This window comes from Mus caroli, unplaced genomic scaffold (assembly GCF_978045245.1).
Source record: "Mus caroli unplaced genomic scaffold, Mus_caroli_1 scaffold_11, whole genome shotgun sequence".
Taxonomy (NCBI): domain Eukaryota; kingdom Metazoa; phylum Chordata; class Mammalia; order Rodentia; family Muridae; genus Mus; species Mus caroli.
The window spans coordinates 85,955,008-86,015,955 of record NW_028227266.1 but is presented as its reverse complement, the minus strand read 5'-3'; the positions used below and the strand labels follow the sequence as shown (position 1 = coordinate 86,015,955).

Sequence of the window (60,948 nt, the reverse complement as noted above, 5' to 3'; positions counted from 1 at the left end):
AGGAGGACACAGGGCAGAGGCAGAAAGCTTTCTGGCAGAGGCAGAAAGCAAAATGAGGTCATGATCCACAGATTGAGCCACTGTAGAAACTGATGAAGGCAAGAAAACAGATTTTTCCAGAGCCTCCTATGTTAGCTTTCTCTGAAAGAAATTAAGGAAAAGTGTATTTGGGCTCGTGGTTTTGGAGACCTCATATCCATGGTCATTTGGTGCATCCTTTCTGGGCCTGTGGAAGTACAGCATGACAGCAAGAGTGTATAGAGAAGGAGACTGCTCACCTCATGGTGACCAGGGCACAGCAGGGCCAGCAACAAGACCCAGCTTCCCAAAGCATGCCAACAACATGGTTCTCTACCTCTATGCTTCTGTCACTTCTGTTAGTCCATTAAACTAGGAACCCATTAACTAATCCATAATGAGCTCAGAGCCCTTTTGATCCAATCATGGATTAGATTCTTCTGGGATTCTTGCCACCTCTGGTCATTGCTATGCTGGGGACCAAGTCCCCAACCCAGAAGCCCTGGGAGGATATGGCACATCCAAACCAGAACTTTTCTAGATGGAACACAGCCACATTAATACTTTGTTTTTAGCTATCTGGGAATGGTTTTAGACTTGTGTACTAGGATGACAAGAAGTTCATATTATTTAAAGACATGGTCTGCCTGATCTAGCAGCAATGGAAAATTAACTCAGAACCAACATCCCTGTGATGCACCTGTAGCCTGCTGGACTGGCTGAACAGAAGTTCTTGGTCTTGCTCAGAAATCTTGTGTCTGCTGGAAGCATTTAGGGGACTGAGAGAGCCTAGCCTCTTCACTAGTAAGAGGTTGTAAAGTATTCGGTTTTTCATGATCCTTAACATTCAGTACTTAAAATTGTGATACACTCAGGGACATTCTTCTCTTTAGGACTCCAAGTCTTCTTCTGGCTAATTAACTTCACAATATGGTATCTCTTGAATAGTTTTCATGAATAATTAAGAAGTAGTTCATGATTTATTTATATATAAATGCATATTTATATATAGTTGAAAGAATTACGCTAATACTCGTGCAGATTAGTAAGATCAATATTGTTGCATTGGGTAAAAATATACATGAAGGAAGCATGTCTCTATCTGTAAGAACTCAAAGTGGCTTTAATGATACTATAGTAACTAGTTCATGTTCTGCTCTACTACTTCATGTTAGTCTCTTAAAGAGTCATACTTCCTTTTGAAGACATTATGGGAAAGGGATTTCCTTGGGTGGACTTGTTCCCAAATGAATCGCCTGTGTGGCTCTGAGACACCGTCAGCACACACACACTCTCAGAAATCAAGGAGACATATAGGCACAGCATAGGATAGCTTTTTAGAGGAATGGAAACTTGCCTGTGTGAAAATCAAAGCAGAGAAAATTCCTGTGCAATCAAATGCATTTATTATGCAACTTAAGCAAGACAAAGGGTGAACAAATTCGTAAAGTAGATGCCACCCATCGATTAGCAGCTGCTCATGCACACAACTCTCTGTGTGCAAGGCTGAGTTCTTTCTGACACCAGCAAAGGGTTGCTTCCTCCACGAAATGAACATCACGTTGCTCACATTATCATCACCATCCTGAACATCTGCTACTGTGGCACAAACAACCCACTGACCCTCTCAGCTCCAAGCCAGGCAGCTGACACCCACACATCTGCCACGCAGACCATGGCAAGGAGCGTCTTCTTGTTCTGAAGCCAAAGAGTTCAGAAGCGCGAGCACAGGATGCAAACTCGGAGACACGGAGAAGGGACCCACATCAGCCAGATGACAATCTACCCTACTAGATTTTGAGAGCATAGATGCTTGTGAAACAGTTTAGGCTGGTACTCACTGGAGTCAAAGCTGCCCCAGTTTAAAGCCGGGGTGGGTGGAGTTCATCACATAAACTGCTGCAGCAAAACTCAGCAGAGACACTGTCCACAGTGCATGTGAGGCTCCTGGGCTCCTGATAAAGGTTTCCCTAACTAAAGAGTGACTCTGTGAAGGGCTGAGCAAAGGGAGGGTACCAAGCCCTGGAGAACCTGCCCTGAAAGCCAGGGTGCCATGTTCTATTATCTACTGCTTATGTGTTTCTTAGCATGTCTTAGATGCTAAGTCTGAAAGCCACAAAAATTCTAGAGCTGGGATAGGTCATCTACTCCGGACAGGCCACCTTACGTGTAAAACCATGGCAGTCCAGAGAGGTAAAGCAACTTGTTACAGGCAGAGAATGGTGGGAAAGGGCTAGATCAGACTGCAGTGACCTAACCCTCACCCAGGCGGGGGCTCAATTGCATATGTGGCTAATTGTTTCAATAAAGAAGCCTTAATACTGTCAATGCATTGTTTTAATCCAAAAAAGAAAAATATCATCTCCCCCAAAATGGTGCCTTCCATCTCCAAATTCTGCCCCTCTATCACATCCCAGTCCTAGCCTAGGCCTTAAACTTTAAGCCTCATCCTCTCCCCTCTCCCTCACCTCCTCTCTCCTCCTCCTCTCTCTCTCTCTCTCTCTCTCTCTCTCTCTCTCTCTCTCTCTCTCTCTCTCTCTCCACACACACTCACACACACACACACACATACACACGAGTGTGGGTAGCTTGCAGTTTCTTGCTGTACAGAGACAGAACACATCCTCAGTAAGGCACAAGTGTCTCTCAGTCCAGGTCTATACATGATGTCTGGGAAACTGGCTTGTTTTCTAGAAGAACAGGTGCTTCCGAAATCAGAAGGTCATCCTCCCCAAAGGAGCTCTGCTCTGTGTTCACAAAGTTGGGGATGTCAAACTTCATGAACCTGGCTAGCTCCTCCTCAGGCCTCCCACTGCTTCTGATGGCTTCCTGGAGGTGGACATCACTGTCGATGGCTGTTGTTTGGTGGCAAACTTTAACCCTGTCCAAGTGTTCTACTTCATTGATGTAACAGTGGAACAGAGACCTGGACTCCTCGTTGCCCTGACGAGAAAACACCTTGTCTGACTCCAGTGGCTTCCCAAAGTCTGACACAAAGCTGTTCATCCGGAACCTCTTCTCTGAGGACTCCGCATTGCTGTAAAGAAAAAAAGGAGAGGTCACAGATCTGCCAGCTTACACGCCTACAGCCTCGTGCTGTCCTGTGTGGAGGCCAGGCCAGGAGAGTCCCAGAAAGCATCTACTTGGTGTCTCTTAGGTTATGAAGACCAGCACCAGCAGTGAGGTACATCACTTCTCAACACAGACCTCCAGATGGAAGCCGCTGGATTTTCCTGAAGGCAGATAGGGTGCAGAACCCCCAGCATCCTGTGAGCACTCCAGTGGTTCTTGGATCTCCTGGATTGAAATCAGTTTTTAGTCTTTTATTTCATGCTCATGCGTATGTGCTGCATGTGTCTGGGTGCGTGGATGTGTGTGCAGGTGTATGTGGAGCCCAGAAGTCCACACTCAGTGTCTTCTTCAGTATTTGTCGTTTTTGCTCTATTTTATACCTCTTGGGAAACAGGATCTTTCACTGAATCTGGAGCTCACAGATTCAGCTTAGACTTGCTGTCCAGCAAGAACCAGGGAATCCCCCTGCCTCCACCTCCCCCATTATTGGGATTACAATCACATCACCATATACTGGTTTTTATGTGAGTTTCCAAGATCCAAAATTCAGGTCCTCAAACTTGCATGGCTATCGCTTTAAACTAGACCATCTCCCAGCCTTGCATCAAAGTCAAGTCTCTGAACAAAGTCCTGTCGTGCAAACCTTTAGACTCTCTGGAGATCAGACTCAGTAATCAGCATTTTCACAGAATCCCCATGATCGTTGCTATGGTAATGTTCAACCTCACAAGCCCCTCCCTCATACAGCACAGAGCTACAGTCCTGTCAGGATCAGCCTAGCCACTTCTTTCCTCTGGGCCCCATCTCTACGAGAAACCTTCTGCAACACTTTCAATCCAGGCTAGGTGCTCTGCAGGGACACTGGGAGCTTCCCCTCGTTTGTCTTCCTCTCTGTCTTAAGCCCATTTCTCCACTTTTCTGCCACCTGCTTCAGGTGGCAAGCGCTCCAGGACCAGAACTGTATGCTTCTTGCCTGTGTTCCCAGTGCCAAGAACAACAGTAGGTGTATGCTCGTCACTTAGCATGTTTCTGTTGGACGAGTGAACGAATGAACACATCAGTCATAAAGAGATCTGAAATTAAAGCAAATCGTGTCCTGGCAAGATGCCTCTTCTGTGGATCCTACATGCTGGAAATAAATTCAAAGACGTGGTCAGCTAAGGCCCAAAACTAGAAGCAGATGCACCTGAACGGAGGGATGACTGGCAGGAAGTGTAGACTCCAAAGACAGTGATATGGGAAGTCCAACAAATCAGTTCCATGCAGGTCTCTCCTCTGCCTGTATTTAGCTACAGGAAACCACCTTGTCTCTGCTCCCTCTTCTGAGCTGCTCAGTCATCTGCCGCAGGGCTTCCTCCCCAGGGTGCTTGGCAAGCACAGACCATTTGGTACTCTGCACCTCCCACAACTGGCCAGCCCAGGTGGTTGCATAGGCTCAGATACCATGATAGTGCTGGGTTATCTTCCTGCTAAGTACTAGTGAGAGTGGCCTCAAGGAAGGTAATGAAGACCTTGCCGTTGTGTCCAACATTACCACACAGCACTGCAGTCTACAAAGTTTGTGCGAAAGAACCTTGGGTTACAGGTGAGAGAGATCATATAGCAGCCAAAAGCAAGCACTGACTGTTCTTCTGAAGAACATGAGTGCTTAGAGCTACCTGTGACTCCAGATCCCTTCTTCTGGCCTCTGTGGGCACCTGTACACATATGGCACATGTGCACGCGCACACACACAATGTTAAAAACTTTCAAGTTAAAAAAACATGTTTTAAGTAAGTTTACCATATTGTGGGCCACATACATAGCAGTCTTCAGCCACATACACCTTGTAGGCCTCAATTCACAGAGGCATGCTAGAGGGTCTTAAAGCAGCTTGGCCCTCACAGAGTCATAACTGAGAATGCTCTTAGGTAGTTAACATAGTACCGGTCAAAAGATGCTAACAGGCTGTGGAGAGCTTGCAGCTGAATCCTACCTTCAATGTTCAGGAAAGAAACACATGCATTATTGCTAGGATTTATAAAATGTGCACCTGTGATGCCCTGGGTATCACTACACAGCTCTATGCTCTCATGACAGAGGAAGTCCAGTGTACCTTTAAATTCTCAAACTTGGATGTCTTAGGGAAAACTAAAGATCCCAATATCTATAATAGCAGTTAAATAGCAGTTAAAAAGATGTTTGAGCCGGGCGGTGGTGGCGCACACCTTTAATCCTAGCACTTGGGAGGCAGAGGCAGGCGGATTTCTGAGTTCAAGGCCAGCCTGGTCTACAGAGTGAGTTCCAGGACAGCCAGGGCTACACAGAGAAACCCTATCTTGAAAAAAACAAAAAACAAAAACAAAAAGATGTTTGAAACCAGCCGACTCTCCTGTGGCTCTGGCTAAACCTCTGAAATAGATAATTACAAGACTCTCACATCTTAAATTCCACCTTCGCAAAAATCATATCTAAAACCAGAAGCCCCAAGATTCGGGAGCTAGAACCTTGAAAGAGTGGGCTAATGGTTGGTACCATCATGAAGAGAGAGCGCTCAAAGACTACTTACCAGAAACCGTTATCCCCCAGAATCCTAGCACCTTTCCCTGTTTCTGACAGTTTGTACCTACTGTGTGCTCTGCAGCCAAGATCTGGCTTGAGTGTTTAGAAGTCCTCCCACGTCATCCTAAGTCTGAGAAATAAGCCTGTTCATCCTGCTAGAAACCTGAACCTAGTTTCTCGTTTTGACTTGAGAATGTATATTCGCTATTTTTAATTTGGATTTCACTAATCATCTCCAACATCCTGTTGCCCAGGCTAGATCAAGACTGCTCTGATCTTTGGCTTTTTCTCACCGCAGGCTGCACCATCTCTATTCTCCCAGGGTTATCAGCACCACGATAGACAGCATCTCCCAGAAGAGCCGGTCCAGTCCTCTAGCCTGTGCAGTGACTGTCTGTACTCCCCATGCCCCACCCCCATCCTACTCACACCCCAGCCTGATTTCCTGCCTGTGCCTCATATCCTCTGTCCTCCCTCACCCATCCTCTCAATCACTTCACAGTCTAACTACAGAGGACCTGATTACCCCCTTTGCACCTCTGTCTGAGGTGTCAGTCCACCAGCATGTGGTCAGTGTCTCCATGGCAGGACTATAATCTAGCAACAGGAAGGTGTCTGTTGACCCCCTCCACTCCTGCCATCTTTTCTGGTTTCATTCCTAGATCATGTTTTTCTCTGCCTTCTGTAGGAGCTATTTTCCTCTAGCCATTCATTCCCCTACACAGATGTGCACACTGATAAATATGTGCATCCTTTGAAGGGTCTTGTGAAGACATGGGTCTCAGTGGATGCCATATGAAACACTGAACACAGCAAGATGTTCTCTACTGGCTTGTCCAAAACCCTGACTGCCAGGAGACACACAGCCATCCCCAGATACATCTTCTTGTGACAGAAAACCAAGTAGTCAGGCAGACAGACCCCTACACACACACACACACACACACACACACACACACACACACCTCTACCTGCAGAGCACAATACAGGTTATGCCCCGAATCAGTCCCTGAGGGTTTGTTCCCCTCAGTCTGGGTCACTGCACACTGACTATCCTCCACATCTACTCACGTGAGGGCAGGGGGAGGGGCTGAGCTGAATGAGGGTACCTGTCATTTCTAGCAGCCACAGGGCTCTTACAAGCTCTTACAAGCTGAGAAAAGTCATCCCCAGAATGAAATTCTGTGTGAAAATAACCACTACCACTCACAGAGAGTTCATACACACTTGTAAATCAACCTGATAGAGGCATCAAGCACACATTTCTATGAAAGCCCTTCCGTAGTTAACAGGTTTTGGTGATTGGCAGGGAGATGTTAGGCTGTGTGGGCAGGGGAAACTCCAACTCTTCAGGTCTCCTCTCAGCATGGCTCCAGGCAAGCAGGAACTCACTATGCACTTAGTGAAACCTCCTAATTGATGGTTAAAAACCAAGGCAGTTCAGCAGAGGTTTATGGGTTGGACCCAACCCAGCTTTTCTACCTGTTGACAGTGGTCATCGGTGTCTGGGGAGCTCAGGGTTCCTTAGCAACCGCTCACATCTGCACCCTGCCTGCCAGACCTGGGGGGGCAGGCAGCACCAATAATTCCTAGCGCTGACATTCTCCTGCTGTCTGCTCGAGCTGCACACCCCCATCTGTAGTGAATGCTATATCCTGCTAAATTACAATTTGAGGCAAAATGTCATTTCCAGCTTTATAAGGTCATAAGCAAGCCTGTATTCACCCTTAAATAAAAACTACCCTTAACAGGTTATAGGACATTTAGCAATGGCTACCAAAAAAAAAAAAAAAAAAAAAAAGCCATTTGTCATGGATCTCCAAGGCTTGGGATTTTTTTTTAAAGAAATCCAAAATATCTAACATGAAAATGAATCTAAGACTCTAAGACCTCTCTCTGACAGATGTGTGCTAATGGGCTGTAATGTTCCACCAAGACACGCCTCAGTCTCCCCTGCAGACAGGAAGGACAAAATGGCTTTTCACTGCCTGTACGGCACCCAGATAAGAGCTTTCCCACTACACAAACACATACACAAATACTCCACAGGAAAAATAATTACTGTCAAAGCTGCTTCTCCAGCCTAAAGCTTTTAAGAAAGAAGATCCCAGCTTTAGACCTGGATCTCTGCCTCCAAACCCTTGCTTTCTTGAGCCCATAGACACCTGGTTCTCTTCTAGACAGGAAGCTGACCACCATTCCCAGCCCTAAGATCAGGTGGGCAGAGCTAGTTCTGACCAATGAGTCACAGAAGGAAAGGGCAGGTTCTACTCCCCATCTAAAGAACAGAAAAGGGGGAATCCCCTTGCATGCTGTCAGCAGAACCAAGAGGGCCGAGGGTGGGGGCTGCAATGCTCTACAGCACTGGTTCTCAACCTTCCTAATGCTGTGACCCTTTAATGCAGTTCCTCATGTTGTGGTGACCCCAACCTTAAAATTATCTCATTGCTGTGGCCTTCCTTCCCCCCAGCCTGGAACCTGCCTGCTCAAGGGTGGAGCTACCGGCTCATTCGTCCTGCCACGCCCACTGCTGGAACCTGCCCTTGCTGCCTGGAGGCACACACGTGTTCGTCCTGCTACTGGACCCTGAGTTACTTGGCGGGAAATTGGGTTCCCTCCCCCTTTCTTTATAAACTGAGTGTCTGGAAATATTAAATTGAGTCTTAATCAGAGTCTTGTCTTGACTCCATTGTTTCTTCCGCCCCGTCTAGATTCCTCTCTTTGCAGAGAACTGCCATTCTCAGTGAACCGTTCGTGTTGTGGACCGCGGGCGGGCCGCAACAGTTGGCGCCAGAACTGGGACCTGAAGAATGGCAGAGGGATGTTAAGAGAAACGACTGCTGTGTGGAGCTCCACAAGAAAGGAAAGAATCTTCGTATCGGAGGAGCATCGGAGCAACGGACAGGTACACATGCTAGCGCTAGCCTAAAAAATTTCATACGAACAAGTTTGAAGCAGTGCTGACCCAACACTGTTTCTGCTTGGGGTCAGCAGTTTCGTTAATCGGAACTAGATACAGAGACAGGCGGTGTGCCGCAGTTTTTTAGAAAACTGCTTAGGTGGAAGAAAGAAGGGTTCAAAATCATGGATCAGGCGATTGTGTTTAGTTTTCAGGAGTTGCTTAAGGAAAAAGGAGTAAGGCTTGAAGTACAATTAGTAAGAAATTTTTTAGATAAGATAGATAGCTGTTGTCCATGGTTCAAAGAAGAAGAAACGATAGATTGTGGAACCTGGGAAAAAGTTGGTGAGGCCCTGAAGCGAGTTAAAGTTTGAGATTAAGCTTCAGAGGCTGAGTCTCTTTAGATATTTCTAGTTTAGATAATGATTAATGTGGTTCCTATCCTAAATAGTAAAATTTAAGATAAGATATAAAGCAATGCCTCTTTATTAAAGCGTTAAAGCTTGCTTTAATAGGTATTCATAGGTATTAATTGATATCCAAACTTCGTAATATGATAGTAATGCTTCTAATATTGATTTTAACAGTGATAAATTGTTTTAAACATAGGTTTTGCTTTCCCAAAGTTGTAGGTATTATCCTAACCTTGCACAAAAACTTAAAAATTATGGTTAAAACTGCCATTGTTCCATTGACTGCAGCTTGCAGTTTGATTGCAAATTTAAGATTAATGCTCAGATTAAAAAGTATTTTACCTTTGAGTCAATACAGGGCTCTGGGCAGTCCCAGAGCGGCTTGTGGCCCTTTCTTTTGTTTTGCAAACAATGCCTAAAAAAGTTTTTCCCTGTGTTCAAGAAAATTTCTTTTTAACAGTGTTACAGATCTATTCAGATGTTTAAAATAATGCTTAAATTCAAAGATTTTTGCTTCTAGTAAACTGGTAATCACTAGAAAATTTTGCCTCTATGTATGGCTAATATAGCTTTACATTATGTAAGAAAAATGTTTATTGTTTCTGCTTCTTTACAAGAAGCCAAAAGTTTTAATCTTTCAGTATATATTGTTTCCTAAGTGGAAAGTATTTTATTAACTAATGCTTCTCAAGGGAAGTTTACCTTAAATCCTTGCTCTCACCCAAAAGATTCAGAGACAGTATCCTTTTGTTATTTGGTGTTTTGGTTTGCTGCAAAAGGTTTTACAAAAAATAAAGAAAGCTTTTATAATTGTTGTTAATTGGTAATTAAAAATTAGTTGTGCCGAAGACAATTCTTTGGCCAGAAAAAACATTATTGTAAAGTCATTTTTCTCATCCTCCCAGCCAATCGTTAGCCCACGTGGGCCCAACTAGCTGCTGTGGAGCAGAGTCTTAAGACACACAGTTGCCCCTATTCCAGCACAAATAATCTGGTTGTGTGCTGTAGATGGTGTTTTAAAATGCTGAACAATCAAACCTTAATTTATATATTAATAGTCAATGCTATATCTCTGAGCTCATAATTACTTAAAATTGTTCGTCCCTTAGATACTATTAATTCTCAAATTTATAATTGCTTATACATATTTTTAGTTAATAAATAAATTATACACGTGTGACTCTTAATAACTTTTCTAGCCTTCTAGTTACAACCGTTCCTTAAGAAAAATAATTAAAAGTGCAATTAGTCACTGCCCCTTTACAGCCAAATATTTAAAATGTTTTGTCCAAAAAGTTATTAATTCAAAAGGTTAGATATTGTAAAATTTTAAACTTTAACCTCTTAAAAGACAAAAGAGAGAAATTGTATCCCCATATATACTATTTAGTGCATTTCCATGCACACTATTTAAAACATACCTTTATTTTCAAAATTTGAAATTAAAATGTCAAATTTAATAAATGCTTTTTAGTATCTTAAAAGGGCCTACTTATTGGCTTATAGATTGATCCTAAAACAGCTACCTTATTAAGAAAGGGAAAAACAGGTTCTCTCCACAAAACTCTACAGAAACATATTGGTAATTCGTGTGCTGAGCTGACAGGTAAGTTAACTCAGTGTCCTGATTAAAAGGACTAAAGGATTAAATTCATGTTTTAGATCCATCCTTGCTTGTCATTTTTCCAGTTTAGACTAGCTTCTAGCCTTTTAACTTTATGACAATAGTACATCAGAGACTGTATATTCAGACTTAGTAAAATTAGTCATTTAATAGAGTCATAATGATTTTTCACTCTTCTTCAGTGTGACCAGCCATTCTAACTCAATCTTAGACTGGTCTAATATTCAGTTCAATTATTAGAGATTCCTATATTCTAAATTACCTAGCAAAGTTAATTCAGAGCATTTCCCCCAAGGTCACAAAAGGCTCATCTTGCCTTTACCTTATTTGTCCTAAACTTTTTGCAAACTGACATTAAAGGTCAGTCTGCAGCGGAACGCCACTGGCACCCAGTTACTTCTAATTCTTATACATTGGTAAAATGGAAGGACGCCCTGACTAATAAATGGAAGAGTCCAGATCCAGTTCTAATCTGGGGTAAAGGCTCGGTTTGTGTTTTTTCACGAGATAAAAATGAAACACGGTGGCTACCAGAGAGATTAATTCGTCAGGTAAACACAGATTCTGTCTCTCCTCATAAGTATCATTCTAAAGACTAAAATTCCTCTTGAGCTGGGAGTGGAAGCTCTCAAAAAACACTGTTTCCTCTGAGCCAATTCCCCTACAAAAGGCCAGAGATTAACTTTAGCTTTACAATTTGCATCTAAATAAAGTACCTTGACTTCTCCAAACAGAAAATTTACATTGCTACACTCTCATTGTTTAGTATTCTTCCTTCTCTCAAGCAGGTCAATCTACATTCTCCGGTTCTCCGCCCCGCCCCTACGAGCAAACAGGTGGTTCTGCTAATCTCCCTTCCAGGGACATCCCAGCATGTGGCTTTTCAGTCTAAGATAAGATTTAGATTTACCAGGAGAGCTAGAGAAGTAAAAATTTCATATATATTTACAAAGATTAGTTCTTATTTTGATAGATATAGGCTTAGTCCCTTAGCTAGCCTCTGGCTTTTCACCCTTGCTGTTACTGCAAGGTGTCCTTAGTTCCTCAGGCTACTGAGAATAACAGAGATGAAGAGGAAAGACTTTCAGCTCCTATTTTAACCAAAATTAATGGTGTTAATACTGACATAATTCTTGTCTAGGCCTTGCTAAATCTGAGGTTGACAAGTCTCATATAGAGACCTCGCAATAACTCAAAATTGCGATACTAATTCATAATCATATGAATACGGTATGGGTACCGCTTGGCGCAAGAGATTACTGCGGAGGGAAGGTCCAGTTTGACCGTTTCTGAGTTCCCTGTGCAACACACCTGATTTGACGGAGGTTGGTATCCGATTCCAGCTAAAAACCAAAAATACTTAAGGCTCTGCCTCCCCTCCCCAAAAAATACCAAGAGCCACAGATGTGAGTCGTTACAATGCTCACGAGAAGAATCAGGCTAATGTCCACCCAAGTCAAGGTTAAAGGCCCACTCATCTACGGATGAGAAAATCATTTGATCACCTCTGTTAAGCATTGCCTATTTAAACTTAATTAATAGGGGGGAGAGAGATTGGAGACCTTGCTGTTGTAAGAGCAGGCCCTTCACTGCCTCCCACCCAAAAAATAAAAAAGCCAATTGGCCTTGTACTAGGAGCCAGCCAGTCTTAACCCCTTCTCCCTGTCCCCCTGCCTTTCACCCAAAATTGTAGATAATTATCAGCTCAGTGTTATTCCAAAAATCATTTAGCTAAACTCAGCCAGGGTTCCAACGCCCTACTTAAAAGGCAAACAGGTAGCTACCTATTCAGCACTAATTAGCATTATAAAGTCAGAGCCTACAGCCCAGTGCTGCTATTCAGTCAGTGCTTTTAAGACAGTCTCAGCCAGATACAGTTTACCATTAAAATAGTTAAGGAATCCCACGGAAATAGGTTTTTTCTTTAGCCCTAGGAACTCAGGCAGAACTATTGAACATAGATAATTTTTCTGCCACAGGCCACCCCCTTTTTTATTTTTGTTTTGTTATCTAATGGGGGGAAATGTGGCCTCCCTTCCCCCCAGCCTGGAACCTGCCTGCTCAAGGGTGGAGCTACCGGCTCATTCGTCCTGCCACGCCCACTGCTGGAACCTGCCCTTGCTGCCTGGAGGCACACACGTGTTCGTCCTGCTACTGGACCCTGAGTTACTTGGCGGGAAATTGGGTTCCCTCCCCCTTCCTTTATAAACTAAGTGTCTGGAAATATTAAATTGAGTCTTAATCAGAGTCTTGTCTTGACTCCATTGTTTCTTCCGCCCCGTCTAGATTCCTCTCTTTGCAGAGAACTGCCATTCTCAGTGAACCGTTCGTGTTGTGGACCGCGGGCGGGCCGCAACACATTGCTACTTCAAAACTGTAGTGGTGGCACTGTTATGAATTGTAAATATCTGATATGCTACCCCTGGGAAGGGGTACTTAGACCCCCAAAAGGGTTGAGACCCACAGGTCGAGAACCCCTGCTCTAATGGAAGCCACCTCTGTCCCTTACCAACCCTGAAAGTCACATCACTTGAGTATGACTCTTGGCCTCTGTGGAGCTCTACTAACAAGCCCAGTGACTGCTCTGTCCTCTCACCCAGCTTATATTCATGAGACCTTCCCAGCCAAATCTTAACATGGTCCCAGACCCTGTGAAGCAGTATTGAAGCGATGTCTCTGAGACTTGATCCACTACCTTCCTGAAAGTGAAGGACACTCCCCCGTCACTTTGTCAGAAGCATGCAGGGTCCCAGGAAGCCCTGCTCTGTCATTGAGCATTGTTCAGAGTGACTCCTTAAGGAGAGTAGACAGGGATCTCCAAAAACAACAACAACAACAAAATGCAAACACCTCTACTCTCCCCTCCTCTGCCCCTCCCCCATTTCTTCCCAGTACCCTGCCCCTTGTGTATGTGTATAGAGAAATTTCATTCCAAAACTGGCTCATTCATTCTCTATAAGCTCAAAGGCTATAGCTTCAGGGAGGAGTCCTTGTCTGGACTGTCAGTGTTATTCTAGAAAGACACTCAGCTCTGTGAATGAAGCCCACCTACCTTAAAGTATGTAGATGTATTAACTTCATCTAAAAAAAAAAAAATACATGTACAGAAACGCCTAGAGTAGTGTTTAGCCAAATGGCTAGATATCATGGCCTAGCTAGGTATCTGTACAATGTTTCACCAACTTGTATGTATCTAATATGCCCACTGCCCAATGAGGCCAGAGGAAGGCATCAGAGCCTCTGGAACTAGAGTTACAGATGGTTGACAGCAGCCATGTAGGTGCTGGGAATCAAAGCAGGGCCTTCTGGAAGAGCAGTCAGTGCGCTTAACCACTGAGCCATCGCACCAACGTATTTGGGTTTTGTTTTTTGGTTTGTTTGTTTTTTTTTTTTTTTTTTTTTTTTCTTTTTGCTTTTTCTTACTATTAAAAACCACACCACACGTTTGGATTTCCTAGAACAATCTATGAAAAGTGCCCCTCATCTTTTTTTATTTGTTTGTATTTAAAGTATTTCTCTAGCTCCTGACATCTCAAGCACACTTGCATGATGGGGTAAACAGTTCCCTCTTGCTGGGATCTTTGTTATAGCTGAGAATTTTGCTGCCAGGCTCAACTCTGCAAACACATCAGCGTTTGCATGCAATTTCTCCCATAGAAACATTTTTCGGAAAAAGCTGTTACATCTTAACTTCAATATAAAAATCAGATCTAGGATTAGCATAAAGATGGCTGGAAAGAACCAAAACGCTTGATTTCACGAGGGCAAAAAGCAGGATTCTCCTAACAACACCTGCATCTGGGTAGCAATCCACGCCCCGCCCACTTTCCCTTACCCTGGGTCGGCCCAGCCCCAGCACAGGTGCTCCGCCCACCTCCCCAGCCGCTGGATCAGCCCACCCAGAACTGGTTCAGGGTGGTTCTAGTTCGCCCTGAAGCACAGAGCAGCCCAGACTTACTCTTGGTGTGGGGCACCTGTCTTCGTCAGCAAAGTCAGCACAAAAAACATGAAAATCACAAAGACCGCGAGACCAACCCAGAATCCAATCACAATGGAATCTGCAAGACAGGTAAGGCGACGTTAGTGTTTCACGGAGTTGGAGTTAACTTACACATTTCAGGATTCTGAGCTTTGCAGATGTGCTAAAGAAACATCGCGATGAGTGTGTAACGGATGACATTCCTCGCTTCAATCTTCGACCTTGCTGCCTTGGATTAATTCTTTTTTTAAATCAGAGACAGTAAATTCAATTAAAATTGATTGAATTTACTCCATTTCATTCATGTTCATGTTGACACAATTTAGGTCTAGGTCACCTTTTGGAAAAGTCCGTATAGATAGCCTCCTGACCACCACTAATGAGTGAATACCTTCTGCTCCCCGCCTCCTCCCAGCCCCCCTCCCCACAAGCTGCTTTATGCCAGCTCTGACATGGAGGCTGGCGGATGAAATGTGCCACCCAGGGCACTTTACTTGGTGCCAGAGGCTGAGAAGGTATCCTGCAGGGCTGGCTTTGATCATTACCAGTGGCCATCCTTGTCTCCTAATTCACACCTACTCTAAATCCCATTTTGTCGAGGGACATCATGTCCCCATGTGTTGCTTTAGCTGCTGGCTACAGCTTCCTCATCCCAACACTTGGGCAGACTTTCTCAGCACTTTGGTCCACGCTTGCTTCACATAACTGTCCCTCCTTTAAATCAGAGCATTCCCATCTTCCCCCCCCCCCCCCCCCTGAATGGCTCTTTCCTTGATCTTGTCTTGAGCAGTAGTCGGGGGTGTAGATGGTTTTCTAACTTAAAGAGTTTTTCCATTACAGGAGGTTTGAAAGCAATATGAACCCCCAAAAACCTGTACTTTAAACTTTCAACTTTAATCTTTTTCCCAGGCTTGCAAGATACCATAGGTATGATGCTGTCTTTAGATAAAGAACAGCGGCAGCAGGCTGCCTCTTCTAAAGGGCCACTCTGTTACCGAAGGAACAGCGATACTACCCCGTGATACTCAGCTAGGTCAGGTGTTTACTAGGTTAGGTAAGTTAAACCATTTTCAACTTCCATATTTCCAATTTATAGTAGGTTTATCGGGATATATTCCACTGTAAGTCAAAGCTGAACAGCCTCTGTATGTGGCTGGGGCAAAAGGATTAGTCAGTTGCAGAGTACACACAGTAGGGTCACACATTGTTAAGGGGCCACAGCACTGAGTCAGTCTGCATTTCGACCTGATTTTCTTACCTAGACTTTTAAAAGGTTTACCCACCCAAGAATACAGTGAGTATTAATAGAAGTTTTGTTTTTTTTTTAATGATCAAAGATTGCACAGTGAATGTGCTTAAATGCAAAGAATAATTGTAATTGGGATGCTGGTTAAATCCTGTATGACAGTTAAACAAGTTCTCCCAGAAATGGACCAGCATCCCAGTTTTCTTAGGAAGCCCAGACAAACAGCTGGGGCATATTTAACATACTGAGGTGGACCTGGTCTCCAGGTTCCCCTTTAGTCCCTACCTGGCATCTTACTCACCCTCCTTCCTCTGCACTGAACTCTCCAGCCCGGTGGCTGGGACTCCCCTCCCCCAGAGGCTCTTTCCTATTATAATCCAAACATTTTGAGCTCCCTTGCTCTCCTCTCCTCTCCTCTCCTCTCCCCTCCTCTCCTCTTCCCTCCCCTCCCCTCCCCTCCCCTCCCCTCCCCTCTTCTTCCCTTCCCCTCTTCCTCCCCTCCTCTCCCTTCCCCTCTTCCCCCTCCTGTTCCTCCCTCTCCTCCTTCTCCCTCTCCTCTCTCTCTCCCCTCTCTCTTCTTCCTCCCTCTCCATCCACTCCCTCACCCTTTTTCTTTCTCTTCCTCCCCACACAGCAACTTTCCTGGCCTTGTTCCTTGAGGCCAATGAACTCACCCAAGAGTGGTCTCCCAAAAGACTCTAATCTGACTTAAATTGGCTCATTCCACTGGTGAAGAAATAACTTATCAATATGTATATATGCAGCACATTTTTAAAGTAAAATTGACAATCTACTCTGAATAATTCATACTTGTCTATTACATATACTACTGACTAGACACAGACAGATAGACATTAGAGATCATATATTTAGCACTCTGGATAGGCAAATATTAATGTCTCATTCTTAATATCTTAATTCCAGTGTTAAAGAAACAGGAACTTCTTTAGGCCTTGTCTTCTAATATAATGGAAATAAGCCATAGAAATAAGGGGGGCGTGGTGGTGGGGATCTTCAAGATGGCTCAGCAGGGGAAAGCATTTGTGGAGAAATCACCTAAAACACATGTATCCAAGTACAGCTGACTTGAAGTTATAAATCTCAATTTTATCTGGGCATGTGCTATCTCTGAGTCTACACACTGTATTGTAACAACTGCTTTATAGGAAAAGCCAACTCTAAATCTATCTGCCAGTGTCACGTTTCAGTACCAGGGTTAGAATACAGTCCTATCATGAGGAATGGCATTTCCAGATCTGTTTATTGAGAAGGGCTCCCCTGCAAGCCCCTCCTTGCTTAATAAACCTCCCCAAAGACTTGAAAGGAAGAGCTGAGAGGCTGCCGTGTGGTGTCATCTCTACTGAAATGCTTCTGTGAGACCCTGATACATCATCTTAGAGCACCCTTCTCTTCTTCCACATTCAGGCTGTCTTTTGAATCCCACCTTAAGGATTTAAAATGACCAATAAAATGATATTTTAGAGCATATAAGAAACAGAAAACAAAATTCATGTCAAAGGCCCCATTTTTAAAAAATATTTATTTATTTATTTATTTATTTATTTATTTATTTATTTATTATATGTAAGTACACTGTAGCTGTCTTCAGACACTCCAGAAGACGGCATCAGATTTTGTTACGGATGGTTGTGAGCCACCATGTGGTTGCTGGGATTTGAACTCAGTACCTTTGGAAGAGCAGTCAGTGCTTGCTCTTATCTGCTGAGTCATCTCACCAGCCCCAATATTTATTTATTTATTTATTTATTTATTTATTTACTTACTTACTTACTTACTTATTTATTTATGTTTTTTTTCAAGGCAGGGTTTCTCTGTATAGCTCTGGCTGTCCTGGAACTCACTCTGTAGACCAGGCTTGCCTTGAACTCAGAAATCCGCCTGCCTCTGCCTCCCAAGCTGGGATTAAAGGCATGTGCCACCACTACCTGGCTCAAAGGCCCCATTTTACCGTATTGGGTGTTTGTGTATAATAAGCATTTGCCTGGGATTGCTACTATAATTAAAAGCTTATTTCCCAGAGAGGCCTCAGTACCCAGTCTCTTTGTTCAGAATCTATCTACAACAGCAGCTTTTAGCTTTCATGGGAACGGTGGACTGGTCCCCAGCTGGCTTCCTTCTTTCTAAGCAGGGAGTAGACGGAGGGGAAGGAAGGGGATGCTGAGATTAACTATAGAACTCAGGAGCAGAAACTGCCACTACCCTTCATGGGCATCCTACAGGCCTGGCATCTCTACACTTGGTTCCTGCCACTCTGTATGGAATTCACTCCCCTGGTTCTAGGATGATCTCTGTTTCCTTGCACGTTCCAGCTTGTTCCAGCCATGAGACACTTCCTGCCATGTTCTTCCCTCAGACACGGGGTCAATCTCACAGTTCCTCCAGATCTTTCCCTCAGATCTCTCCTTTCCAGTAAGGCCTTCCATGGATAGCCGCCACAAATTCAAACTGTCAGAGGAGGTGACTTTGAATTTTCATTTCACTGCTGTTTCTCCCGCACTTAATATGATGCCATATATCATAGGTGCCTAGGAAATATGCTGAAGTCATAAATGGATAATTTCCACTCTAAGTAGCAACCATGACTTCTGTAGGTTGAAGAACTTCATCTGAGGAGGCCCTTGCCAAACGTGTACAAGTACGGGGAGTTACCCACAATGGTCAGACTTGCCTACAATATACATTTCTTTTGAAAATGTTCTGTTGCCATTCTATTTGCCAAACTAACTCTACCACCCAGGTAGGCCACCAGTAAAGCAGCGTGTCATATTAAAGGCAAGGGTTACAGCTTTTTTAAAGTGGAAGTGCAGGAGCTGGAGAGATGGCTCAGCAGTTAAGAGCTCTCGTTCTTGCAGAAGAACCAGGTTTCACTTCCCAGCACCGGTATGATGATGGCTCACATTTGTCTGTAACTCTGGTCACACATGACTTGATGCCCTCCTCTGGTCTCTGTGGTCACTAGGCACACATGGTGTATGGACATGTGAGCAGATAAAACACTAATACACATCAAATAAAAATAACAATTATAAAGCGGAAGAATGTACGGCTGTTCACATTCCCATGGTTGATGTTGCTGGGGCCTTTTACTTTCCTGTATATGGAGGGTGCATGTCTATTTAATGTATTTATGTTCCGTCCCCTCTCAGCCTCACACACTGTCAGGTTCCTGTGCCTAGAGCCTTCACCTTGGTCAGATTTCTAACTCTGGAACAGTGAGTACTTATCTGGACTTTTTAATATTTCCACGATGTTAGTGTTGAGACAAAAGCATTCTCATTAACATTACAGTCATTAAATTAAGTATGCAATGTGCCATAGCTCTGCCTTCATTTTTAAAGGAAGTTCTTTTTTCAAACAATAATAATCATTTCTATAACAAAAAGGAAATGGTCAAAAGAGAGCTGCCTTGATTATCTCTGGATACCAATGGAAATCATCAGACCAAGGGAAAGAGGCAGGAGCAGGCGGACACAGCCCTGATGGAAAGGCTCACATTACAGAGAATGGCATGGCTCTCTGCCAGTCTTTCTGTCCTCTGCCAAAATTCAGAACACACAAGTGTCCTTCCCTAGAGTTTATCCCATTAAAACAACAGATTAAAGAACGTACTGAGTTTAGGAGGGTGATTTCATACTCAGACCGCAAGACCCTTCATCACATAATTCATGACAGCATATCCTAAGAGGTTCGTGCCCTCTCTCTTCATCCCCATAAATACTGAGCAGATGTCAACAAAGGAAGGAGAAAAGCATTTCACCATTACTGCAAGTGCGATGGATATATGATTCAGCTAGGGGCTTTGCTTAAGGAACAAATGTAGAGATCCCTTCCTGCAGCAAATGGGTGCTGCTGCGTATGACTGTAATGTATCGTTGCTGCCAACAGGGGAGGGAAGGAGGGAGGGAAGCATGACTGTGCTATCCAGTGTTTAGCACTGCTCTTCATAAATCCAGAATTTCAACAGGATTTTTGAAATGCTTTTGACTATTTATTTTTATGTTATGTGCACTGGTGTTTAGCCTACATGTATATATGTGCACCATCTGTGTAGAGTGCCCACAAAGGAAAGAAGAAGATATTGAATCCTTAGGAGCTGGAGTTACAGATGGTTGTGAGCAGTCATGTGGGTGCTGTGAATAAAACCCGGTCTCTCTTCTTCCTTCCTGGGGGTTTGTAAATGGTATTACTGGCTATTACAAATGAAGAATCTTCATGGAATGGCTCTAGACCCTATTTCTACACACATCTTTATTGTTTTGTGAGAGGTTTTCTTTTCTTTTGTTTGTTTTTTATTTGTTATTGTTATTTTTATATTGATTTTTTTGTGTGTTTTTGTTTGTTTGTTTGTTTTTCTGAGACAGGGTTTCTCTGTGTAGCCTTGCCTGTCCTGGAACTAGGCTCTGTAGACCAGGCTGGCCTCAAACTCAGAGATTTGCCTGCCTCTGCCTCCCAAATGCTGGGATTAGATAGGCAGATCCAGTGCCTGGCAGGACCTGGAATAGTTAATGCCAAACAAACAAGCAAACAAACAAAACCAACAGAAAAAAAAATAAATAAACCCTCTTCCTAACGCTAATACACATCTTCACACTCTTCCACCAAGCAGGTGTTGCTTTAAGACCTTTGTAAATCAGAATTGCCAATGCCCCCATCTCATACCATCGCACAGAAACCGGCCTATGTCAAAGGGGTGCTTTGTATTTAGAGATAGAAGAGTATTCTGTAAGAAGATAGGACGTTAGGAAAAGCAGTCACACCCCTGTGACTCCACAGTCACAAACAAATGACAGTCACCTCGAGGAGCAGTGCAAGCCTTACATTTATGAGCCTTCAGTCCTTCAAAGGAAACTGGTCCGATCTCATAGTACTCGTATTCCCAGGTGTAGTCAGAGTTCGATGGTGACTGTGGGGATGTCCTGTTAGAAGCCAGCCTCTGGGCAGACATCTCCATCCTGTACACATGGAGAAAGGCAAGCGCAGAACTTGTCAGTCCATTCACAGATTTGCAGCTACCCCGACTGATCTTGGATACATTCAAGCGTTCGGGTCAAAAAAACCCTGAGCTCTTACCACTGGGTCACCAGCTGCCCACCCATGCCTCATACCACGTAGCCTATATTTTCTTCCATTCCCCACTAGTCTACAGTATGTATTACATCAGATACTCTGTCTTCATGTGTGCTGTGGACTGTACTGAATGCTTGCCATGCAATCAATGTGAATTCCTGGGAGATGGACAGGGGAAGAGAAAGAAGAGACTACATCGGAACCTCTGAGACTGTACATCCGCCTCGACACCTAGTCCTGTTGTGGAATGCGTAACATCAGCATCAGAACTAAAATGCCAGACTGTCTGTCATGGGCACACTGTAGCAATGCCGATGTAAAAACCCAGATGTCAGAGAATGGGGTAAGATGAGGACATGAGCAATGGCAACTGCCCGATGGGGGAAGACCCTCAGGAGAGGCCCACCCCTCGCCTTTGCTTACTCCCAGAGGAAACCATGCTCACAGGATTCCCCAAATACCTTTTTTTGTTTGTTTGTTTGTTTATTGGGTTATTTTAAATGTCTTCTTTGGGAGACGTTAGAGTGTGTGCCTGGGATAATTATGGACTGTGCAGCCTATGTGTAATTTCCATGTGTAATTACATCTAATGTAAGCGAGACTCCCTGTTAGGGCAGAGTCACAAGAGTTACATAGACCAGAACCCTGCAAACAAAAGATAAAGGGGAATCATTTAGGAGAAATTTTGGATAAAACACCAATCAAAATCAAGACTCCCTGAGCAATCTCCACCACTGCATGTCTGTCTTTAAAATAACTCTCTGGAGCTTACCTTGGGCTGCCTGCCAGGATCTTAGAGTCATCCACAGCCAACTTTAGGGGACAGCCATGGGGACAGCTAAGCAAAACCATTACCACCATTCTGCCCCAAGGCTACTGTCGCTCCTTTCATTGACTCCTCTCTCCCAATCCCTCAACCTGGGACCCACGGTGTTGAGGCCTCACTCAAACACCAAATCCTCAGCAAAGGAGAGTCATTACTCTGGAGGGGACACGCTGGGGGCTGCCTCTGGATCAGGCAAAGACAGCAGCCAGTGTCTCTGCAGGAGTGGTTTTTAACAAGGTAAAGGGGGAGGCTGCCCTAGGATGAATTGGTAAGTCCTGATTGAATCTGATAGCCAGTATGGCCAAATGATGAACTTGTAGACCTTGTTGTTTTGATAGCTGGACCTTGGAGTTTTAGACAGGCATGAGGAAATAGGCAAATAGGGAAACAGACCTTGGTGGCTAGCTTCAGGAATGTAATCTGTCTAGCAAAGGAAATGGCAAGGCCGGTGAGGGAGCCCTTCACAAAGCATCTAATTCCACAATGTCCAAAAAGGTGCTGGGGCCCACAGATACCTGCCAGGGTGGGGAATTAAGTCGCTCCCCTAAAGGTAGACAGACAGACATAGAGATGTCAGTGCTTACATAGGAAAAAAGGCTACACAAACCAAAAGGACCGCTGACCTTCACATAAGCTAAATGTCCAATTACCCATCCCCTGTCAGTTTAAAGTAATGTAAAACCATTACCACATGTGGTGGTTAATCTGATCAACTTGACTGGATTTAGAATCACCATGGAAACCCAATTCTGGGTATATCTATGAAGATATTTTTCAGACGGGCTTAAGTGAGGAGGGATGACCCATCCACAATTAGGTGATGTCGGGCCATGGGTGGGGTTACAGACTGAATAAGAGAGAGAGAGAGAGAGAGAGAGAGAGAGAGAGAGAGAGAGAGAGAGAGAGAGAGAGAGAGAGAGAGAACCAGGCTCCATCATGGCTCTGTCCCTGCTCCCTAGCTGTGGATGCAGTGTGAGCAGGTGCCTCATGCTCCCACCACGGTGCCTTTTTTTTTTCTTTTTTTTTTAATATTTTTATTAGGTATTTTCCTCATTTACATTTCCAATGCTATCCCAAAAGTCCCCCCATACCCTCCCCCACCCCACTCTCCTACCCACCCACTCCCACTTTTTGGCCCTGGCATTCCCCTGTACTGGGGCATATAAAGTTTGCAAGTCCAATGGGCCTCTCTTTCCAGTGATGGCCGACTAGGCCATCTTTTGATACATATGCAGCTAGAGTCAAGAGCTCTGGGGTACTGGTTAATTCATAATGTTGTTGCACCTATAGGGCTGCAGATCCCTTTAGCTCCTTGGGTACTTTCTCTAGCTCCTCCATTGGGGGCTCTGTGATCCATCCAATAGCTGACTGTGAGCATCCACTTCTGTGTTTGCTAGGCCCCAGCATAGTCTCACAAGAGATAGCTATATCTGGGTCCTTTCAGCAAAATCTTACTAGTGTGTGCAATGGTGTCAGTGTTTGGAAGCTGATTATGGGATGGATCCCCAGATATGGCAGTCTCTAGATGGTCCATCCTTTCCTCACAGCTCCAAACTTTGTCTCTGTAACTCCTTCCATGAGTGTTTTGTTCCCAATTCTAAGAAGGGGCAAAGTGTCCACACTTTGGTCTTCGTTCTTCTTGAGTTTCATGTGTTTAGCAAATTGTATCTTATATCTTGGGTATCCTAACACCAGTCAGAATGGCTAAGATCAAAAATTCAGGTGACAGCAGATGCTGGCGAGGATGTGAAGAAAGAGGAACACTCCTCCATTGTTGGTGGGATTGCAAGCTTGTACAACCACTCTGGAAATCAGTCTGGCAGTTCCTCAGAAAATTGGACATAGTACTACCGGAGGATCCCGCAATACCTCTCCTGGGCATATATCCAGAAGATGTTCCAACTGGTAAGAAGGACACATGCTCCACTATGTTCATAGCAGCCTTATTTATAATAGCCAGAAGCTGGAAAGAACCCAGATGCCCCTCAACAGAGGAATGGATACAGAAAATGTGGTACATTTACACAATGAAGTACTACTCAGCTATTAAAAAGAATGAATTTATGAAATTCCTAGGCAAATCGATGGACCTGGAGGGCATCATCCTGAGTGAGGTAACCCAATCACAAAGGAACTCACACAATATGTACTCACTGATAAGTGGATATTAGCCCAGAAACTTAGGATACCCAAGATATAAGTCACGGTGCCTTTTCTACCCTCAGACTCTGAGTCAGAATAAAGCTGTCTGCCCTTACTTTGTTTCCTTAGGTTTTCTGTCACAGAACCAAGAAGAATAACAGATGCGGAAAGCTGCTGCCACACAGCAGGACATAAACCTGGCCTTGTGGTTGTTAAGCATCGGACTGCTGAGAGGCCTGAGAGTGTGCAATAGCAGCCAGAAAAATCCTAGATATAGTGTGTGTGTGTGTCTTTCTGTCTGTCTATCTCTGTCTCTGTCTCTCTCTTCCCCCCCACTTTGGGATATCTCTCTTCACCCAGAATGGTAGTTCCAAACACAGTCCCCCCTCCCCAAACTGTCACTATACTCTCTGGTTACTTCTACCTTCTCTGTCACTACAGCTTTGGCTGCTACCAGCTACCTTCCGCCAGGCTGACTGACCCCAAGGTGGGGTCGGCTGACTCCAAGGTAGGGTCGAGGCTGACTTTCAGGGGCCTGATTCTTTCTGATGGAAACCTCCCCCTCCCCACTGTTTTCTGTTTCTGGAGCTGTGTGCTGTCCTGACTGGCCCAGGCTCCCGCCAGACAGCTGTACAGTTCCCAGTCACCAGGCCAAGGCCAACCATGCATGCTTACAAACAGCCATTTCCAACTTCCCAAATTGTCTCTAATAACTTATTTTTCTTATAATATGCTTCACATATTTTGTGCCTTATCAAAATATCCTGTGTTTTGATTTAGTGTAATTTTTTTTGTTAAAAAAAAGTAGTTTTCAGGATTTCAAAAATGACCAATAACTAGCTAGCTTTTCTACTTCATAACAAAGCAATTCATGATTCAAGGCTGATTAACATTGCTCTTATAGCTCTTGCTACCTAATTTCAAAGGGAAAAATCTTTGTTTAATAGGTTGGCAAATTAAGTTGTTAATGTTTCTACGTCTCATGATTTAACAAATAAGAGAAATTGAAAAAAAAAATAGTAAGAAAAAAAAAGTGTCCCAAGGATGCCACAAGACGTTTCTTAAAGGACTCTCTGTGAGCTCAGACCCTGCCCTAAGTTAAGATGGCTGGGGATGAAGCTGGGAAGCCTGAGTGAGCTCCTAGGTCTGAGTAAGCTACATGAGGTATGTGGGAGATGAAACAGTGCGGATGGATATGTGTTCAATGATCCACAGCTACTTTGGTTTGGTGCTGGTAATATTTACAAACACTGACCAAAGAGATTGTGCTCAATCAGAATGGCTACATGAACAGCTGGCAGATTGGGGTGTGTTTAAAACTGTCTGTTCTTTGTGCCTACCCTATATCCAAATGTCAAAACAAAAATAAAAAAAAAACACAACTATTGATTTTTATAAATATTGGCCTGTTCATTCTCACATTTATAACATTTTTGTTGTTGTTGTTGTTTTGGTTGGTTGGTTTTTGGAGGCAGGGTTGCTCTGTATAGCTCTGGCTGTCCTGGAACTCACTTTGTAGACCAGGCTGGCCTCGACCTCAGAAATCTGCCTGCCTCTGCCTCCGAAGTGCTAGGATTAACACCGACCAGCCTATAATGTATTGTATGTGTTTTCCTTTTGGGTAAAACTACCTGCTGGATAATCACTACCCCAATCACAGTCTTTAAATTCAACTTCAAATACCTTTCTCTCAGCCACCACCTTCACGTCTTTCAAATACAGTATTTTAATTATTTTAATTTCAGTATGTCACATATGAAAGTGTTAACTTCAAGCACAAAGGACAAAACCGAAAGGTTCAGACCAGATCGCAGGGGCTAATAGATCCATACACTCGGAAATTCCTTTCTTGAGCCTCTGATAGCTATTTCTCCCTCCTCTTAGCCTGTCTTCCTGATTATTCAACCTCATCATTATCAAGTAGAAGTTAAGCTCTTAACCACAGGACTCTGAAAGCTACATCTGGGGTGGGATTTAGCAAGCTGCCCCTGCCCCGGTAGCCCTTCAACCACGGACATGTGTAAGTGTAGAGAGGAAAGAAGTTATAAGTCCCAAGCTCAAATTATCTAGGGCTAATTAGCTTTTTAATAGTCAATCCATTACCTTCTCTTGGCATTATTGTGTCTAAAACTGCACACTGAAATTAGCTCCAGAGACATATATAAAAATCCACTTCTTTTAAGACTTACCTTCACCCTCTGAGGACTTTCCGACAGCCTCCCTTAACCCACCTTCAGATGTCAAAACTACACCCTTCTGAGTGCCGCCCCACCCACTTCCCTCCCTCTTCTTAACAAATTGAATCCAAAAGTTTCACAGCTCTTCATCTACACCAGGTTACTCCTTAAATATGTTTTTATTCACAAACCCACAGCCTCTCCCTCCGTTCTGCCAAGTGATCCATCCAGAATGCTGTCAATTATGCGACTTGGACTCGTGAGCACAGATACTGGGCTATAACCCAGAGATGGACAACCAATTAAACATGGGATAAAGGGTGGGAAGCCTAATCTCCCATATCTGTGTCCTTGTTTAGCTTAAAGCACTCAGACTTGAGTCTACACCTCACTTCCATAAACTCCATATCCTGCATCCCCTCCTGTCCTCTCAAGTCATTTTATATATTTGTAAACAATTACAACAAAATATGGCAATGTTGGATTACGGCTTGTTTCTTTAAGACTCTGGTTATGCTAAGAGGCCAGATCTCACAGCCTAAAGAAATCAGGCCCTGTCAGTCTCCAGGGAACATTGAAACATACAGGTCTCGGCAGGAAAACACAAACCCAACGAGACCTGACCTCCCTGAAGCCCTGGTCCCTAACAGACAGTAGCAATGACAGAGCAGTGTCATTTTCCTCCATCTCTGGAGTCCTTGACCCTGAGTTATGTCAGGTTCGCCTTTAAGCCATGGACTCCCCTGGGAAAGATTATAAAACTCAACCATTCTCTATGTCCCCAGTGATGAGGGCCTCCGGATGGCTCACTCTAGGACCTGGGCTCCTTCCTAGAGACACAAGCAAGTCTGTGTTTTCTCAGAAATTCAATATGGAAGCTGTCTCCTGAGGCCACTGTCTCTCTCACATGCCCAGTGTTTCAGTCATCAACTCCTCTTCTCTACCTAACAAGCACGGTATGAAAATGTGCAGTTTGGCAAGGTAAGGCGGGTGAATGCAGACAAAATTGTAGGCTGGGTGGCCAGCACGGCTGCATTATTAAACAGGTTATTGCAACTAAAGAGAAGTCAGACAACATCTGGAGTTAGCAGGACATGGCAGCATCTTCCACAGGATGGACTTGACAGGCTTGGGAAAGAAAAGAGAAACAGGGTCGTGGAGGCTTGCACCAAAGTTCCAGGAAGCTTCCAAGGCCAGCAGAATATAGCAGGATCAGATTCCTTGTAAAGAGGCCCTGAGAGGGTACTGTATGAATCAGGAAAGTAGTTGTTTAAGTCACAATGGAAATTCTCTCTCTCTCTCTCTCTCTCTCTCTCTCTCTCTCTCTCTCTCTCTCTCTCTCTCTCTCTGTAGTGAAGATTCAGGGTAAGATTAATAAATAGCATAAACTGTTACTGTTAGCTAAGAACCCTTCTGGGACAAAAAAGCCACTGTGTTATTCTCTGGATATCACCAACTCCTTGGCCAGCTAGTTCCTACCAAACTTACCCTGTGGTTAACCAATCTATGTGTTCTAGGCAAAGGAAGAAACTTAAAGGTAACATATATGGGATGTTGCTTTGTAATCGCCTGCCATGTGTGAAAGCCCTGGACTCAAATCTCCAGAGCTGCAAAAAAGAAGAAAAGGAGAGAAAGTGTTTATAATGTGGGAAAAAAAAAAAACCCTGAAATGATGGCCATTAGTTTAAAGGCTGCAATACTCAGCCTTTACATCTCAGGGCTCCTGCTACTCGACTGACTTACCAACTTAGAAATACCATAATGACCATTTCTTTTTAAGGCCACTACTACGCGGCATCCTTTGATCACTGCAAATTGAAACTGCAGCCAAGGAAAAAAACAGAGTGGTGGGAGACAAGAAGATAATGATAAGGACATGAAACAAAGAAAGTAAAAGTGGAGAATGTAGGTCCTCCCTTCTAACCTGAACAGCTCAAACACACAGCTGCCCTCCCCACAGCTTGGCAGCCCAGCAGCAGCACACAGCAGAGACCAACAGGAAAAGCAGCCACCTGGTCCTCTCACAGGGCCCCAGGCTGCAAGCTGTCTGGTGTCAGAAAGCCCACTGCAGACAACATCTTTGCACGAGTGCGTTTTCTCTCCTGTACACTGTTGGCTTTAGCCTAAATAAGCTATTTAGGGATAGACCAGCCAACCCTGTTACTTCCATGAGCTACGGTCCTAAAAGAAAGAATTTACAATAGGAGAAAAGCAGAGACCTAGCAGGACAAAGCAGGTGGTGTATGATACCAGATCCAGCCCTGCGGTTCTGCAGTAAGGCAGAAGGAGAAGCCGGGTGCCCCTTCCCAGCCAGCCAGCTACAGTTTTAGAAGTTGTCAGGGGGGAAAAAGGAGGGGAAGAAGAGGTGTCTTGTTTTCACTGTTGGTTTCCCTTTTGCTTTTGACTCCCAAAGGTAAACTTGATGTCAGAACCTGTGGTCTCATCTTTAAAAAAACCATCTGGTACCTTAGGAAAGGTCCAGCATGCAACGCTTTTCCATCCATGTCCCAGGATAGATGTTTAGGACGGGAGGACTAGCAAGTAGAAGACAGGTAACGCACAACATTTTAATTTGCCTGCTATAGATGCCCAGGGCTGTCTCTGAGCTAGGCTGAAAGGAAGCCGGACCTGTCGGCTGTTTGGAAGTTGCTACCCTGTCTGTCTGGGACTCTCATTCTCTAGAGACTGTCTGTCTGCAAAGCTGGCTGGTTCGGGGTAGTGACACCCTGACACCAGGACTCACACCAGGGAGCTAAAAGCTGGTAGTGCTCTCTGAATGTACAAACAGGGCACCTGGGTGCCCTGCTGCTCTACGTATTTAATGTAGGTCAGATTGCCCCCATATCATTAGAGTCCTTAAAAATAACCTTGCTGACGGGAAAACATATCCCAAACAAGCCTCCCGGGGTGGCAGAGAGACAAATTGTTCTTTTAAGCCGCTGAAAGCATGGTTGCCAACGAAGGCAGTGACAACAATTAGGACGACACCTTAAAGCTCCCTGGAAAAGGGGTTAAGGGGTTAGATTTTCAGGTGCATCCAGGTAGTTCCAGAGCAACCCATGGTGAGAAACAGTGACTAGCAGGCTCCAGACACCTTTCTGTGCATGCAGTGCAAACCATCCCTTCTCCCTCCCACACTGTAACACTTTGCCATTAGCACCTCTGACTCTTTCAGCCCCCAAACTAGCTCCCCTTGCTCCTCCCAGGCATTCCTTTCTTTCTTAAGAGCAAGCAAGGCTCCCTATCTCCCAAACATGCAACTTCCCTGATGGATCAAACCAAGAAAAAGGGCTCGTTATCTCCATCCTTCTACCATGAAGATGCTCACACCAAGAGGCCAGTTAGATAACCTTCATTTCCATGTTAATACAAATAACCATGTTTTCCAATGGTCTTAAGCGACCCCTATGAAACGGTCATTTGACCCCAAAGGGGTCAGAACTCTCAGGTTAAGAACCACTGAGCTACACTGCCAAGTTTTATGGCATCTCCTGCTGTTTCACAGAAAACACTTTACACTGTGACTGACAGCAATCAGGGTTTCAGAGCCTACCTTAGGCTCTGCCCCTGCTTGCCAGGGTTCAGCTGAAACTGGTTTCAGAGCACACCACAGAGTAAAAAGTATGTCCCTGAGATGAATGACGTCCCCCTGAAGATCCACATTCAGATCAATATAATAACCTGCAAATAACAAATGGAGCTTAAAATTATACCCAGATAGGTACTAAACAAGCACATTAAATGGAGAGAGTTAATTGATTAACATGCGGGCATCCTTTCCTCTAACAACCAGTGCCTCAAAAAGGACTTGAAATCCCTCCACTAATTAGACTTGGTGCTCCTTAATGGTAGTAGATAGGCCACACCGTAATGCTTTGAGGTAGTGTCTCCTGGCTCTGTAATTCTCCCTAGTTCAGTCCAGAAAATATTCTCAACTAAATTCTAGGTATCAGGACATAACTGTCCTTGAGCTATGGAGATGGTAACAGTCCTTTCCAGAATACCACAAGAAAGGTTATGATACCACTGAACTAGCAAGTCCTCCCCTGACCTTCTCCCTCCCCCTGGCTCCTTCTGTAAGCCATCAGACAAGGGCCTTTCCTACTTTTCTCACTGCCAGAGTTCCAGTCACCTACAAGTCATGTTTTGAACATTGGTTTCCCCCAACTCATGTGTTGGACCTTGGGTCATAGTAAGAGTTTGTAGACCTTTTATGGGGTAATTAGGTCACAATTACCTAACTTTAGGGTTCAATCTCCATGAGGGGGATTGGTAGCCTAAGAGAAGTTGCCAAGTGTACTGCCTGTCCCCATTGTATGAAGATACAGCAAGGAAGCATGGTCTATGAGGCTGAGAGTCCCTGCCAGACACCAAGTGTGTTGATGTCTTCACATTGAATTTCCCATCCTCCAGAACTGTGAGCAATACATGTCTATTGTTTCTAAATCTAAGATATTTTGTGCTGATATCGAGAACAGACTAAGGGCATGGGTAAGATGGCTAAATGGTTAAAGCACTTGGTGCACAAACCTGAGTTCAATTCCTAGAACCCACATAAAGGTAAAAGAAGAGAACCCCACTAAGTTGTCCTCTGACCTACACACACACACACACACACACACACACACCATGTGTAGGCCTGGGTCATAGACATGCTGTTTGCGCTATGGGATCTCATGATGTTGATGCTTTACAAAGTTATACTTTCTACCCTGAACATGAGAGTAAACAATAAGCCTTCGTCCTATTAGAGACGTCCGGTGCACAGCACGGGGATGCCACGCACACACGGGGGTTACACCGAACATAAACCACGGAAGCTGCCTTTGGAGAGGCCTCCTCGGGAGGTGCTGAGGCGTAGTCCTGAGGTGCACTAAGGTGTCAGAGGCACAGGGCTCCAGCCCCTCCCATAGGCTCCTGCCCAGCTCATGACATTATTTGAGAAGAATCTTTAGGAAATGGAGCCTTGGTGGAAGAAGTGGACCAAAGACAGACAGCCTATCTCTACCATCTCTCCCCCCCCATACACCTCTCTCTCTCTCATTCTCTCTCTCTCTCTCTCTCTCTCTCTCTCTCTCTCTCTCTGTGTGTGTGTGTGTGTGTGTGTGTGTGTGTGTGTGTATTCTTTAACACAGCTGACTCAATTCCCTGTTCGCTCTGCTTCCTGGCTGCTGACAAAGCAATGTGACCTTTGGCTCCTGTAGCCAAGCCTTCCCCTCCAGGATGGAAGGCATGACCTTGAACTGTGAGCTAGACTAAGTCCGTTCCTCCTTAAAGAAAAAAAAATTTTTTTTTTTTCAAATAAATATAATAGTATTGGTAAGAAGTGCTTCTCAATCAGTGCTCTGGGGGAGGGGTTGAGTGCTCTGGGGGAGGGGTTGAGTGCTCTGGGGGAGGGGTTGAATGCTCTGGGGGAGGGGTTGAGGGTTCTTGGGGAGGGCTTGAGGGCTCTGGGAGAGGGCTTGAGGGCTCTGGGGGAGGGCTTGAGGACTCTGGGGGAGGGGTAAAGGGCCTTCCAAAGCAAGAGGAGCTTAGGGAATGGAGGACAATACTGAGCCAACCAGGTACCTTGTATATCCTCCCGGCCACATGCACACAGTCTTGCTTCTATCCACAGCTTGGGGTTGGGGAGTCTTTGAAGATCCCCTTTTTCCATCTGGGAGAATCATGAACAGCTGGAGACTGTTCAGATCCATTCTGGAAACACATATGGATTCTTAAATTCTTTATTTTCAAGCTACTACTGCATCCATGTGATAGCCTCCTATGTATGGCTTTAAGTGCACACCTGTGCTGAGAACAGATGTAAAGGACTTAGAGGGGTTTGGTGAAATTCCTTCTAGATGAATAGTCTATGACAAAATACTAACTTGCTTCTTACACATGTCATTAACTCTTCATGTGCATCTATTTTCAAAAGTTATGGGTATGTATGTGAGCATCTACACACTTGTGTGTGTACAGTGGATACATAATAGATAGACGGTAGTGATTAACAGTAAGTTGATAGATGATGCTGAGCAGATAACTGATGAAAGAGATAGACATGGAAAGACAGATATATGTAATAATCAGATATGACACTTACAGACCTTATCATTTGTGCATCAAAGCCCTAACTGCTGACACTTGAATGTGACTACATTGGAAACCGTGTTGGTTGAATAGAGGCCATCTGATAGATAGCCCTGAAAGAGACGGGAACACACAAGGGTACACACACAGAGGGACTAATTGTGAGCAGACAGCAGAAGGACAACCATCAGAGAGCCATGGACAGAGGCCTGTGACAGGGCCTTCCCTTAAGGTCCTCAGTGGACCATGCATGTCCGTTGTTTAAGCTCCCCCCACCCCCGCCTGTGATATTTTATAGTGCAAGCAAACTCATGTACATGCTAAATTAATTTGAGGAAAAAACTGTTCTATTTGATGAATTAAACTGCCATTTGAAACGAAACTGTCATTTAACTGAATTAAACTGAATTTGAAAGTCCATTATTCCTGACTTACTTTATCCCAATTATTCTTATGGCAATGAAACAATAAATATACTTTTGAAAAGAAAGCTATCTCCAATCTGTCATTAATCCACCCTCTTCCATGCCACCTTCAACAGGTACATGAAGTTCCCACAAGAATGTTCTAAGGAGTGCCTGCTCTAAGCAAGTTAAAATTAGTAGGAGAAAGTTCAAATCAAAACACTGTAAGCTTCACCATGAGAGACTTAGTGGAGATTAAAAAGTCCAGGCCTGTACACTCTAGATTTCAGGCTTATATTTGGGATTGTTCTCACCCCTGCTGACCTTCAGCCCTCAGACACACAGACACACATGCACTCAGGCACACAGAGGAAGACAGACAGACAGACAGACAGACAGGCATATGCAGACACAGACAGACACACAGACACACACAGGCATATGCAGACACAGACACACACACACAGGCATATTCAGACACAGACAGACAGACACACACACACAGAGGCATTGCAGACACAGGCAGACAGACAGACAGACACACACACACATACACACACACCCCAGTAGTAAAGAGCATCATGACAGCATGATGACATAGAAAACAGATGCAAAAGTATCTTTAAGAAAAGAGTCTCAGGGCTGGAGAAACGGTTCAGTGGTAAAGAGCACTGGCTGCTTTATCAGAGGACCCAGGGTCAATTCCTAGCAACCATACGTCAGCTCACAACTGTCTGTAACTCTAATTCCGGAGGCTCCAACTCCCTCACACAGACATACATGTAGGCAAAATATCAATGTACATAAAATAAAAATAATTTTTAAAAGAAAGAAAGTAGTCTCGGTATGGTATAGGAACCCAAGCTGAACACAAAGATGGTCCTCAAAGCTTCTGCCCATTTTCTTCTATTTCCCAGCTCTCCAGACTCTGGTCTTCCCTTCTCTAGAGAATGGGGTTGACATGAAAAGTTTCCTTCTCCGGGATTGAAATATTTCATTTTACAGGGAAGCTCCTTAAACAGAAAGCTAAACAACTCAAAATAGCTTCAGGAGGAAGTCCCTGAAACTCACCAGAGTCACCAGCTTCCCTCCCTGCTTTCCAGAGTAAACAATAAAAGCTAGGAGTCACCCTTAGACCCTAGAAAGCTAAGCTGCAGAGACTGGAAGAAGCAGAAAACACCTGAGCTGCCTTGAAGAGGTTTAGAGCAGGGTTGTGTGGAAAGGACACTGGAACCTGCTGAGCTGCCTGCGGGCTGCGCAGTGTGCTCCAGGCCCCCAGCTTTGTGAGCTGTCACCCATGCTGGGGTAGGACTTGAGGATGCAGCTCTCTTTGACTTATTTCTGCTGCTGTAAGTAACCCCAATAAAATGGTACCCATACTTTGTGGGCCCCCATCTAGGGTGAGTAGGTGTATGTGTTCCATCTCCCTGGGAAGAGTTTTGTCACACAACAGGGGCAATGCACCACCTCTACTCTACCATGGTAACCTGTCCAACTACCTTAGCACATGGGATCGCTTTCCTTCCCTCAAAGTCCATGATGAAGTACTTGAATTTCTTACTCATGAGAGTGTGGTAGTGTATGAGTGAGGAATGTCCACCATAGAGGCAGGTATTTGAACACTTGGTCTCCAGTTTACATTTTCACTGGGGAGATCTGGCAGGTATGGTTTTACTAAAAGGTATGTGTCACTTGGTTATATACTACCTCACTCAGCTGCGAGTTTGCTCTCTCTACTTCATGTCTTCTGTTAAAGGTGGAACTCCTAAGATAAGAAAAAAATAAATTAAAAAAAAAAAAAGATGGAACTCCAGCCACCATGTCTAGCACTTGGCTCCCTCTCATAATTGATTCTTATCTTTCTGGAACTGTAAGCCCAAATAAACTTTCTTCTTCAAGTTGCTTTTGGTCATAGTGTTTTATTGTACCACCACCACCACCACCACCACCACCAACAACAACAACAACAACAACTAGCTAACAGGGTCAGCACAATTCAGCTCTCAAGAGATCAGCCTGGTGCTTACCCAATACTTGTGCTGATTTATATAGCTGTAGTTCTAAAACACTATGGCCAGGTGAAATAAAACTTTAAACACAGGGCATTTGTGTGGCCCTGGGGAAGCACTCTGTTAAGTTTTAATTATTAGAGTTTTTGAAACATTTGGCACATTGTTTCAAACATTGGTAAGTGGAATAGACTGAATTTTAAATCACTTGCAAGGTGACTTGTCAAAAATAGCTTACTTTATATTTCTTTAGTGGTATCCATCTCCAAGCGGCACACACTACATCTACAGCCCAGAGGCGAACTGTGCTGTTGACAAGGGGGAAGGATCAGGTCTTGTAAAAATAAGAAGTCGACACTGTGCTTCATCTTGCAGGAAAGACCTGGTCAGGAGGGAGCAAGATGGGGCCTTGCAAAATAAGGGATGCAAAGTAGTGCTTGCCACCTCTTCTCTGAGGGTCCCCGAGTCTCCAAGCATATATAGCTCATCTTTGGGTGTCACTTTGACTCAGACTTGGTGGCCTGCTTTCTTTCTTCCTTTCTTCCTTTCTTCCTTTCTTCCTTTCTTCCTTTCTTCCTTTCTTCCTTCCTTTCTTTCTTTCTTTCTTTCTTTCTTTCTTTCTTTCTTTCTTTCTTTCTTTCTTTTTTCTTTCTTTCTTTCTTTCTTTCTTTCTTTCTTTCTTTCTTTCTTTCTTTCTTTCTTTCTTTCTTTCTTTCTTTCGTGTTTGTTTGTTTGTTTGTCTGTTTGTTTGTTTGTTTGTTTGTTTGTTTGAGTCAGGGTCTCTCTGTGTAGCCCTGGCTGTCCTGGAACTCACTCTGTAGACCAGGCTGGTCTTGAACTCGGAAATCTGCCTGCCTCTGCCTCCCAAGTGCTGGGATTAAAGGCATGTGCCACCATGTCCGGCGGTGGCCTGCTTTCTATGATAGTTAACTGCAGATAGTAGATGTAAATTTCTATGTGATGTCCATGGAGACTGTCATCTTGCTTTTGGTAACCCGAGCTCAGCTTCAGACTCCCAGGGATACAGGTTAACTCTCTTGCACCATTAGGATGTGTAGAAATTTGAAAATACTGGCATAAATATGACCCAAGCTTGTATAATGCTGCCCAGAGCTTCATCTTGAATGTCTGCTTTTTCTGTGGAATTGTGTTAATGTATTTGTTTCAGGGAAAGATGGGAAAGGTTTATGGTCATGTCCTCTTACGTATCACCTCATGTCTCTTGATCCACCTGTGGGCACTCTCAGCCACCTCTGCTTCCCATGACAGTAGTTTTGTTGTGACCAGGGGCATGGGTGAGGAGAGCAGACGCACCTTTGAGGAGATGATTATGTGAAGCATGTAAGCCAGTCATTACCTGACGGGCAATGCCATTTTAGTGACATCCTCTAGTCGGGGAAGTAATGATATAGGTCTTGGTAGCAGAAGCAGAAGCCACAATTAAACCCACGTTTAACTTGCACAGTGTGAGCATCTCACAAAGAGATTCTCAACCTCTGCTTTTTCGCCTCACATCTAAGCAGCATTATCACAGACTGAACAAGCATGTTCACAAGGAAGGGGGGGGCAACAGTTAACACCTCACATGCTTTCTCTTTCTTTCTAGTAGGAATAAATATATTTCATACTCCAGTAGAGAAAGAAAAAAAGTCACTTTGTACCTTAAACCAAAAAACATTTTTTGCATAAATCAAAAAGAAATAACAGCATTGCGAGCCTAGGAGTTGGACGGACTTCCTGTTTAGGCAGGAAGCAGGACCATGGCTAGCTAAGGAAGGTGGTAAGTTTCCTCAACCTCCTGACTTAAGACAAAAGCCTGGCAGCTTTTGTGTCCCACCCGCAGCCTCCCTGCTGATGGACTGGTTCAACAAGTTCAAGGCTAGATCAGGACAAGTCACTCAACACTTATTAACCAGTCAACTCTCCTGTCTTCCAACTGACCAACCCTGAGTGGGCAGGAGGCAGGACATTTCTCAGATTTCCCTGCAGCCACCTATTATGCTTCAGGTTTTGCCTGGCAGAGAAAATGAACTTGATCCAGACCCGAGGCGCCTAGACTGTGTATCAGCATCATCTTAGATGGGTGCTAATTCTAATTTCCCCCAAATGAAACCTCAACTGTGCTCTACCTCCTAAGGAAAACACATCCCCACCAGCCCCACATGGCTCTTCTTTGCCAGGTTATTACTGTCTGTTCCTCCAGATCCTGTCGCGAGCCTCCTTCCTCTAGACTCTTTGAAGTTGCCCCAATGCCCTAAGTAGGTGCTGCTCAGAATTGAACATGGAGTGGAGTCGAACCTGGGCTCCTCTGATCCTACACCACAGGGAAGGAATAGGTGATGCTGGTTATGTGCAGAGCTCTAACTTCAGATCTCCTGTCTCTTGGTTCTGTAACTATGCACACGGACCTCACTCCTCTGCATCTGTCTCCTCATTCTTCCTGACACCCGAAAAGCTCCTCACAAATGTACATAAGGAATGGCATGTCTTTAGCAGTGACATGCAAGGCTGTCTCTAGGCCTCACCTAGCTGGCAGACTACTGAAACCCCAGGATGTCCACCCCACGAATGTAGCTCATCAGGGAGGAACTATGCTGTAATCTCCTCTCTTCTCCTCTCTTCTCTTCTTCTCTCCTCTCCTCTCCTCTCCTCTCCTCTCCTCTCCTCTCCTCTCCTCTCCTCTCCTCTCCTCTCCTCTCCTCTCTTCCCCTCCCCTCCCCTCCCCTCCCCTCCCCTCCCCTCCCCTCCCCTCCTCTTCTCTTCTCTTCTCTCCTTTTCTCTCCTCTTCCTACCTCTGCCTCCACCCCCAACTCTTTGAGACAAGGACCCACTGTGTAGCCCACAATGGCCTCAACTATATCCCTGTACTTCAGTTTCTTAAGCAATGGAATTTACAAATCTATGCAATTCATCTGACTCTCTCTCTCTCTCTCTCTCTCTCTCTCTCTCTGTGTGTGTGTGTGTGTGTGTGTGTGTGTGTGTGTGTGTATGCTTGTGTGGGGAAGCAAGAGACTTCTTCTATTGCACTCCACCTTTTTGACACAGAATCTTTCTCAAGTCTGAAGCTCAGTGATTTCTAAAGGCTAGCGGGCCAGCAAGCCCCCTCCCTGTCTCTCCCTCTGTAACAGCTAAATTACAGCCGCAGCATCTGGCATTTTTAATGTGCATGCTAGGGACCTGAGTTCAGGCATCACACTTATCTGGCAAGTACTCTACTCTACTAACTACGTGTGTGCAGTGCCCAGGGAAGCCAGAAGAACTGTCAGATCCTCTAGGACTGGCATTATGGACAGTTTGGATGCTGGGAACTGAACCCAGGTCCTTTGGAAGGGCAGCCAGTGCTCTTAACCACCTAGTCATCTCTCCAGCCCTGTGTCCTCTATTTTAAAACTGTCTCTGAACCTTGATGTAGAGCTAGCGCTTCAACCTGACTTGTGTGCCCAAAATTCTAGGATTAGTATCTTTTGCAGATACAGTTCCCCTCAGATCTGTAGTCACTGCAGCTTTAATCAGTGCCTCCCACCACCATATATCTCTGTCAGAGTAAGCTGTACCAAGAAGGAAAAGGCACAGAGACAGAGCCCTACTTACTCACTTTGCCCCCGCCCCTCCCCCACCCCACCTTAGCCTGGCCTGTTGTTTGGTATAGCAGGAGGTTGCCAAGCAAGATTCTACAAAGCCAGATGCACTTTATATTGTCTACCACGGTAGGGTTGGTGACTCCGATGTATCTGTAGGTCCTCTGCTGTATGGGGATAACGGTCACTTTAGCCTGAGACTAAAGGAGACAGACCACAGATGAGGAAGCAACTCAGAGAGTCGCTCTACAGATCTTCCAAATCCCAAACATTCAGATTTCACTGGCTTCTGAGTGGTCAAATCCCCCAGCATCAGCTAGCCAATAGAAACTAGGAGAATGTGAAACCGATGTCATTTGCAAAGTAAAAAGAAGACCCTGGGTGAGCAGAGGCGGGTCAGCCTAGAGGGGAGGCTAGGAGAGCAGGATGAACGACAGGGAAATAACACGCGCGGGGATGCACATGCACACAGAGCGCACACACAAGTCTATTCTATTGAGCCGCATGTTTTCAAAATGCTGGTTGCCACCTACGAGGCTAGCATCATTACCTCAATGACTCATCACTCACGTTTGTAGAAGTGTGGAGATAGCAAGCCCTCATCCACAGCCCAGATAGCCATAAATTCCCTCTGGGAATGCTTTCCTGGGTAGTCCTGAGCCATCTTTTAAAAGCGTTTGTTCTGGGAGACTGTTTTCATCTTTTGAAAAGTCTCCTGGCTCTATTTCCCTCCCTCACAGCTGTGCAAGGTGACTCTAAAACGCTTTCACTGTTCCAGGGTGCTGGCTACTCAGATTTCAAACTGCCCCTTTCGGACTTCAAGACTTCTCCAAGTACTTTGGGCTGGCCTCTGCCTTCCGGAAGGAGCTAGTTATCCCCGCCTCACTCCCTTACCCCGTCAGGTCAGTACTGCCACCATGCCATAAACATCAGAGCCGGTCTGATTGGATGGATCCTCGTATCCCAGGCCATTCTCTGGTACCTGTTTATGCTGCTGTGCTCCCCGCCTGGAATCGCAGCGTTAGTTTTCAGATCTCTCTCCGCCCCCACGGTTAGCTTGTGGAGTCGGGTTAAAAAATATATATACTTAGCTCTCTCATCTTTTTCACCTGTATACTGGAAATACTACTACTTACTTGGGGGAGGGGACAGTTCCTTAAGGAATAATTTATGTATGACAGTTCCTTTCTCTCTCTTCCCTGGATCGCCAGGGACACCTTCTTCCAAGCTTCTTTTGCTCTCAAAACATTTCCGATTGCTTCATCGTTGCCAGGTTAAATCGAGTACAATAACCGGGGCTCCATGTCATCTAAAGCGCTCTGGGAACCGAAGCATCCATCAGAACAGTTTTCTGTCACACTTGCTCTCAGAAGGCCTTCCCCGGTTCAGTACATAGAACGGGGCAGAGAAGAACGTAGCAGGGACCTTGCAACTGCAGCCTCACGGGTAAAGTGACCCACCACCCGCTGGCTCTCTAATCTGAACAAACCTATCAACGCAGGTTAATCCAGAGAAACAGACTCACTGCAGGGGGCGCGCATCCTGGGGCCGGGGGACCACACCCTTGGTCTGGAGGTGCAGGTTCCCCAGACCCTGGAGCTCTGTGGAGGCGCTGCGGAGACCCGCAGACCCTGGCGGCGGCGGGAAAGTTTCTCACCTGCAGCAGAGGGTGTGGCTGGGTCCGTGGTGCTCTGCGCCCCCTGGATGCTCAGCTCAGCCCGCGGAGCTATATGCAGGATTTCCTGACTTCTCCGGCCGGAAGGGGTGATCTCAGCAGCAAAGCAGGCTTCGAACTTAGGAGCCCTTCAAAAGACCAGCAAGCTATTCTAGGTCTGAACCCCGATATAACTCTTTCCCACCCTTCTCATCTTCACCCACTCCAATCCCAACACGCATGCAGACTGAAAAGCACCCGGACCCCAGGCTAGCCCCTCACCTTGTCCTGTCCTGTCCTGGGTTACCGCAGGCTTTACACGGTTCAGCTCCTCCCGTGCTCGAGCCTCACCACCGCCATGCCGCCGCCGCCAGTGAACGGAGCTGTTCAAGTCGCTCCCTGCGCCGCGGTGCGGTGGAGACGCGCGCTCGCGACCTAGCGGCGGAGGCGGCACTGGGCACAGAGGCTGTGGCTGAGCTCCTGAGACGCCTTCCCAACCTTAGGGAGCCACATGAACCACCACCACCACCACCACCCAGTGTGTGTAAGAACCTGCGACGAGCAAAGGAGAGAAAAGATGTCCAGGGACACTTTATCCTCTCCGGCTCTGTAGTGGGTCTCTTAGGGCCAGCTTTGGGTACAAGCTCTCATGTGCTGATCAAGATGAAATGGGGCCACATAAACAGAGAGGCTCGCCAGTTATTCTCAGCCTTGCGTTCAAGTTCAGCGAGGGTAGAATCCTACAGAATGCACTACTTCAATTACTATCTTGGTTTTTTGGATGCATCAAACACCCTTCAGACTGACCCCAAAGAGTTAGCAGGGGGCTGGAGGCAGGCTTCAAGTTAACAGCCATGCTCCCAGACAGACAGACGAAGTTCTTCATCTGTTTCTTCATCCAATCTGTATCTGGTGCCAAACACCAGCTTTCCAAAAGGATGTATCTAGTAAAGAGACAGACAATAAATATTGCCAATAAATACAACTAGGGCTATTTGAGTAAAGTGTGGGCAAAAATACAAAAGGAAAATAGGGCAGTGGGGTGGGGGTGGGGGGTTCAGTGTTAGACTTACTCTGTAACAAGGAGGTGAGAGAACAACCAGGCTTGTGTATGGGGAAAGAACACAGCCTTAGAGCCAGTCTCTGAGATGTCCCTTAGTGTGTGTGTGTGTGTGTGTGTGTGTGTGTGTGTATGCGCGCGCGCGCGCGCGCGCGCTTGTGTGCGAGAGAGAGAGAGAGAGAGAGAGAGAGAGAGAGAGAGAGAGAGAGAGAGAGAGAGAGAGAGAGAGAATCTCAAGTGCCACATGAGAAGGTCCTCGGCCATATTGGTTTTATAAATAAGAAAACATAAACTGAGCAGCAATGGTGCAATACCTTTAATTCCAGCACTCTTTGAATTCGAGGCTAGTCTGGTCCACAGAAAGAGTTCCAGGATAGCTACAGAAAGAAACCCAAGAGGGAAACGCAGAGGGATGCTGAGAGAACTGCATGGGAAGGCCCTGCCAGAAAAGGATCCCTGGAAATGATATCTGAGAAAGCTGATCCATAGTTTTTTTGTTTTTGTTTTTGTTTTTGTTTTTAAGTAGGTTCACTGTTTTTATAGCATCTCTGTACGTTCTCCTGCCTCATTGGCAGGTGCCTTGATTCTAAATGATACACTTTAACATCTGTAGTGAGAGCGGTCCATGGTTCACAAGACTGTACATTGACTTACTGCCTTTGCAGAATTCTGTTTCTGGGGATGTGATCTGTCGCCCAAGCAATGGAACCTCTACCACTGTCAGAGCCTGGTGACACTACACAGAGCAGTGACAGGACGGAGCTGCCACCGCTGAGTGCCAACTACTGAAACAGGTCAATCTCCACCTTAGTTATGGACAGCAGGGGGGAATCTTTCCTGAGTTAGAGGGCTAGGACTGTACAAGATGGATAGTCCAAGAGCACTGTGCTGGGGGGGGGGGGGGGCAAAGACAGGTGGCTAACCATGAGTTTCAGAAGTCAAAACTGCAGCCTCCCAGAAAGCAACATCAGGAGGATAGCGAAGCTCAGATATCCCTCCTAAGTGTCTCTAGCAGTCTGTCACTACTGGTACCTATCTTCGTCTTTCTTCAGAGTCACTAACGTCTTTCCTCCTTTCCCTCCAGCTCCATCTCAAGCACCAGATCTTCTAGAGACTCTTCCTCACTGCTCTGCCTGGAACCATAAGTGCAAGCATAGGAGTGTGCATGTCCCTGTGTGACTGCAACCTCATGCGTGCTACAGTGAGTGTGCAGAAAGGAGAGGGACAGCCTCGGGCATCTGATCTCACCTCCTACCTTCTTTGAGACAGGATCTTTCGGGGGTCATTGGTCTACAGACCTGCACTTCGCCCTCTCTTACTGTAAGAGCAGAAATACAGACACATGCTCCTGGATCCAAGCTCAGGTCCACAAGCTCACACAAACACTTCACCCAGGGTCACCTCCCCACCGCTGTCAGTGAACTCTCAACCTGAAAGCTGAAACCTCTCTCATAGCACTTCTCCGTTTCTACTTTAGAGTTCGGTGTGCATACCCTGACCCCTCCCGGAGACCTGTTCCACAGCTTCTGTAGGAGACCACATTTTTGCCTCCTGTGGGCGTTTAATGGGTATGCTTTTATTACAAGCAGCAAACTGACCTGCAAAGTTTTTTCCAATTCAAGGAAAGCTGGTGGCAAGGCTAAGTTCCATGTATCTTTGCCCAGTCATCAAGATTGTCCTGTCATAAATGGATGTTGCCCATTCATAAAGGTTGACATCAGTTTGTCTTGAGGCGATATCTGTTTGCCCCATTCTGTGATTGGAAAACTAAGGTGTGGGCGTCATTTCCCTAATGTCACAATTCCACTCAGTGGCACAGCTGGAATTTGCACTCCGAATGTAGAAATTATCGTCATCAGGAACTCATACTTCCTCTTGTCTAATCATTCGTTTGTTTGTTCCTTCTACAGATATTTGCAATTATTTGCCTCTGCTTTGTAACAGCTGCCAGGAAAATTGCAATGCCTGGCTCACAGATCTTATCCTCAAAACCCAATAAAAGGGAAAGAAGAGCGAGGAAAGAAGTAATCAAAACCCAATATTCTGAACTTCACAAAAGAGGCTCACAGAGAGAGAGAGAGCCTGAAGGAATCTCTTTGTTTCACCCACAGTGTTTGGAAAGGGGCTGACAGTAAGGATTCGCTGAGAAGACAGAGTTATAAAAGCCTGCAGCACTGACTGAGGGAAACTGCAGAAGCCTGAGGAGGAGCAATCCACAGGGCCTGGATGAGTGTGATAAACTTGGAGGCTGGCTTTGATTGCTGGGCATGGGGCAGAGGTGGAAGATGCGGGGTGGAGGACAGGGTTGTTGAGAGCAACAGCAGATGCTCCCAGCAAGCCCAGTGGGCCCAGCTCCCAGAGGTCTAGGAAACACTTTCATGAACTCCATCATCCTTGAACATGTGTGAAAAGTCATCATATCTGCACATGTCATCTCAGAGGAGAAGCTCCAGGGCTTTATTCAACTTTTCCAAAAGGCTAAATGGCCCAGGGCCAGAAGCTGGGGACATCAGGTTCCTTTCTTGAAACTTGATCTGTGGACCATCAATCAGAATATGCAGGGCGCCTGGATGTTGGAAGGACACAAGGCTCAGCCCTGCCAGATGCCTCCAAACATGAAGCAGTACTGCTGTCCCTAAACAAGAATGGCAGGGCCCTCCAGCCTCTCACCGATACTCCCTAAGTGGGAATGGAGGGCACTGCTAGCCAGCTAGCAGGCCCAGAGTCAGGGAGCTGACAGCCATGAGCACGTCGTGGGGAGGGAGCAGGGAGTAAGACCACAGTTTGCTGAGACAGTGAGCCTAGAGTGCTTGAGTCTTCCACTGCTCCATCTGACTTCATTCCCTGCTAAGTTATGTCATCCCAGAGTCATACATCCTGATCCCCAGTGCTTGAGACTGTTTGGAAATGGGGCCTTTAAAGAGCTGATTAAGTTGGATGAGGCCATGTCCTTCAGTCTTAATCCATGCAACCAATGTTCTCATGAGAAGAGCAAATTAATACACAGAGAAACAGTGGGTGGATATGAGCGTAGAAGGATGACCATGTGACAGGAATAGACTGGCCATCCAAAGTCAAGAGGTGCTATCTGAAACAGAGCTCTGTCTGTGGCCCACTGAGGAAACTTCTAGTTTCCATGCAGAGATAAATTTCTCTTCTTAAAGTTACCCAGACTGTGGTATTTTGTTATAGTCAGACCCAATAGACAAATTACATCAATTTAAAACTCAAGGATAAATGCATTTAAGAAACTTAAGATGACAGCCAAATAGCTTTAACTCTCAAGGGAATGCCCTGTGTGGGCATGGACTCCTCTTCTGCCCTTACATTGCTCATGTGCCCCTAAAACCCAGTTGTGGGAATATGGGAATGGAAATCTGAATACAACTTGAGATGCAGGAATGAAGTAGAAATCTCTGGTTTCTTTGGAAACTCAGTTGGGTCCCATGATGTTTTTTCTGGAAGCTGTCTTGTAAGAGGATGCTTTGCTGAAGCAGACACGTGAGAAGGCATATGATGTTTTGCTGGAGTGGATGCTTGAGAGGGTGTGTGATGTTTTGAAAGAATATCAACGTCACAGACAGTGAATGGATGCTCTTGCATTACTACACCTTGCAACACTTCACCGGTCTTCACCGGTCTCTGCTGGTCTTCACTTTGTAGAGATCAATGCACCAAAGAGCTTCTCATGGTATTCCAGCTGACAATTGTTACTTCCATTGACTCATTCAAATTTGATGGAGCCTTGCAGTTCCTGTTAGACCCTAGCCGCTGCTACTGGCTCCTGTTTGGTGTTTGCTATTGACTGGACTGCTGATGTCCTGACAATAAAGATTGGAATCGTTCCAAAGAACTACTTCTAAACAGGTCCACAAACCCCTTTCTACTAACCTTCTTTCTTTGCTACTCTGGTTGGTGGGCTAGAAGGGAAGTTGAAGCATTTAAGAACCCGAATTAAAGCAGGCTTTGGAAAACCTAAGCCTACACAACAATGGGAAGATGGAGTAGTTGAAGCAAGGCATTAGTGAAACTGGTTCTTGGAAACGAAAGCGAGAGGGAGGCTGATATTGGAAGGAGCAGCTAGGGAAATAGGAGGTGAAGGAGCAGCTAGGGAAATAGGAGGTGAGCAAAAGGGGGTAGAATGTAGGGAGAGGTGGGTAACAATGTCTAAGGGCAAGGATCTACGATGACAATCATAGCCATGAGCCTTAGCAGAGGGGGTCACATGATAGGAATTGGAGCTAGACTGTGGCTGGTAAGAAACTGGTCATTTGATCACAGGGTGCCCTTACTAGGAAGCTGGAAAGAAAGAGGAGGACCAGTACCACAGGTCTAAGGAAAGCCATGAGATACGGAGGGCTGGTCATCAAAGCTAAGTTGTCTTACTAGAAAGACCAATGGCAGGCTTTCCAATAAAGACACTAAACTACTAGCCTTGATGTATGGTCATAGTTGGAGCTCTTTGTGTTTGTTGGCTCATTAGCCCAACTGGGTACCAGTAGCCATGCTGGAGACACACACAGTAGGTACAGCCAACACAGAGTCAATTAATGAGATGCAAAGTGTCCAGCTATGATGCTCTTGCTTAGCCTTTATTTGTTTGGATATTTTGTTTGGTTTTTGTTGTTTGTTTTTCTCTTCAGGTTAGAGACAAACATTTTTAAAGATGGATAGCATCTCTTTGCAATGGAAGAAGGAACTTGAAGACAGAGTCGAGGGAGAAAATAATTGCTGAATTAAGATACTAGACAAGGGGCTGGAGAGATGGCTCAGCAGTTAAGAGTGCTGACTGCTCTTCCAGAGGTCCTGAGTTCAATTCCCAGTAACCACATGGTGGCTCACAACCGTCTGTAATGGGACACTCTTCTGGTATATGTTTGAAGACAGCTACAATGTACTCATATAAATAAAAATAAATTTTAAAAATATACTAGATGAAAGGATAAGAAAATAAATCAAGAAAATGCTGTGGGAAGAATTGAACATCCACTTATTTATTCATTCAGGGTGGGTATTATGTAGCGCCCTTCTGGAGATAAGGAACTTTTTCTCATTGATGAGGCAGATATGAAAGAAAGCATCTAGTTTGTTCCTTTCCATTTGCTTAAGATGATACCATCTATTAAGAAGAACAGAAACCAGCAATGAAGCCCATCAGGGATGTACCTAAGCATCCGAGTAAACAAGCACAGTCTGGAGACAGAATGAACCTGGAGCAGATCCAGAGGCTTCACTGCAGAGGTAGGGAGAAGATAAGGAAAGGAAGCAGAGAGGAAACGGCATGAGATGTGCTCTGCTCCCCTCCCCGCTGCTGGCAGGGAACAGCTCGCAGCTCTTAGGATGCCAGAATCAGAGACTCGCTGTTGGCTGGAGACTTGAGGTGGCATGGTTTGTTTTCCAGGTGATTAGGACCAGCCAGCCCAGGAGGAAGCAGTAATCCAAGACCGGTCTCTGAGGATCCACCACAAACACTTAATATGTCTGGCCCAGGAAACCTGGCTACATTCCAATGTGTTCAACAGCAAGGCAAGAGCCAACGAAAGGAAGGAGTGAGACAGAAAAACTGCTATGGCTCTCAGATCTTAAAATGCATAAAATGATACATTTACTACTCTGACTGGACTGTTTTCATTTTAGACTAGGATAATCTATCATCTAGCTAAACCAAAGGCAGAAACACACATCTGCATAGGATGCCAGCAAAAGTTACCCAAGGGAACAAACTGTCACTCCTCAAGGACAGTTTCCTCCTGCTGTCTATGGACTTTCAGAAGCCAAGCAGGAGGGCGAGCATCCCAGAAGCCCAAGCTAGGCTGTGAGAAGCACGTGCTCAGCGCCCTCCTGTCAATCAAGCCCCTCCCACACTCTCCCTGCAGTAGTGCAGTAGTTCCCAGTTTTCCCAATCGAATTTGAAGGTTATTGCTTATTATAATATTTTCCTTACCATTTTTGTCCAAAATTCGGTTTAATTTGCTTAGCCTCGGTTTTCTGTGAGTCTTTTCAAATTAGCACAATCATCCCCAAATCTGTATTCTTAGCTTTTACTTGAAAGCTGTTTCTTTTTATTCTGTGGTTCACACAGCTGGACAAGATATAATCCAGCAGGCTCTTACACGCAGGCCCTGTGAAGCCCAGTCCTTCCTGTCTGATGCTTGAGCGTTGACTCAAACTAAGCATTTTGCATCTAGTCCTACTGTTCCTCCTCTAGACATCCTCACAGACGTCCACCCACAGAGTGTGGCACCAGGCAGACAAAGCAGCTAACATCTTTCAGTTCGTGTGTGGCATTCGGTCTGGAAGATGGAGCTTTGGGAGCTTTCAAAGAATATTTAATACACACACACACATACACACACACATACACACACACACATACACACACATGCACATACACACACATACACACACACATACACACACATGCACATACACACACACATACACACACACATACACACACATACACACACACATACACACACACATACACACACACACATACACACACACATACATACACACACACACAAATAGAATATATTTAATACACACATAGAATACATTTAATACACATATGCACACACTCAGGGTCAGGGAGAGAGGGGGAGGGGAAGAGAGGGAGGATTTTTTTGGAGTGCGTTTCTAAGATTGTGTTTGGATATTTACTGTCACATAGTAATGAGGACGCTTCGGTTTATTAGCTCTGGGCTCCTCTACTTTCTGACAGCAAATGGCAAGCAGGCTGGCTTCTCCTGGCTCTTCCCTTCATATTAGTCTTTAAATTGCAACACAGTCAATTATAAGATGCACCGGAACTGTTCCAAAATGGAAGTTTCAACGACTCTAGCTGACATGGGTGATTAGATAGATGGGTGTTGCGTCGTGTGTGTTTAAGCCCCAGTTCTTTTCTGCATGCCAGCAGGCTTTGCTGAAGAGGATGGATAATGGTGAGATGACACATTCTCTATATAGATGTAGATATATACATGTTGCATAAATATGTGCACAAAAATCTCAGAAACATTAAATATACAGACAAAATAATTGTTTACTACTTTAAAGAGAGCATCAACATATAATAGAAGAAGATAGCACCTGTCCTTCACTGCCACATCATCAATGACAGGCAGCATTCTCATTAGTCTAAGACAAGTGTGCGACAAGGCCATTTCCACAGCGCCTAGACAGTGCAGCTGTCATGCTAAGTAGCTTAAGCTGGACTCAAACTGTCAACTCTCCTGCCTCAGGGATTGTAGGTGTGCAACGCTAATGCCAGGCAAACAAACCCTTTTAGTAGTGCTAATATCTCACTGAGTGTGTCCCACAGTTCACTGAGCTCCTTCTTGGTAAAGCTTTAGGAAGATGCCAGAGTCTTCTACCATAAGCATTGCTAAGATGGCATCTGTCTTATATAATGCTGGACTCGACAAAATACAAAGTGTTTGGTTGGAACCCCTGCTCATCCCCTGCGCAAGCTAAGAAGCCTGTTTGCTCTTCTTTCCCAACCCTGCCTAAAGGGAGAAAATCTGAGCTAACACATCATCTCTCCCTGTCTCAGTGTTTCCAGCTATTCACCAACAAATGCCTGCCCAGAGGCTTAATCTTTTTACCTAATACGGGCATAATTTCACAGGTGCCTAGTTCACTTGTCATCACCCTGAGCCCCAAACCCATAAATTTCCTACTTGCTTTAGCCCGGGCATGTGACTTCACTGAGCTCCACCTGTGAGATCAGGGGTCTCACCTGAGAGCTGTCTCTCAATACACCTGCCTTTAGACTTCTGATTCAGCGTCCGTTGATTCATCTCATCAGCAGAGAAACCATGACAAGTAGTTATTCTCTCTGTCCCTTCATGGTTATCTTATACCTGTCAGCATTTCTGTGCCTGCCAACAATGGTAGAAGACAATACTAGTATAAGTTTTATTCGTTTAACAATACATCCCTATCTTATTAACCAGACATATAGTTAGTTTATGAATGTGGAACATTTCATTTAGTCTAGACACAAGAAATCTGTGGGCAGGGAAAGGCAGTGACTGCATCCAACACGTGAAGGCTGAGGACCTGGGGAGAAGTGTTCGGTGGCTTTAGTAGGTTTCACATGAGTGAGAGAAAATCCTGCAAGGTGGCCCAGAGAGCACCTCCCCAGTAGCTGTGATCTGGAACAAGTATTTATTGTGCCATCAAAGGAGCAAGAAAAGTTAGACAAGGCTGTGCATATTGGCTACAGAAATGTTAGGTAGATTGTGCAGAACTGATGCCTTAGGGAAGCAAAGGTCTGGTTTTTGTCTTCCAAAACATTTGAGAATCGTGTAGGTTTTTGTTGTTTTTCCATTACATTTCAGCATTTTCTGCTTAATTCTGTTCCTTAGTCTTCCAATACCTCACCAGGCCTTCATGATAATTATGAGACTGTACTATGCCAATGAGTCATCTTACAACACTAAGGACATTCTCAGCACTGGGACATTAAGAAAGGGGATGTGATGCATGTCTCTGTGACAGCTCTCGGGCAGGTTTCTGTTCAGAGAGAAGTTAATGAAAAGATGACAGCATACTGTCTTCAAGTTCTCACCGGTTGAGAAAGTCACGTACAACTTGAAGTAGAAGAAGTGTGTCTTCTCACAAGACATTCTGGCTGTTTGGAGACCCCAGAGCTTTGTTTTAAGAGAAATCAAGCAAAACATGATGCGGTGGTTTGAATGGGATTGATCTTGTAGGCTCATATATTTGAATACTTGTTCCCAGGTTGGTTGAACTGTTTGGGAAGGATTAGGAGGTGTGGCCTTGTTGGTGGAGGTGCATCACTGGGGTTTCGATGTGAGGTTTAGTATGTCTTTCTCTGCCTCATGCACAGTTGTGTCTCAAGATGTGAGCTTTTAGCTATTGCTCCCCCTGTCATGTTTGCCTGTCTGCTGCCATGTGCCCTACCATGATGGTCATGGACTTACCCTCTAGAACAGTAAGTTCCAAATTAAACACTTCGTTTTATAAGTTTCCTTGGTCATGGTGTTTTATCACAGAAACAGAGATGTAAGTAACTAAGACCAGGACAGCCTGCTTTAATCTCTGTGTCACGATGCTGGTAACAGATTCCAGCTGAAGGACAAATGGCATTGCTGTTGTGGAGAGGTTCCCAGAAAACTTGAGCTATGCTCACCAGACTGTCTTGGATTGCTTTTAATGGATAAACCTGGAATCTGTGAATTCTAGGAGAAGGATTCTTGTCATCATTCAGGAAGTTATACAGTTAGCCCAGTCAAAAATTCAAACATTTTAAGACTCAAACTGTCCACTGAGCTGTGCACATTGTTTTGATGCCTTCTGTGTTTCTGTGAGTTAGCATGGGTCAAACACCCCTGGATCCCTGGGCTGACTGGCTCATCTGTTGGGCTTTTCTCTGTTTCCGTGTGCCTCTTGAGTACACAGTCTCTTGGAAATCATGTGTAGAACTCATCACAAGATGAAATTTCTAATTCGCTTTACTGTGATTTTTTCAGCCCTTCTCTGCTGAGCAGTCAGGAGTCTGGTGAAGCATGGGAATGAGCATTCAGGTGTAAATGCCAGGCTGGGAGGTCCATAGACTAAAGTAGGTTTTCTCCTGAAGTCCCATGTGTCCCACTGAAGTGTCAAATGCCCCACTGATGTCCCATATGTCCCATGTCTGCCATAAGTGTGAGAGGACTCAGAGCTTGCTTCTCAAAGATGAAGTCGTCTAGATAATTATTAAGAGGACCTAGGAATGAGACCTGTCTAGTGACATTCTACTTAGAGTTCCCTCGCACTCAACACAAAGAGCTTCACTGCAAATATTTCTCCCAGTCTCCTCAAAGGATGCAAAGCTTGTATCATCAGAGAACATCTGGGCAGGAGTGTCTCTGATAAAAACAGGATGGAAGGCCTGAGGAAAAGCTAACCAACCAGGATATCCAGCCAGGAATTCTGCTTTCTGGGTGGCATGTGGATCAGGTACCCACTGCAACTGTGACTCTTACCACCCTGACCACTTGGTTAATAGAATCTGTTTTTATTCTCAGACTCCAATTGCTGTGGTTTTGTGCTCATTTCCTCTCATGTTATGTTAATTCCTTCCTGGTTCAGACTCAGCAAGGTACTTCCTTTATAAGAAGAAAACAAAGGTCACAAAGTATATCCTTGTGACAAAAGGAAGGTAGCCCCACACACACTGATCTCTTGTGTTTTCTCCTGTGCAACTCAAATGAATCCATAAGAAGCATGAAGTCTGTTTATTCCAGAATATGAATGCACACATAGGGGTGCTGCACCCACCAGAAACCGTTGTTTGTAAAATGGAGAAGAGAAAACGAATGAGTTGTCATTTCCCTCCCTGGAACAGTTGAAAACATTTAACTCATAAGCCAAATTGAGCCATTTGTGCCTATAGATTACAATTAGGTTGTTAGAAAAGCAGTTCTCACTTCTCCAGCAACCCCCCTGCCCCCCCCCCCAGCTTCAGAAGACAACAAATGGCTGACCATGCAGTTTGGAGAATAAATTCTTCCAGTCCTTAATGGATCTTCCACCAATGCTGTGATAAAAATTAGCCATCCACGAGTAATCAATTGCAGGTTTCTTTTCAGATGTCTCTCTGGTGGGGAGAAGGTTCCTTCTCTACCAGACAAATAAATCAGACTTCTGTAAATCTCAGATGGAGGCAGTAGACTTCTGCATACCCCCCCAAACGTTATACAATATAGCATGCTTATTTGCAACAAAATAAGAGACCTTGGTGGATGACACGCATCATAACATCTTTATTTTCTTTCTCCTGAAGACAATTGTTTAAATTTGATGCACATTTATGTGGCATTTGTTGTAAGTGCCTTAAAAAGATTAATTTGTTCAAACTACCATTTGAAGTTAGTCAGATACTATCATTCATTAGTTTCAACATTTTGCAGGAAACTGAGCACAGAGAGTTGGAACTTGCCCAGTCATCCAACCTACTTGATTCAACTCCAGCACAATTCCTGTGTACTGGTTCACTCTCCTGTCTTACCATATTTCTCTCATATATACATATGTGTGGTGTGCCCGTGTGTAAATGGGTACTTGCATGTATGCAGTCACATGCACATGCACGTGTACATGTGGAGGCCCAACACTGATGTTGGCAGTCTTCCTCAGCTACCCACCTTATTTGTGGACAAAGGGCTTTCAGTTGAATCCAGAGCTTGCTGATATAGCTCTGAGCTTGCCCTTGGCATCTTCTTTCTCCACCTTCCCAGTGCTGGAACTACAGGCATGTCACCTGACACACCTGGCATTTATATTTGTTCTGGGGATCCAAATTCTGGTCCTCACATTTATATGGCAAGGGCTTTAAACATTGAGCCATCTCCCTTATTCACAAGACTTAAATGCATTCAATTCCTTCTCTGTTTTAAAATACTATTTCTGTAACAACAACAACAAGTACACATGTTATATCCTGGATGTATTTTGGGGGCTCTGCAGGAGAAAATGGGCAGATATATATGCACGAGACAAGATGGTAGGGAGCATGTGGGCAACCACTTCTTGGAGCTCACTATCCTGCAAAGACTTACAAAGGTCCCGCCATCTCTGTCCTCCCTTCCTGGGCTGAGTCTGACTGGAAGGTCCCATCTGTTTCCTTGTTCTTTTTCCTGTGCCTAAGTTCATGAATTCATGTTGCCTACTGAGTACTAAATATTTTTTCTGGGATGATTTATTCATTAATCCATCTCATGAACTCCTTCTGTGTGTCAGGCTTATACTGCCATGAAGAACACTGGAGCCTCTTCCTGTAGGTGAAGAATATGATAAAGCAGGTAGTGGAAACCCCGAAGTTAACACTAATCCTGAGTACCTTGGACAGATCCAAGAAGAGCGATGTATCCCATCTATACTAAATGGTGACAGTATGTATCATAATGAACATTACTGTCCGTATGTCCCGGACTTGTTTTTATGTATATATAAACAAGGTGAGTTCAATGTCCACCTCACCAAGCTTTTACAGGAAGGCTGCCAATAAAGAGGTAATTACAGGTACAATTATAAATGAACAAATATTCTACATTGTACTTCTAGGATGGATGGTATTGAACACCACAACGCCCTGACACAGCAGTACCTTTTACAGGCATTCCTTATCCAATCTGACCACTCCTCATTTTCGGAGGTTATTCAGACACACAATACTGGACACTGGGATATTGAATTGTGATTTCCAGACAATTTCCTGGAGGGCTTTGGCAATTCTGTAGACAATGTATCACAGAGGGACACACCAGAGATCCAGAGGCAGAAGTTAATTGAGTGCAAAGAGTGAAGAAAAGAGCCACTGGAACACATAGGTCGCTCCTGGCTGCTCTATGTAAGTCAGCACAATCTTTTGGTGAGTAGAAGGCAGTAGCTTGTATAGTGACCAATCTTATAGTCTTTGAAGATTGTATTACGTAGGCATAATGGACCAGCTTATTCTTCTTGGGGAGAAGGGACTATCATTTCTTTCTGTCATTTCATTTACCTCTCTGTACATGGCTGAGGATGGTGGTCCCTTCCTAACTGGAATGAGTCAAACTGGACAAGTGGAGCGGCTAGGAGATGCTTATACCTGGATTAGACCTGTGCTCTGCGTGCTTAGCTTCATTCAGCACCAAGTTAGTAAGGGTTTTGGAGAGAACTGATCTCAACAAGAGCACCTTGCTTTTTATGTTCAGCTCAAGAAATCAGAAGTTTGGGTAAATATTCGAGCCAATACTTTTTTCAACCCCAGTATTCATCCAGGATAAAGGTTAGGAAAGAAAACCAAAACCACATGCCTTTGTTACTTTTTCTGTTATTGTGACAGAAGCTACTTTTGAGAGAAACAGTGTGTTTTGGTGCACAGTTCAAGTGTGCAGTCCATTGTGGCAATGTAGTGGAGGCAGTAGGAAATTAAAGCAGCAGGTCTCATTGCATCTGCAGACAGGAAGAAGAGCAATGAACAGCTGTGTACAAGCCAGGGTCTCAGCTGGCTAGGGAATGCTGCTGCCCACAGTAGGCTAGTCTTCCTGCATCAAACATTGTAACCAAGATACCCCTCCCAGGCATACCTAGAGGCTTGTCTTCCAGGTGGTTCTAGAGCTCATCAGTTGACTATTGAATTAACTGCCACACTGCAATTGGTTATATAGCCTTTAAGCATTTATGATCTAGAAGGCCTTATATTAATAGTTCATGGAGACTACAGATGAAAAATGTCCATAGTTCTTTTGATGTTGTCTAATGTGGTCATCAGAATCCCCTTGGGCTGTAATAGTGGCATTTTCTTACCCTGACAGAAATGTTCATTTATGGGCATATGTATTTTTTTAAAGTAGTTTTTCTAAGCCCTAGGGCTCCACATGTCCCATTAGAATGGAATGTGAGGCTCTCAGAACAAAAAGGAGGCCAAAAATGTCATCAGGAGTTTTGATGCTGTGATTCAAAGGATTTGTGTATCTTTTGAGAAAGCCACAAAAATACAAAAGAAGTAGAGAGTCTCAGAGATATGTCTAGTGGGCAACAGAGAAGAATACTTTACAGCAATTATAGAAGCTTGAAAATAGGGACTATTGCAATGTTCTTTGTGGTAGCAATGTCTGGCTCTGTTATTGATCAGAATGACCCTACTTGTCCTGAGCCACACAGTTTTACAATGTCAGGTCATACCAATTGTTTCCTTTTAGCTGGTTGGTAATTTGACTTAACCTGATGAATAGTGAGTGACCCTAAAAGTCTCAGAAAGATCAAAGACTGTTATCTCATTCCAGATACCCTGAAATGCCAGTGTCTTGTTTTGTGCATCTCAGAAGAAAGAAAATGCAATGGGCGAATTACTTTCAGGGAAATTTATTCTTCCTATTTCCTCTTTTTGCCAGGGCAGAGTCTAAAGATCCGGCCACAGAAATCACCACAAATTGAACAAAATTCTGTTCCCAGTTCCATGTGATTACAAAATGATCTCATGCTTTATTTCTGTAATATCATGAGTTTATGTGTGTTCCATGCTCCCATTCTAAGCTCAAGACTGGGATGATGTGAGCTGGGTGGAGAACAAAAATAGAGAAAGAAAAGAAACTCATTAAAAATAAGCCAGTAGCAGATGTAAATTCTGTCTGCTTCATTACCGTGAGGTCTGACCTACTAGCTTTTGCACTTGTAGGAAGGAGCTCGTGTAGCAGGAGAGAACAGTTTTACCCTGGGAACCCTAAGCATCTTCTCAACAGATCCAAACTCATACACAGAATCCCTTGCCAGGTTCACAGTAGTTCCTGCACCTGCTAGTGATTCTTCATCTGTGTTTTTATATTAGTGTTCTAAGGGAAGGTTTAGGTAAAATGGAACTTAACTTAGTAAATGTAGAGAATGAACAAGGATATGAAGCTACTTCATGAAATATAAAAAGTAGCCAAAGAATTCTCAAACTCTATTAGTCAGATTTTGCTTCCCTTTGACAAAATACAAAACACAACATTCCTTGGAAAAAACAACTTAAAGATGAAAGGGCTTGTTTGGGCTCGTGTTTTCAGAGGGCTCAGGCCAGCACCCCTGACTCCACTGGTCCCGATTCTGCATTGAGAGGAAGTGCAGTGGTGAGACACGAGGCAGATGTTATTTATCTCATGGCAGACAGATCGCTAGAAAGGGAGCAGGGACCAGAGAATACTTATAACCTTAAAGAGCATCCCTCTCCCCAATGACCTATTGTCCTATTGACCTATGGTCAACCCCCATTTTATAAAGTTTCTACCACTTATCAAAAGTGGGCACCCAGACCCCAAAATGACATTCTGGACTCTTCTCAGGTTGGACTCCAGACAGAGTGAACTGAAGAATTGCAGGCAGATAAACAAAAGGCTAAAATCAACATTTCTCAGAAACTTGTGGAGTAGGTTTCTGTTTGTCACTTCCCCTGACAGCCAACTATCTCCTGTACATACATGGGGCATCTCGCTCCCTATGAGCACATACCAGAGCCCCAACACTAGCTGCCAGCCTTTTCTGGCCAGTGAAACTCCCCAGTATCTACTTTAACTCCAAGGCAGACTTCTGCCCAGGCAGCTACCTGGTCTCTTTAAAGCTGGCAAGGCTCTCTCTCTCTCTCTCTCTCTCTCTCTCTCTCTCTCTCTCTCTCTCTCTGTGTGTGTGTGTGTGTGTGTGTGTGTGTGTGTGTGTGTGTGCCTCCTGAGAGATAGCAACAGCAGTTGTGAATTTTCCAAAATAAACCTTTCTTTCTACCCACAGAGTGGTGTAGTTCAGTGGTCTCACTTAGAGGGACCAAGCATTCAACATGTGAGTCTGTGGGGAGACATTTCATGTTCAGGCCATAACATTTTTTTTTTTACCTGTTTCTTTTTCTTTTTTTTTTTTAATTACGTATTTTCCTCAATTACATTTCCAATGCTATCCCAAAAGTCCCCCATACCCCCCCCACTTCCCTACCCACCCATTCCCATTCTTTTGGCCCTGGCATTCCCCTATATTGGGGCATATAAAGTTTGCAAGTCCAATGGGCCTCTCTTTCCAGTGATGGCCGACTAGGCCATCTTTCGATACATATGCAGCTAGAGACAAGAGCTCCGGGGTACTGGTTAGTTCATCATGTTGTTCCAACTATAGGGTTGCAGATCCCTTTAGCTCCTTGGGTACTTTCTCTAGCTTCTCCATTGGGAGCCCTGTGATCCAGGCCATAACATTTTAAAAAGGAAATTCATAAAACTAGGAGAATTTAAGAAAGAGATGGCAAAGACGGAAGGAAATGAAGCAGTGATCTGAAGGAAGAAAAGGTAAAACTGATGTCCTGCTACAGGATTGGAGTCCAGGCACTCGGGAGGCTAAAACATAAGGACCAAGGTTCAAGGCCATCCTCCACAGCAGGGAGAGCGTGAGTCCAATCTGATGTACAGGAGACTCTGTACATGTACCCACTACCAAAAATCATTAAAATAAACAATAAAAAAACAATGAGATGAATAGAGTGAGTCCAGAACAAAGCTGTAATTACTCAGTAGGCAACAAAAACAAAACAAAACAAACAAACAAACAACTTACTACACACATCAGAAAGAAAACAGTGGTGACTGCAAGCCCAGGCAATGAAGAAATTGAGAATGTTGTGTGCCTGGAAATAAGCTGTTGATTTAACTATCTGAGATTTGGAGAAGGAAGCTGGGAAGGACAGAAGGTGTAAGGACAACAAACTATACTGTTTCCACAACAAGGATACAGTTAAAGACTGGAAAATGGAAAATGCATAATACATTGCCGGCCAACATGGAGGTTGTGGGAGAGGGAGTTAGGCAAGGATACGGAAATAGCCTGTTTATCATTATTTAGGAAGGAAGCATAGGTCTGACTCTAGTGAAGTGAACTTCTGAGGGCACTGTCAGTCTATATAATAAAAATAACCATGAAACCCAGTAAACCTACTAAGTATCTCATGAATTCTCTATAATGTAAAACAAACTAAAGAAAATTGACTGCTCAGGGTACAGCAGTAGTTGCTGCCAAGCCTGATGACCTGAGTACCATTTTCTGAAGCCCATAGGGTGGAAAGCATGCATCAGTTCCTAGAAGTTGTCCTGAGATCTCCAGAGAAGCACCCATGACACATTCATGTGCACATGCATGTGATAAAGAAACAAACATAAAAACAAACAAACAAACAAAACCCCAAAAAAACAAAAAACCCTCAAAACCACAGAAGATGGCTTTCCCCTATCTAAAGACTTGCCTTCCCTTCTGCAGGGGTTTATCACCATTCAGGTTTTACATGATTATGGTTATTTCCTGGTATTTTATCTTATAAATAGGTTCCTTTATTCCACCACTCTGTTATGCTGATGCTACAGAGAGGAACTTCACCTGCATACACAAGCTTTCTGAATCTTACACTCCCTTACGGGATCTGCAGACACACTTCAGGGGTGTTTATCGTTGTTGCCTACCAGGAAATTGCAATGACTATCACAGTACCTCTTGATCCTGAGGGGCATGGTTGGCAGAGGAACCTGGGGAATTCTGCAGAGATTCCAGACTCAGAGCTGAGCCCGCTCATCAATTCAATATGTTGGAAGAGAGTGGAAACAACATGTTCATCTTTTTTTGCTGTTTGTTTTTGCTTCATATGCACTGTTTAACTCACACAATGTAAAATGCATCTAGAGGAAAGGAAGGCTTGTAAACAATTATTGCTGCCTTCCAACTCCCACAATGGGGGGTGGGGGTGGGCGGCGAGGTAAGAATGAACGCTGATTGCCAAAAAAAAAAGCAGCATAAATATAAAATATATATGAAGCTCACAAGATGTCAGAAAGACACACGAGATTAGACAAAGGTTATAAATATTTCATAGAAAAGTAGGTGCACATACAAATAAGGCACGCTAAGCAGGGTGCCTTTTTGTGTTTACGGTCTCTTAAATATATAAACAATTGTTCGTATTCGCACACAGTAGTAGAAATGCAGACTGAGAGTTTGCCTGCATGCCAGACTCGTCATGTGACTGGAAACATCATATCGTGTCCCCCTACTCTGCTGGTGAGTGTGTGAGAAAACAGGAGTTCTCAGAGCAGTGCAGCAGAGAATGCATTTGGCATTATCAACCAAAACTACAAATGCATATATCACTTGAAGTGGAAATTCCCCTTCCAAAATTTAGCTTCAAGACACGTGCCTGGTCGGCCATCAATGGAAAGAGAGGCCCATTGGACTTGCAAACTTTATATGCCCCAATATAGGGGAACGCCAGGGCCAAAAGAATGGGAATGGGTGGGTAGGGAAGTGGGGGGCGCTATGGGGGACTTTTGGGATAGCATTGGAAATGTAATTGAGGAAAATATGTAATAAAAATATTAAAAATCAAAAAAAAAAAAAAAAGACACGTGCCTGGGTGTGAACTGTAATTGCGAACACCTGTGCACACTCTTAAGCGCTCATCTGCAGAGCTGGGAGGCTGGGAGAGCGATTAAACAAATGACTGTATTGTCCTACACAGTGGGATACTGTGGCCTACAGAGATAGCTCAGTGATTAAGGGCACTGTACCCAAAACAAAAGCCAAGGATCCTGGCACATGCCTTTAATCCCAGCACTTAGGTGGTACAGGTAGGACTGAGAAAGAAAGAAAAGAAAGAGAGAGAGAGAGAGAGAGAGAGAGAGAGAGAGAGAGAGAGAGAGAGAGAGAGAGAGAAGAAAAGAAAGAAACACAGGAAGGAAGAAAGAGAAGAAAAGAAAAAGAACACAAGTTTAAAAGTGCCTTGTGTGTATGTAGGGATGTATGTGCATGTGTACACACAGGCATATGTGTATATCCACACATATTCTTATAAAGGCCAAAAGTCGACAGTGGATGTGTTTCTCTATTGCTATTCATCTCCATTATGTGCCTCGGTGTCCCTGACTTTACCTAGAACGTGCCATTCTGGAGAGGCTGTTTGGCCAGGAAGCCCTGGGAACTTTCTGTCTCTGCTCTCCTAGTGCTGAGGTTCTGGGCATGAGCTGGGGCTCACATGCCATGCTCAGCTTTTACATGGTGCTGGGGATCCAAACTCGGGTCTTACCCAGCAAGCCATCCCCTCCCCCCTCTGAATTGGCTTTTATATGCAAACCATTCTACAGCAGCAAGCAGGAAACCCCCAGAAGCATTTCTCTTTGGAAAGGTACAGTATGAAAGAGCCCAGTGGCAGGCGGGGTAGAGTTGATACTACCGGGGTTTATGCTTGAGTTATACATGTGTTGCTTAGTGAAGAATGAGAGATGTTATTTAAAAGGAATTTCGTGGTTGGGAGTAAACAAAGTTATCAGAACCTCAGTGGAATGCTACAAAGCCAGCATCAAAAGGCCTGAGAATAAGCCTTGAGAGGTAAGTGGAGTAGGTCCTTTATATAGCTCAGAAGAAGGTGGGGTGACAGGTGACAGAAATACAAGTTGTTTTCTGCTTACTCATATATATTAAATTGTTGTGGATTAAGCAATCCACAGTTTCTGCCTTCTTCCCCACGAGGCACCTAAAGCTTGGCCTGCTGTGGCTTCTTATTTTTCAAACCCACTGTAAATTTGTCTCATGCCGAGCTAATGCTGGCCTCACTTCCTGGAACATCTCTTACCTTGTCTCTCTAGAAAGCATCTCTTCACCCTTGAAACCCAGTAGGTCATAACCTCTTCAAGATGCCTTGAGACCCTCCTGGAACATAGCGCAATTTCTGTTTGAGCCTTCTCCTGTCATCGGATTATGTCCCTGTTCTACTGCAATACAGGTTTGGTACCCCCATTAAATTCTGACAGATGCCAATGTTGTCCTTTTATGCGTTGAAGCCTATATGGCAAGGGGACCCATAACTTGCTTAGTACCTGGTCTCCAGCTACATTCACTTCATGCAGAGTGTATATACAGAGTGGGGAGTGAGGAGTTCCAGGGCGCTCCTTCTGTCTATAATCCAAACACTGTGAGGAAGCAGAACAAGTAAGAGTCTGCTCAACCAGGGAGCTGGAGCTCAGCCATTAAGAGCACTCATGGCCTTTGCAGAAGACTCAGGTTCGATACCCAGCACCCACATGGTGGTTCTCGACTATCAGCAACACCAGTTCTCAGGGATCTAGCAAATATGCACACACATGCAAGCAAAACAGTCATACACATAAAATTTTTAAAAAGCCCTATGGGTCTCCCTGCTCTCGTGGATCATGCAGGCTGATATAACCCATGAAGACAGTGGGCGCAGGGACGGCAAGGGGGAGGGGATTCGGAAGTCCTGAGAGTACCTACTTTGAATGAACCACAAAGGGACCAACCATCAGTAGGCAGATCAACTTTACTTAGGGTGACTGAAGGCTTATAAAATTTTGGGGACTGAGAGTAGGGATATCCAGGATGGACAAAGATCATTGGCTGGGGGTTTAGGGTACCTGGAATGGCCTCGTTAGCATGGGGAAGCATTTCAGGAATCTCTGGTGCTGGTTGAACAGGTTTTATCAGGAGAAAGAAAATGGATCCTATTATCTAATTGAGGCTACGTGACATTTCTCAGACAGAGGCATGTGTGGGGGCTTAGAATTCCCCAGACAAGGTAAGGGAAGAAGCCCTGCTAATTAAGGGAGTCGTCCACAGCGTCAAGCTCAGAAGTTCAACT

At 44.6% G+C, this 60,948-nt stretch overlaps 1 protein-coding gene across 2 annotated transcripts; it reads right to left on the bottom strand.

Annotated features, from left to right (window-relative positions):
• Positions 1 to 2,551: 2,551 nt before the first annotated feature.
• Positions 2,552 to 40,147, bottom strand: Mrap2 (melanocortin 2 receptor accessory protein 2). Of its 2 annotated transcripts, XM_021173432.3 has the most exons (5): positions 40,028 to 40,147; positions 39,749 to 39,894; positions 20,632 to 20,765; positions 14,526 to 14,625; positions 2,552 to 3,055 (listed from the first exon to the last, which is right to left on the bottom strand). In XM_021173432.3, the coding sequence occupies exons 3-5, from the start codon at positions 20,762 to 20,764 to the stop codon at positions 2,665 to 2,667; spliced, it is 624 nt and encodes a 207-aa protein (XP_021029091.1). In that variant the 5' UTR covers position 20,765; positions 39,749 to 39,894; positions 40,028 to 40,147; the 3' UTR covers positions 2,552 to 2,664. The 2 variants fall into 2 exon arrangements, with proteins under 2 accessions (XP_021029091.1, XP_085684404.1); XM_085828278.1 differs by lacking the exons at positions 39,749 to 39,894; positions 40,028 to 40,147 and adding an exon at positions 38,642 to 38,803.
• Between the last annotated feature and the right edge of the window lie 20,801 nt (positions 40,148 to 60,948).

What these genes read in the sequence shown, in the direction of transcription:
- Mrap2 (XM_085828278.1), bottom strand. Translation starts at nt 38,694, where the DNA reads ATGAGGGCTTGCTATCTCCACACTTCTACAAACGTGAGTGATGAGTCA. An exon ending in GTGAGTGATGAGTCATTGAG is followed by an intron (nt 20,766 to 38,641) that starts GTAATGATGCTA and finishes CCATGTGTACAG; the next exon opens with GATGGAGATGTCTGCCCAGA. An exon ending in ACAGGTGCCCCACACCAAGA is followed by an intron (nt 3,056 to 14,525) that starts GTAAGTCTGGGC and finishes TTTTCTTTACAG; the next exon opens with CAATGCGGAGTCCTCAGAGA.